Source organism: Eriocheir sinensis, chromosome 19, assembly GCF_024679095.1.
Source record: "Eriocheir sinensis breed Jianghai 21 chromosome 19, ASM2467909v1, whole genome shotgun sequence".
NCBI classification, from domain to species: Eukaryota; Metazoa; Arthropoda; class Malacostraca; order Decapoda; family Varunidae; genus Eriocheir; species Eriocheir sinensis.
This window is the reverse complement of record NC_066527.1, coordinates 16,815,011-16,875,010: the sequence shown is the minus strand read 5'-3', so window position 1 is coordinate 16,875,010 and position 60,000 is coordinate 16,815,011. Positions and strand designations below refer to the sequence as shown.

Genomic DNA, 60,000 nt, shown 5'->3' with positions numbered 1-60,000 from the left:
GTAATCATGCCTGAGAGAGGTGGAGTTCAGTCACGTGATAATTTTTTTTTTCTCTCTCTCTCTCTCTCTCTCTCTCTCTCTCTCTCTCTCTCTCTCTCTCTCTCTCTCTCTCTCTCTCTCTCTCTCTCTCTCGTTTTCTAATTTTACTCTTTTTAATATAATTTTATCATCTTTTACTTCACTCATTGTTATTTTTTTCTTTTATTTTTCAGTAACTTTTTCCTGGTTTTATTGTCATTGTTTTCACTCTTAATTTACGACCTATTTTCATCACCATATTCCTTTTTATCTCTATTTATCTATATTTTTCTCTTCATTCTTTACTCATCTCATTTTTTTTACATTTCCTTCCCTTCAGATTTTTTTTCATTTATTTTCTCCGTAATTATGTATTTTTACTTTATTTGTGTTCTATTTAATTTATCATTTTTTTCATTAATGTAACTTTTCCTCTTGTTTTTTTCCTCTTTTTCTGTTTTTATTAATGCAACTTTTCTCTTTTGTTTTTCTCTTTTTTTCTATTTTATTAATGTAACTTTCCCTCTTTTTTCTGGGTTTTTTCCTCTTTTATGTTTTTTCTCCTGGTTTTCCTCTTTTTTTGTTTTTATTAATGTAAGTTTTCCTCTTTTTCTGTTTATTTTCCTCTTCTGGTTTTTTCCTGTTTCTATTAAATTAACTCTTTTTTTTTTGTTTTTTTCCTCTTTTCTGTTTTCCTCTTTCTATTTTTATTAATTTATTCATTTAACTTTTCCTATTATTTTTGGTCTTGTTTTCTACTTGTTTAATTTATTTATTTATTTATTTATTTTATTTTGTTCGCGTCGTGTACAGGACCATTTCACTTTCTCTTTTTTTCTCTCATTTTTGGTTAACTTTCTTATGTAACTTTTGCTCTCCTTTTTTGTCATTTTTGTATTTTTATTTCTATTTTTTTCTTCCATCGTTTTCTGGTTATCATTTCATACATACTTTTTTTTTGGGGGGGGGGGTGATTGTATAATTTGTCTATGTACATTTCTTTTCTTTTTTCTTTTTCTTTTTTTTTCCTTTTTTCTTTCGTCGTTTATTATCACTTTATTTTTTTTTATTTTTTATGTGTTTGTTTGATTTTTACTTGTAACTTTTTTCTCTCCCTTTTTTCTTTTTTCTTTTTCCTTCGCTCTTTGCTGGCTATCATTTTATTTATACTTTTTTGTTTTTCGTGTAACTTAAAACTCTCCTGTTTCTTATTTTCTTATATTTTTTATTTCGTCTTTTTGCAAGTTATCATTTCATTTATTATTTATTTTATGTGTGTATTTTCTTTTTCTCATTTTATATTTCATTGTTAAGAACTGTTCCCAATTTTGTTTGTTTGTTTTTTTCACACGCTCACAAAGTTTAGTCTCTTCATAATCTTAACTTCCATTTTCATCCACTTTCTCGATTTAGGTTTTCATTCGTACTTATTTTCCTTCATTTTTTTCATTCATACTCATTTTCCTACATTTTTCCATTTATACTCATTTTCCTACATTTTTCCATTTATACTCATTTTCCTACATTTTCCTTTTTATTCTTTTTTTCATATTCATCATTTATTAATTTCCTCTATATTTTCCTTTTATAATTTTTTTCTTATTTCGATTATCACTTCTATTTTTTCTTCTCCTTCACTTCCGTTACCTTGTGTGTTATTTTTTTTTGTTCACCTTCTCTTTCTCTGTATCATTTATCACGTCCTCTCGTTTCTCTCGTTATTTTATCTTTTTATTTTTTATTTTTTGTCACAGTTATTCACTTATGTCCTTCCTCATTTCTTTTCTTCTGACTGATTTATCTTTTGTTTTAACTTTTTTTTCTTCATTCCTGCTTCTCCATTTTCTTCTTCCTCTTTCCGTTTTCCATTCCTTCTTTTTCCTCCCTTTTCTGCATCTCTTTCGTTCCTTTCACTTGTCTTCTTTTTCTTCTCGTTAACTCGTTTTTTTTTCTTATTTAACTTTTTTTTCTTCATTCCTGCTTCTCCATTTTCTTCTTCCTCTTTCCGTTTCTTCCACTTTCTCTTCTCCTTAAACATTTCATTCCTTCTTTTTCCTCCCTTTTCTGCATCTCTTTCGTTCCTTTCACTTGTCTTCTTTTTCTTCTCGTTAATCATCCTTGTTTCTCCTCCATTTTCTTCTTCCTTTTTTTTCGTTTCTGCCACGTGTTTTTTTTTCTCATTTTCTTGTTCTTTTCTTAAACCATTCCTTCCTTTTTTCTCCTTCTTTTTCCTTTTCTTCTTTCTCTTTCTTTTTAGCATTTGCCTCCTCCACCTGTCTTCTCTTTTCTTCTCTTCTCCGTTTATCACATCCTTCACCTGTTTCTCTCTTCTCCTCTCCCTCTTCGTCTCTTATCCCACTTCTCTTTTCTTCAATTCTCCATTTATCCCTTCCGTCACTTCTTCCTCTCTATTCTTTTCTTCTCTCCCTCTTTGCCTCTTATCCCCTTCTTCTTCTTCTCTTCTCTTCACTTCTCCATTAATCCCTTCCGTCACTTCTTCCTCTCTTCTCTTCTCTTCTTTTACTCTTTGCCTCTTATCCCCTTCTTCATCTCCTCTTTTCTTCACTTCCCTTTCTCATTTACAACCATTTATTTTCTTCTTCCAAATCTTTTCATTTCTGCCCCACCCTTTCCTCTTCTTTCCCTCCTCCTCCTCCTCCTCCTCCTCCCTCCACTTCTTCTTCCACATCCTCCTTCTCCCCCTCCTCTTCAGTGATGGCCACACCCAGGGACGCTCCAATCACCTCCGCCTCCTCCTCCTCCTCCTCCTCCTCCTCCTCCTCTCGGGTTTTTCTGTTATTATTTCCTGATCTTTGGAGTCATTCTGCGTCCTTGATGTGTCTCTCTCTCTCTCTCTCTCTCTCTCTCTCTCTCTCTCTCTCTCTCTCTCTCTCTCTCTCTCTCTCTCTCTCTCTCTCTCTCTCTCTCTCTCTCTCTCTCTCTCTCTCTCTCTCTCTCTCTCTCTCTCTCTCTCTGTCTCTCTCTCTCTCTCTCTCTCTCTCTCTCTCTCTCTCTCTCTCTCTCTCTCTCTCTCTCTCTCTCTCTCTCTCTCTCTCTCTCTCTCTCTCTCTCTCTCTCTCTCTCTCTCTCTCTCTCTCTCTCTCTCTCTCTCTCTCTCTCTCTCTCTCTCTCTCTCTCTCTCTCTCTCTCTCTCTCGCTTTCTGTCTATCTATCTATCATTATTTTTACAATTTATTTCACATTTTGTTTTATCTGTATTGATGAGAGAGAGAAGAGGAGACACACACACACACACACACACACACACACACACACACACACACACACACACACACAAACAAACAAACAAACAAACAAACAAACAATTACTTTATATAATTAATTCACCAAACATATTTCACACCACACTAATTACTCCTCCCCATCCTCCCCCTCCCACCCCTAATTAACCCCGATATCACCCTTTCAATGCTAATCCCGCTACGCAATCCTATTAAATGATTCGCTATGTAATGCCTTGGCCCCAGAACTACATTAATTAACCCCTTACATTAATTACACCCCTCATTACCAACCCTGCCATTTAGTACTTTCTTAATGACCCTCTTTTTTTTATATGCAGTTTGACCCTTTTTAAAGATAATTGAATGCTTTTTTTTTTTTTGGATGGTTTTTTAAATGATCCCTTTTTTTTACCCTTTCCTCCTCCTCTGTGTTCCTCTCCTCTCTTTTCCATCTCTTTTTCTCTCTTCTCTTTTCTTCTTTTCCTCTCTCCCTGTATTTCTTTTGTTTTTCAGTTATTTCTGTGTTCCTCTCTTCTCTTTTTCTTGTCTTTTTCTCTCTTCTCTTTTCTTCTCCTTTTCTTTCTTCCTTTATTTCATTTATTTTTCATTTATTTCTGTGTTCCTCTTCTCTTTTTCCTCTCTTTTTCTCTTCTCTTTTCTTCTCCTTTTCTTTCTTCCTTTATTTCACTTCTTTTTCATTTATTTCTGTGTTCCTCTCTTCTTCCTCTCTTTTTCCTCTTCTCTTTTCTTCTCCTTTTCTTCTTCTCCTTTATTTCATTCCATCCCCTTCTCTTTTCATGTTTTTCTTCCCTTTTCTTGTCTATTCTATTTTATTCTCCTTTTTTCTCCGCTTTTCTTCTTTCTTCTCTTATCTCTTCTTTCTTGTTTTCTTTTCTTTTTCTTCTTTTTTTCTCTTCTCTTTTCTTCTCCTTTTCCTCTGTTCCTTCTCTTTTTATCTTCCCTTTTCTTGTCTATTCTATTTTATTCTGTTTTTTTCCTCCGCTTTTCTTCTTTCTTCTCCTATTTCTTCTTTCTTTCTTGTCTTCTCTTTTTTCTCTTCCCGCTTTTATTTGCTATTCTATTCTATTCTGTTCTCTCTCCTGTTCTCTTCTCCCCTTCTTTTTCTTCATATTTGCTCTGTTCTTTTCTCCTTTTCTCCCCTTCCTTCTATCCTCCACTCCCTTCTCCTCCCTTTTCCCTTATGTTCTTTTTTCCTCCTCCACCTTTTTTTTCTGCTCCACTTCCTTCTCCCCTCCCACTTATTTTTTTTTGCAATATCCTTTTCTTCCCTTTCTCCCCCTTCAATCGTCACTCCCTTTTCCTCTCTCCCCCACTTTCCCTTTTCTGTCCTCCACTTCCTTCTCCCCTTCCAACATTTTTGTTCCACTTTCTTCCTTTCTCCCCCTTCAATCGTCACTCCCTTTTCCTCTCTCCCCCACTTTCCCTTTTCTGTCCTCCACTTCCTTCTTCTCTTCCACCATCTTTGTTCCACTTTCTTCCTCCCTCCACCTTCTCTACGCCTCACTCACTCCCTCCCTACTCCCTTATACTCCCCTTTCTCCACCCCCTCCACGTTCCACTCTTCTGTTCCCTCCACACTTTGCTCCACATCCTTCTCTCTCTCTCTCTCTCTCTCTCTCTCTCTCTCTCTCTCTCTCTCTCTCTCTCTCTCTCTCTCTCTCTCTCTCTCTCTCTCTCTCTCTCTCTCTCTCTCTCTCTCTCTCTCTCTCTCTCTCCCCCCCCCCACCCCTTCGTCTTTCCTCCTCTTACTTTTTTCCACCTCTTTATGATCCACTTCTTCCTTCCTTTTTCCTCCACAATCCTCCACACTATTCCACTATTCCACTCTGTTCACTCCATCCATACTCCATTTCTTTCCCTCCTTCCTCCTCCTTCTCTCCCCTCTCTTTATCTCTCCCTCTTCCCCTTCCTCAGCCCAAGACACCCTTCACCCCTGCACCCCTACATTCTCCATGACCATATCACCCTTCTCTCCCTTCCTCCCCCCTTCTCTCTCTCCTTCCCAGTACCCCAGTTTACACCCTTGTGGATTTTCTTTGATGGAGAGGCAACATAGAAACATTAAACAGCAGGCCACAGAAAACTTGACGAGGTGAAAACGAGGCTGCTTTTCTTTGTAATTTGGGCCGTAGTCTCAAACGTCTCGGGACACACACACACACACACACACACACACACACACACACACACACACACACACACACACACACACACACACACACACACACACACACACACACACATTTCATAAGGCTTCCGTAGAGGTTGTTGTTGTTGTGGTTGGTATTTCCATGGTGGGTAGTTTTAGGAACCTTGTGATAGTTTGACAAGGCTTCTGCACCGTGAATCTGAAAACCAGTTGCGAGAAGCCAAACAATCTCCCTCGTGGCCTTTGGAAGGAGTTGTGGAGGCAGAAAGCGTCACAGATTACGGGAGAATACATTTGGTAAGACTTTCGTAGAGGGTGTGTTAGTATACCTATGGTTAGTTTGACGAGGCTTCTGTACCATGAATCTAAGAACCACTCATGAGAATCCAAATAATCTCCTTCTTGGCCATTGGAAGTGTTTATTGTGGGTACCGAAGGCGTCTGAGGATTCGAGCCTTACACCCACCTACAGATGATGAAGCTTTCGTAGAGGTTGTGTTAGTATGTCCATGGTGGGTAGTTTTATGAGTCTTGTAATACTTGGACAAGGCTTTTACGCCGTGAATGTGGAAACCTTACCTAATGATCTTCTTGGACTTTGAAAATAGTTGTTAATTAGTGATGTTTCCCTTCACGCTTTGTTCCTGTGCTCCGTCCTTTCTCTTCTTCCCTCATTATTTTGTCCCCCATTTCCTCCTCTGTCCTGTTCTCTTTCCCTCTCAATCTTTTTTCTTCTGTTCCATTTCTTTCTCTCCTCCCACTTTTTTTCCTTCAATCTCCTCCTCCTCTTATTTTTATTTATCTCTCGTTATTTCTTTTCTCCTCTCTAATCTTCACTCCCTTTTCCCCTCTTCCCTTCTTCTCTGCTACAATATCTTCCCCCCTTTCCCCTTTTCTTGTGATTTCTCATTATTTTGTCCCCCATTTCCTCCTCTGTCCTGTTCTCTTTCCCTCTCAATCTTTTTTCTTCTGTTCCACTTCTTTCTCTCCTCCCACTTTTTTTCCTTCAATCTCCTCCTCCTCTTATTTTTATTTATCTCTTGTTGTTTCTTTTCTCCTCTCTAATCTTCACTCCCTTTTCCCCTCTTCCCTTCTTCTCTGCTCCAATTTCTTCCCCCCCTTCCCCTTTTCTTGTGATTTATTGGACAAGGCTTCTGTTCCCTCCTTTCTCTTCTTCTACCTTCATAATTTTGCCCCTCATTTCCTCCTCCTTCCTTTTCTTTACTCCTCTGTCCTGTTCTCTTACCCTCTCTTAATCTCTTTTCTTCTCTTCCACTTCTTTCCTCCCATCTTTCTTCTTCAATCCGATTCTCCTCAAACTTTCCTCTCTAATCTTCACTCCCTTTTCCCCTCTCCCCTTCTTCGCTGCTCCGATTTCTTCCCGCCTTCCCTTTTCTTGGGGAATTTCATGAGCCTTGTGATTCATTGGACAAGGCTTCTGCACCGTGAATGTCGAAACCAGTGACGAGGACCCGAATAATCTCCCTCGTGGCCTTTGGGAATAGTTGTTAGAGCCGAAAGCGTCTCAGAAAACGGGGCGTATAGTCCATTCGCCGACATCCCCTGCGGCATCTTACTCCTTTTTACAGCAACGAAGGCAGCAGCTCAAGGGCAAAAAACGAAAACAGGAACAAAAAAGACCCGCTATAGACGCTGCTCAAACGAAGGAACACAGAACGAGAGGCCAGAGGAGAGGTCAATTTCGGGTGGGGAGTAGAGAGACCCGTTTCCAGATTATCGTACTCGGAGCATCACTTTTATCAGGTTCTCCCCCATAAATATCACCAGGAAACAGGAATAATAAACCATCGCAACAATAACTACAAATAAATCTCGTTATTGTGGCCCAGGAAACAGTTTTGGGGATGGACATCGGAAAATATAAGAAACTGAGTGTACGACAATCTGGCAACGTTGGTAGAGAGTGAGAGAGGCAGAGTAAGGGTTTAAGGGGAGCACTCGTATTGTGAGGTAATGTTCTATGTAGAAAGGATAAAATTCCCTCCACCCTTTGTCTTTGTAGGAAGTGACGATTCAATGCGGTTTTTAAGGTTACTGATTGTGTTTCGTGTTAACTCCTGCACCGTTGGTAGAGAGTGAGAGAGGCAGAGTAAGGGTTTAAGGGGAGCATTCGTATAATCGTATTGAAAGGTGATGTTCTGTGTGGAAAGGATAAAATTCACTCCACCCTTTGTCTTTGTTGGAAGTGACGAATCAATGCGGTTTTTAAGGTTACTGATTGTGTTTCGTGTTAACTCCTGCACCGTTGGTAGAGAGTGAGAGAGGCAGAGTAAGGGTTTAAGGGGAGCACTCGTATAATCGTATTGAAAGCTGATGTTCTATGTGGAAAGGATAAAATTCATTCCACTCTTTGTCTTTTATTTGTTGGAAGTGACGAATCAATGCGGTTTTTAAGGTTACTGATTGTGTTTCGTGTTAACTCCTGCAAGATGTGTTTATTTTTTTTGTGTGTGAGTGATTAAGGAGGCATCTCAAGGGCAAAACAAACATGAAACACGCCCACAAAACAGTGATCCTTTGAACCGTTACGTCCTTTTGTTTGTTTGTTTGTTTGTGTGTGTGCATGTGTGTTTGTTAGGTTGTATGTACGTGTGTGTGTGTGTGTGTGTGTGTGTGTGTGTGTGTGTGTGTGTGTGTGTGTGTGTGTGTGTGTGTGCATAAAACGAAAAAATTAAGAATATGAGTTAGATAAGTGATTCTTGTCGTGTGTGTGTGTGTGTGTGTGTGTGTGTGTGTGTGTGTGTGTGTGTGTGTGTGTGTGTGTGTGTGTGTGTGTGTGTGTGTGTGTGTGTGTGTGTGTGTGTGTGTGTGTGTGTTTTGGGTGTGTTTGTGTGTTTTTCCGAGTCACGAAAGGAAGTTCTTCTCCTTCTCTTCCTCTGCATCCTCTCCTCCTCCTCCTCCTCCTCCTCCTCCTCCACCTCTTCTACTTGTTCTTTGTTCATGTCCTCCTCCTCCTCCTCTCTTATTTTTATTTATCTCTTCTTATTTCTTTTCTCCGTATTTTTATTTTCCTCCCTCCTTATATATTCCCTTCCATCTCCCTCTTTTCCTACTTCTTTTTCTCCCTGTTTTCTGCATATTTTACTTCATCTTCCTCCTCCTCCTCCTCCTCCTCCTTCAAGCGTCATTTTTTCATCGTCACGACTCAGGTGGATGAATCAGTTTCCTAATTAGCAAAGTTTACCTGCTAATCACCTCCATTTACCTGTTCGTGTATCCGTTGTGTCTCGGCGTGTGACCTCCAGAGACTTCCCTTCCTCTTTCCCTTCCTTCCCTCCTTTCCCCTCCACCTCTCCCTCCACCTCCCCCTTCCATCCTTTCATCTTTCCAGTCTTCCATCCTTTCCTCCTTCTCTTCCTTTCCTTCCCTCCTTTCCCCTCCACCTCTCCCTTCCATCCTTTCATCTTTCCATTCTTCCATCCTTTCCTCTTTCTCTTCCCCTCCTTCCCTCCATCCATCCTTCTCTCTCACCTCCCTTCCTCCTTTTCTCCTTTCCTTCCATTCTTCCATTTTTCCATCCCTTCCCCTTTCATTATTTTCCCTCCTTCCCTCCCTCCCTTCCTTCCCCTTTCCCTCCCTCCCTCCCTCCCCTCAATCGCCTCAAATTCCTCCTTCTCTCCTTCAAATAATTTCCTCCCTCCTTTGTATTTCTTCCTCCCCTCTCCTTCCTCCTCATCCCCTCCTACCCTTACCTCTCTCTCTCTCTCCTTCCCTCTTCTTCCTCCTCCTCCTCCTGTCCTCCCCTCACTCTTCAAATTCCTCCTCCTCCCCAAATAATCTTTCTTCCCTCTTTGTATTTCCCCTTCCTCCTCTTCTCCCTCTCTCCTCTTCTCCCCTCATCTTCTCCCTTATGTCTTCCTTCTTCTTTTTGCCTTTCATCTCTTCTCTTCCCTCTCTACCTCTCTCCTCATTCCCCTCCCTCTCTTCCTCTGTCTCTCCTTCTCACCCTCTTCCCCCCCTCTCCTCCCTCCCCCAACCCCCTCCTTCCCACATTCTTCCTTTCCCTTCCTCTCTCTCCCTCCCTCCCTTCCCCAGCCCCTTCCCTCCCACCTTCCTTTCCCCAAATGACTCCCGCCCTCCCTTCCTCTTTCCTTCCCGCCCCCCCCCCCCTCTTACCTGTCACTGAGCTTGCGAGGTTAGCTCAGGTGTGTGTATATAAAGGCAGGTAACACAGAGCTAGACACGCACTTCTTCCTGTGAGACGGTGAGTGGAGGAAGAGAAGCAGGAGGAGGAGGAGGAGGAGGAATAGAGATTGAAAGTGTGTAAAGGAGATTGTGAGGTGAGAATTCACGTCTCAAGAGGATTTTTATAAGAAGGAGGAGGAGGAGGTAGAGTTGGAGTCTTTGGGGATGGTGAAGGAGGATAAAAAGAGAGACAAAGTATAAGGAGACTGAGTGAGAGAGAGAATAAGGAGGAGGAGGAGGAGGAGGAGAAGGTGATGGAGAACGAAAATAAACATAAGTGAAAGTGAAAGGCTGGGAGATAGAAAAAAAATGAAAGTGCAGAAGAAAACTGAAAGAAATAGTGACAGGGAGTAATGGGAGTGTCATGGGGAGAGAGAGAGAGAGAGAGACTGAAAAACGTGATACTGGTGATGACTGGGCGTGGTGAGCGTGGTGAGACGTGAGGGATATGGAAGGCGTGTGTGAAAGGGATGTAGGGGGCGTGTGTGGGAGGGTTGGGAGGCGTGGGTGGGTGTGGGAGGGTGGTGGTGAGGCGTGGGAGGGTGGTGGTGAGGCGTGGGTTTGTGTGGGAGGGTGGGGCAGGTAGAGGGGGTTGTGTTGAGGTGTGTGTACGTGCGTGCGTGTCCGGAAGAGCCGCGGCCTGATGAGCGTCTTGCAGATGAAGGCTGTCCTCGTGCTCGTGGCGGCGGCGGCGGTGGCGGCGGCGGAGAGCTACTACGGCTACGGCGGCGGCGGTGGCGGTGGTGGTCTTGGCGGCGGCTTCGGCGGCGGCGGCTTCGGCGGCGGCGGCTTCGGCGGCGGCGGCGGCGGCTATGGAGGCGTTGGTGGAGGTGGCGGCTTTGGCGGTGGCGGCTTTGGCGGCGTTGGTGGCGGCGGCGGCTTTGGCGGCGGCGGCGGCTACGGGTCGAAGGTGAGGTGATGTGGAGGCTGAGGGGAAGGGGATGGAAAGGGGAGAATAAGGGGAGGGGGTGGAGTGAAGGAGGGTGTGGAGGGGATGGAGGGGAGGGAACAGTAAGGAGGGGAAAGGAGTGGAATGGATGAAGGAGAGAAGAAGGGAAGGGGTAGAGGGAAGAATGAGGGAGAGGAAGGGGCTGAGTGAGGGGAGGAGAAGAAGGGGGAAGGGAAGAGGAAGAGGACAAGAGTGCTACCAAAATCTTAGAGGAAGGGGCTTTGTGAGAGGGGAAGAAGGGGGAAGGGAAGAGGAAGGAACATAAGAACATAGGGAAATAGCTGCTACAAAAATCCTATCAATGAAACACGAGCATAAGACTTCGAGGCGGGACAGAAATCAGTGAGTCGCTCTTTTTCTAACCTGACGATCCTCTCACACCTGTCCCGCCCCCACACCACCCTCGCCGCCGCGCCCTCTGACTCCCTCCTCGCAGGTGGACCTGAGCACCGCCTACAGCGACTACCACTTCTCCTGGCGCCACGACGGGGGCCGGAAGTACGACTGGTATCAAGCTAACGACTACTGCAAATATCTCGGGCCCGGGTGGCAGGGGGTTAGCATTGAGACCAAGCACGAGGACGCCATCATCTCCAAGGTCATCTACCAAGGTGAGTGTCGACACGAGTGCTGCTTTGTTTGACTGATCCTTCACCCATATCCTACACGCTCCTTCCCCACCCCATTCCCCCCCATTCCCACCCTTCACCCATATCCTACACGCTCCTTCCCCCCCCCTTCCCCCCTACTCCCACCCTTCACCCATATCCTACACGCTCCTTCCCCACCCCTTCCCCCCACCTTCACCCATATCCTCACGCTCCTTCCCCACCCATTCCCCCATTCCCACCCTTCACCCATATCCTACACGTTCCTTCCCTCCCCCCTTCCCCCCTACTCCCACCCTTCACCTATATCCTACACGCTCCTTCCCCACCCCATTCCCCCCCATTCCCACCCTTCACCCATATCCTACACGCTCCTTCCCTCCCCCCTTCCCCCCTACTCCCACCCTTCACCCATATCCTACACGCTCCTTCCCCACCCCATTCCCCCCCATTCCCACCCTTCACCCATATCCTACACGCTCCTTCCCCACCCCATTCCCCCCATTCCCACCCTTCACCCATATCCTACACGCTCCTTCCTCACCCCATTCCCCCCATTCCCACCCTTCACCCATATCCTACACGCTCCTTCCCCCCCTTCCCCCCCACTCCCACAATTCACCCATATCCTACACGCCCCTTCCCCCTTCCCCACCCCCCACCCCGATATCTGCCACTCCCCTCTTGACATTCCCCTTTCTTACGCCTGTTCCTTCCCTCGCGTTCCTTTATTCATGCTGTTCCTCTCTTCTCGATTCACATAAGAACACAAATTTGAAATACTCTGAATATGTAACCTTACTGAAACCCCTTTATGGATTGGTTGATGAAGTAACTCCTGTATTTTTCTTATCCCTCCTCCTCCATCTCCTCCTCCTACTACCTTTTATCTCCCTCCTTCTCTCTCCTCTTTCTCCTCCTCTTCCTCTGCCTTCCCATTCCCCCTGAGCAGACCAAGTGAAGTACATCTGGACCAGCGGCTTCAGGCAAGGCTATGACTTCCAATGGGGTTCCGGCAGTCCCTTCTACGGCCTCAACTGGTCCCACACTGGAGCGTAAGTATGAGAGAGTGAAGGTGTGGAAAGTGTGGAGTGGGTACGTGTGTGTGCGTGACTGCAATGCTTTCAAATTTGGGGAGTAGCGTAATGTCTGTCGGGGTTAGATTTGAGCATTTTTCTTTGGTTATTCTCTGGTGGGGTTTTTTATGTGCTTGGTGAATGTAACGTTTTGTGAGGAATTTGCGTGGGTGAGTTGAGGTGCTTGGGTGGTGGATGACTTAGACGCTTATAAAAGTTGGGTGTCATAACGTCTATTAGAGTTAAGTTAGACTACAGTATCTTTCTTTGGCTTCTGTTTTGTTTCTTTTTTTTTTGGGGGGGGGGGGAGGGTATTTGGTAGATGTAGTACTTTGCGAGGGATTTGTTATATGTCTTCGGAAATTAGATATCTGTCACAGGCTTTTTACTCTCTCAATCTTCTTTTTTTTTTTTTTTTGAGGGGGGAGGGTATTTGGTAGATGTAGTACTTTGTGAGGGATTTCTTATATGTCTTCGGAAATTAGATATCTCTCAGTTTTTTCACTCTCTCAATCCTCTTTTTTCTTATTCGTTTCAATGTTCTCTCTTACTTTCAACCTTCCCCACTCAGCCTTCCTCAGTGCTCAACCTAACGCAGACTAACTCCTTTCACCCCTTTCTGCAATACCTCTTACTTTCACCCTACCTCAATACACTCCTCACCTACTTCCTCACTCACTCTTCCTCACCCTCAACCTTATTCCTCACCCTCTCTTCTCGTCCCTTCCTAGCCGGTACTTAACCTTCCCCACACTCTCACACCCTTCCTCACCCTAACTCAACTCTCTTTCTCCACCGCCATATCCTCAGCCTCTCTTCTTGTCCCTTCCTAGCCGGTATCCTCACACTCTCACACCCTTCCTCACCTTAACTTTCTTTCTCCAGCGCCATATCCTCATCCATCCTTCGCCTCACACACACCCTCAACACCCTATCTCCTTCACCCTCTCTTCCTCCCTCCGCATCCTCCCCTTCCTTACTCAACCACACCCTTCCCCTTCATCCCCCAGACAAGGCATCCCCCAGCCGGACAACAACGAGGATGGGAAGGAGTTCTGTCTGTCCGTCCTCAACAACTTCTACAAGGACGGGATTAGGTGGCATGATGTCGCCTGTCACCACGAGAAGCCCATCATCTGTGAACGCCCCAGGGGATACGGGGGTGGAGTTGGCGGCATTGGGGGTGGCGTTGGCGGAGGACACGGTGGCGGCATTGGTGGTGGCGTTGGTACCAGCTACGGCGTCCCTTCGTATGGGTATGGGAAGTAATGTGTGATATGGATTGGTTATGGCGGTGGTGATGGTGGCGGTGGGAGAGAAGATTTAATGTTGGGGGGGTGATGGTGGTATGGTGCGTGGTTTTTCATGGTACTGGTGGTCATGGGAAGGGTGGTTAAGGCGTGGTTCATGGTGTGTTGCTCTATGGTTTCAATGGTAGGGGTAATGGCCGAGGGGATTGTTAGGAGGTATTTTGATTTATGGTTTCAGTGATAATGGTGGTTATGCTTGTAGTTATGGCAGAAGGGGAGTTAAGAAATGAATTATGGTAGTTCAAGAGCCTGCTATGGTAGTCATCCCTCTCCTATGGTAGTTAGATGTGACTTTTGATTCTAATGGTAATGGTAGATATGGTTTGGTCAGGTGATGGGGGTATGGGAACTCAGAGCCCCCATTATGGCATTCCTTCTTTCCATGGTGGGTATGGTAATGGTAGGCAATGGTGGTACTATCCCTTGAGCTATTCTAGGCTATCGTTGATCATGGTAGCGATGGCAATGGCTCTGGTTATGGTAGGTTATGGAAGGTCAAGATATGGTAGTTTTGGCTATGGTGGGAATGGTAGCAATGGTGGTGATATTCTTTGAGGTGTTTCTTGACTAATTGAACTCATGGTAGAGAGGATTATGGCAGTGGTTATCATGGTATTAATGGTAGCTCTTAAACCGGATATGGTAGTCCAGTTAGCTATGGGAGTTAGGGCAATGGGGAAGAAAGGAGTGGTTCTGGAATTTGATGGGATTTGTCTGTCTGTCTCACTGTCTGTCTGTCTCTTGGGTTTGTGTATCTCTGTTTCTCTAGTCTGTCTGTTTGTGGTTTCTGGTCTGTTTGTGTCTGTTTGTGTGTTTGTCTGTTGTTTGTTTCTTTACCCCCATCACATCCCATCAATTCCCATCATTCTCCATCACTTTAAAACCCTTTCTTATACTTCCCATTACTTACTAACACGCCCCATCACTTACTAAGACGTCCCATCACTAACTAAAACATCCCATCATTTGCTAACACTACCCCATCACTTACAAATACTTACCATCATTTACTAACACTTCCCATCACCTACCAACACTTCTCAATTACCTACTAACATTCCCATCACTTTCTCACACTCCCCATCACTTACCAACCCTTGCCATCCATTACTTACATTTCCCATCCCTTCCCATCACTTTTTTTTTTAACTTGCCATTTCTTCCTTTTATTTCTTTTCCCCTCCTCTCTTCCACTTCCTTCTTCATTCTTCTACAACGTCTTCACAAGTGCGCCCTTCTCTCCCCTCTCTCTCTCTCTCTCTCTCCCTTCTTCCTTTACTTCCTCCTTCTTTTCTACATCCTGTTTCTCTCCCTCTCTGATTCCTCCTACGTCACCTTCCTCTCCTCGCCTCCTCCTCCTCCTCCTCCTCCTCCTCCACCGCCAATACAAGGACAGATTTTAAACTTGGATGTTTTTTTTGTACGAATTTCTTTTTTTTACTGTATGTGTCAAATGCATCAAGAAAATATATAAATAAATAACATGAATAAAAGGATGTTTGTTATGACGTATGTTTTATTTGTTTTCCTTTTTCTTGACCTGTTTTTTTTTTTTTTTTAGTGTTGGGTGTTTTTTTTTTTTTACAGCAGCTCAACAGCTCAAAAAGCTTTTTTTTTGGGCAGCTCAAGGGCACAAAAAAGTAAACATTAATAATGTTGTTGTTGTTGTTGTTGTTGTTGTTTTGGTCTAGTTGATAAAATAAATAAAAAATGGAGTGTATGTTTCTTTTTTCAACCTTTTTTTTTTTTCTTACGCGGATTAATATTTTTTGGGGGGGTCGTGTTTTCTTAACCTTTTTTTTGTTGTTGTTTTTGTTTTGTTTTGTTTTTGTTTTTATTTTTTGTTTTTCGTTTCCTTTTTTCTTTTTTTTTTTGTTTTGTTTTTAAGTGGATTTTTTTTTTTTAGGGAGTGTAATTTTATATTGTTTTTGTTTTTCTTATTATTTTTTTGGTGTTTATTGTCATTTTTCTTCTTTGTTTTTTTACTTGCTATCAATAAATTCTTCGTTAATTGATTTCTCGTTTTATTTCTTTTCTTTTTTCAATTTATCACCACTAGAATGCCTTTTGTTTGTTTGTTTGTTTGTTTGTTTCTTAGTTGTGTGTGTGATTTTCTGTGTAACAATTTTTTTTTGCGGTTTTTTTTTCATTTTCTTAATATCGATGAAATTTGCATCTTGTAGGAGTTTTCTTCTTCCTCTTCTTCTTCTTCCCTTTCTTTTTCTTTTTCTTCTTTCATTTCTTCGTTTTCTTATTTTCCTTTTTCATCGTCTTCTTCTTCTTCTTCTTCAAATTTTTCTGCTTCATATTCTTTCTCTTCTCTGAACTCCTCTTTCTCCTCCTTTTCATTCCCACCTTCCACCTTCTCCTCCTCCTCTTCCTCCTTTTTTTTTTCCTTTTTCGTGTCCTGTTTTGCCTTCCTTTTTTCTTTAATTTACCTCAGAAGCAGTTTTCATTTTCCTCTTCATATTTTTCTTCTTCCTCATCTTCTTCTTCCTATCCTTTTTCTTCCTCTTTTTCTTCTTCTTTTTCTGCTTCTTATTCTTCCTCTTCTCTTAACTCCTCTTTCTCCTCCAGCTCTTTCTCATTCCCACCTTTCACCTCCACCTGCTCCTCCTCCTCCTCCTCATTTTTTTTCCTTTCTCGTGCCCTTTTTTTGCCTTCCCTTCTTCCTCTCTTCTTTAATTTATCTCAGAAGCAGTTTTCATCTTTCTCTTTTTTTCTCTTTTTTCTTCTTCTAACTTTCTTCTTTTCAATTGTCAATTAAGGGGCTTTTAGTGTATTCCTGTTTTTTTCTTTTTTTTTTCTTTCATCATTCTCTCTCTCTCTCTCTCTCTCTCTCTCTCTCTCTCTCTCTCTCTCTCTCTCTCTCTCTCTCTCTCTCTCTCTCTCTCTCTCTCTCTCTCTCTCTCTCTCTCTCTCTCTCTCTCTCTCTTTTCCTTCGTTTCGCCTTATATCACTTTTTCCCACTTCCATTATTTTTTTTTTGTCTCTCCCTTTGTCCAATTCTTTCTATCTGTCGTTTCATAATTATTTTTTCCACTATTTGTTAATTTTTTCTTTAGTCTAGCCAGATATTATTTTTCTCCTCTCTATATCCTCAGCTCTTTCCCTCCTCTTCCTCCTCCTCCTCCTCCTCCTCCTTCTCCTCTTCCTTCTCGTTTTATAATCATTTTTTCTTCACTATTTTCTTTTTCTGGGATCATATTATTTTCTCTTTTACTTCTTCAGCTCTTTCTCTCCTCCTCCTCTTCCTCCTCGTTTGATCATTATTCTTTTCCACTATTTTTTTTTCTCTTTCCTTAGTCAAGTCTCATATTTTCTCATATTTTCTCCTCTAGTTCTTCGTCTCCCTCACTCTTTCCTCCTCCTCCTCCTCCTCCTCCTGCTCCTCCTCCTCGCCTTCATCATCACTCCTGAGTCATCACAAACCAAGAAGCTGGAAACGATGCAGCCATTAACACTCACTCACACACACTGCATCCCGTTTTCTTTACGCTCTGGGGAGGAGGAGAAAGAAGGGGGGGCTGACTTATTTTACTCACCCACCCACCCCTCACTTATCCCCCCCCCCTCCCCTCTTTCCAGTCCTTCATCCTCTTTCCTCCTCCCATTTCCTCCTGGGTAGCAAAAGAGAGAGAGGGGAAAGAACGGAGAGGAGGAAAATGATATGGTGAGGATGGTGAATGAATGAGAGGAATAGAAGGGATGAATGTGGTGGTGGTGGTGGTGGTGGTGGTAGTGATGGTGGTGGTGGTGGTGATGGTGGTGGTGATGGTGGTGGTGCATATGTTGTTAAGTAAGAGTGTTGATAGTGGTTGTGGTGGGAGCGGAAGTCACATGTCAGAGAGAGAGAGAGAGAAAGTCATAGTGGTGTTGGTAATGATCATATTGGAGGGGAGAGGAAGTGCTTGAAGGAGGAGGAGGAGGAGGAGGAGGAAGAAGAGGAAGAGGAGGAGGAGGTGGAAAAGAAGGTGGAGAAAGAACATGATTGGGTGTGCATGTTCAGCAATAGAAGAGAAGGAGGAGGAGGAATATAAGAAAGAAGAAGAGGAAGTAGAGAGAGAGAGAGAGAGTGAGAGAAGGGGAGAAAGGAATGAAAGTCGAAAGGAAGTAATTGGAGTATGCGAACGTGTGTGTGTGTGTGTGTGTGTGTGTGTGTGTGTGTGTGTGTTGCGATATAGCTTTCTCGTTAGGGTAATTGAGATGTGTTATGAGACAAAGGGAAAATAATAAGGACGGGTAATTGAAGCGTAATGAAAAACAGTTAAATGAAAATGATTGACTAATTAGGAAGCGAATAAGTGGGTATCAAAAGGCAATGAAGTGAGAGAGAGAGAGAGAGAGAGAGAGAACAAGCAATAGGGAAAGGAGGAATGAAGTTAGGAAGAGATGAAAGAAAGGAAAATTGAAAAGGTAAAAAATAAAATAGAAGAAATAGTAAAATAAAGAATAGAAGAAAAAAAAATAAAGAAAACAAGAGAAATAAAAAAAAATAAAAAAAGAAAGAAAGGGAGAGAAAGAGAGACGTATGTGTGTTTGTCTGCGTGTGTGTGTGTGTGTGTGTGTGTGTGTGTTCGTTATGCAATCCAGAGCAAGAATGAAAAATTATCGTGACTTTGGGTTTTTTCTTTTTTTATTCTTTTATTCAAAAAAAAAAACGCGAGAAAATGAAAAAATGGAAGCGAAACAGAAAAAGTAAGATGTAATTTTGGTGGGCGTGGCACACTTGAGGTCCATGATGTAATGCTCTACTACTACCACTACTACTACTACTACTACTACTACTTCTGGTACTTTTACTTTTGCTACTTTCATTTTTTTTTTCATTGTAATCATTAATAGGAAGTTTTTTTATTTTTTATTTTTTATTTTATTTTTTGGGGGTTGGTTGTTTTTTGGTTTTGGTCCTATACTTGTGGTTGTATTTTGTGTTGTTGTTGTTGTTATTGTTGTTATTATACTCCTTCTTCTCCTTCCTTCTCCTTCTCCTATTCTCCTCCTTCTCCTCTTTTTCTTCTCCCACTTCTAATTTTTCCTCTTCTTCTTCTCCCCTATCATTTTCAACTTTTACTTATTTTATTTAACTTATTTATTGAACTGTTTACCTATTTTTCCTTCTTTTTCTTCTTCTCCTTCCTCTTCCTGCTCCTATTCTCCTCCTTCTCCTCTTTTTCTTCTCCCACTTCTAATTTTTCTTCTTCTTCTTCTCCCCTATCATTTTTTTCCTCCTCCTCCTCCTCCCTTCTAATTTTTCTTCTTCTTCTTTTGCTTCTTCTTCTCCCCTTATCATTTTTAACTTTTTCTTATCTTATTTAACTTATTTATTTATTTTTTCTTCTTTTTCTTCTTCCCCTTCCCCCTCCTCCTCCTATTCTCCTCCTTCTCCTCTTTTTCTTCTCCCACTTCTTCTTCTTCTTCATCTTCTTCTTCTTCTTCTTCTTCTTCTTCTCCCCTATCATTATTAACTTTTTCTTGTCTTCGTCTTTTCTTCTTATCCTCCTCTCTCTCTTTTCTCTTTCTTTTTTCTATTACTATTCCTATTATTTATCTCCTACAAAACTTATTCTTTTTTTCTCCATTTAGCGTCACCACCCCCACAAACATCATCATCATCATCATCATCTTCATCATTCTCTTATATGAACCATGAAAGTCCTAGTAATATCTGTACTTTATGACTCCGTAAAACTTAACCTTGACGTCAAAATTTACAGAAGAGATAGATGGATAGATAGATAGATAGATAGATAGATAGTTAGATGTAAGAAGAGAATGAAAGAAAGAAACGAAGGAAAGAAGTGAGTAAAGAAGGAAGAAAGAAAGAATATAAGAAAGAAAATTTAAGAAAGAAAGAAAGAATGAAGGAAAAGAAAAGAAACAGTAAAGACAGTGTAGAAAAAAAGTAGAGAGAAAGAATGTTGAAAACGAGAAACAAAAGACGAAAGAATGAGTGAGAGAGAGAAAAAAAAAGTGAAAGGAGAGAATGAAGGAGACTTGGAGGAAAAAGGTGTGTGTGTGTGTGTGAGAGAGAGAGAGAGAGAGAGAGAGAGAGAGAGAGAGAGAGAGAGAGAGAGAAATGGTGAGAAAGGGAGAGAGGAAAAAAAGGAGGAATGGGAGGTCAAGAAGGGAGAGAGAGTAGGAAGGAAAGGAAGAAAAAAACAGAAGGAAAGGAGAATTGAGAGGGGGAAGGAAGGAGGGAAAAGAGAGACGAGGGTATGAAAGGGAGATGGAGAATTGAAGAAAGGAAGGAAAGACGGAGATAAAGAAGCAGGGAAGAGTATAGAAAGATGGAGGAAAAGGGATAAAGAAGGGAGACAGAGAAGAAAATAGAGAAAGCGAAGGAGGGAAGAAGAAAGAAGAGAATGAAAGTGAAAAGGATGCAGAAAAAGAGGGTGAAAACGAAAGAAAGTAAGAAGGAAGAGGAAGAAGAAGAGAATAAAGAAGAGAAGGATACAGGGGAAGAGAGAGAAAGCGAAAGGGAGGAAGAGAAGGAAGGGAGAGGAGGAGGAGGAAGAATATCAAGGCGGATACTATCGAGATGAGGGAGAGAAGGAAGGAGGAATGGAAGTACGGAATAAAGGGAGGAAGGAGGGAGAGAAGGAAGTGAGGGAGGGAGGAAAAATCTCAATGCGGATATTGTCTCGCTTGAACAAATTAGGGTTTTTTGTTTTTGTTTTTTGTTGTTTTTTTGTTTTTGTTTTCGTGGACAATATTTATTTACATGTTTACGATTCTTTGTTTTCGTTATTGTGTTGGTCCAATCATCATCCTCTCCTTTCTCTTCTTCCTTTTTTTCTCCCTTGCTTTCTCTATTTCCTTCATTCTTTTCCTTTATCCCTCTCTTCCCTTCCCTATACTTCTTTCCTTCCCTTCTTTATTCCTCCTTCTATGCATCCTTTCTCCTTTCTTTCTCTTCCTCCTTTTTTTTCTCCCTTGCTTTCTCTATTTCCTTCATCCTTTTCATTTTTCCTTCTCTATATACCCTTCCCTATTTCTTTCCTTCCCTTCTTTATCCCTCCTTCTATTTTTCCTTTCTCCTTTCTTTTTCTCCTTCCTTCACATTTTCTATTACCCATTTTCTCTCTCTTCCCATCCGTCATGATCTCCCTTTCCTCCTGTACTTATTCTCTCCCTTTCTCACCCTTTATGTCTTTACGTTCGGCCTTTAGCGGCTGTAGACTATTTTGACGAGTCCGCTCGGTCGGCCCCAGCTCGTCAGTGGCGCGGGTGTATGTTATTTTATAGTGGCGCCATTCTTGCTTAGCTCACACTGCCCCCCGGAGCTCCATTTGATCCTCCTGAGAGTTGATCTAGAGTCCGGGTTGATAGGTGGTCTTCAGGACAGCATGTGGGTAGTCGTGGGCCATCTTTTTCTTCTTTTTCTTCTACTACTACTACTACTACTACTACTACTACTACTACTACTACTGTTACCACCACTACTGCTACTACCACCACCCCCACCACTACCACTTCTACTTCTATTTCTCCTGCGCCCGTTACTCAAGATGGCTGGAAATTGTGAGTTTGTGACGGCGGGCGGGACTTTTTCTATAGTATCTTTTTCGTCCTTTTTCTCTACTTTCTCTCAATCTCGCATTTCTTTCTTTTTCCTTTTATCTTTTTTTAGGGGCGTGCTTTTTTTGGAACACTTTCTCATCATGAATTTTTTTTCACTGGAATTTTTCACTTTCTTTTTTTCTTTTCTGCATTCTCGTTTCAGGGCAATTTTTCGGATACATAAGTAAAGCGTTTGTGTGCCATTTTTTGTGGGGTGAATGTATCAATTAGCTTCAGCTTTGATGCATCGTTCCCTGCCTAATATTTTGAGTACTCCACTTAAGTAACGCCATTGTTTTCATACTATCTCGATGCGAAAGGGAGGGAGGAAGAACAGGATGAATGGGAGGTCAAGAAGGGAGAGAGAGTAGGAAGAAAAGGAAGAAAGAAAGAGAAGGAAAGGAGAATTGAGATGGGGAAGGAAGGAAGGGAAGAAAGAGACGAGGGTAAGAAAGGGAGATAGAGAATTAAAGAAAGGAAGGAAAGTAGGAGCTAAAGAATCAGGGAAGAGTATAGAGAGATACATAGGAATATACATAGGAAGAACAGACACCAGAAGAAAAAGATGGCCCACGACTACCCACATGCTGGAGGAAAGGGATAAAAAGGGAGACAGAGAAGAAAATAGAAAAAGCGAAGGAGAGAAGAAGGAAGAAATTCATGTTATTTTAAGCGTTTTTCGTCCTGTTGTTCTGCATTATTTTCAGCGTTCTTGATACTTGTTCCCTCGCGCGTTGTTTCCGAGACTTTAGAATCCCATTATTTTCTGGTTTTACATCAATGATCACATTTCCACGGTTTCTTATTTAATTATAGATCATGATATTGGTCTTTGATGCCTATTATGTCCAGTTTTTATTAGTATCTTGATCTTGTTTCCTTATTTGCTCTCTAATGTGTGCTACAGCTTAAGAGTATCATTATTATTATTATTATTATTATTATTATTATTATTATTATTATTATTATTATTATTATTATTATTATTATTATTATTATTATTATTGTTGTTGTTGTTGTTGTTATCATCATTGTTATCGTTATCATTATTTTTATTATTATCATTACCATTACTACTACTTTTTTATGTCTTTTAGTAGTAGTAGTAGCAGTAGTAGTAGTAGTAGAAGAAACAACAGCCAAGAAGCAGTGTGGTCGCCTGGATGAGATGCAGGCTGTCCTTCTCCCTCCTGAGGTCAGCCTTGGTCTGCCTGAGAGGAACCAGGTCACCTGCACCCAAAACCACCCGCATTGCTGACCTGGACTTTGAGGCGACGGTGGTTGATAGTCGTATCAACCACAAGCTCTATAACAAAATAAAATGTTTAGTAAAGTTTGTAATATTAAATAAAGATGGTTGTCGGCCACAGTCATTGGCGGGGTGGGGCCAATGAATTGCTTTGTGAAAGGATATGAGAAAATATACCGCTCACAACGCAACTCTAATAGATGGAGGCCCGTAAAAAAAAAAAAAAAAGTAGTAGTAGTAGTAGTAAATTTTCTACGTTTTTTTTGGTGTGTGTGTGTGTGTGTGTGTGTGTGTGTGTGTGTGTGTGTGTGTGTGTGTGTGTGTGTGTGTGTGTGTGTGTGTACCTGCGGGATCCATTACTCCCTCGAGGCTTCCGCGCGGAAAGAAATGAGAAACTGCCGAAACGAAACAAAAAAGGAGGAAGGAAAAGCGTTACGGAACCTGAGCGGTGAACGTAACATCCCGTTTTCTTTACGAGCGTTTTAAGGAAGTAGTGAAAGGGGGGGATAGTTATTATAGGTCACAGGTATTACTACTACTACTACTACTACTACTACTACTACTACTTCCAATTCTTATTTTCTTCTATATTCTTCGTTTTTTTCGTCTTTTTGTTGTTGTTGTTGTTGTTGTTGTTGCTTACCTGTTTTTTTTATTCTCCTTTTTCTTCTTCTTCCTCATTTTCTTCTTTGTTTTCTACTTCCTCTTCTTCATCATCATTTTCTTTTCTTCTTCCTCTTCCTCTCCATCATCATCTTTTTCTTCTTTTTCTTCTTTTATTTTTTTCTACTACTACTACTACTACTACTACTACTACTACTGTTACTACCACGACCACCACCACCCTCACTATCACTTCTACTTCTACTTATGTTCCTCCTGCTCCCGTTACACAAGAACCTAATCACTCTGTATGAACTCTGTACCAAACCTGTTCAGTACTCGTCAGCCAGACCTACAACCCTAATGACCCTCTTAAGGTCCAGTAGCCTTTGTGGACTCGTTATGAAGTTTTTGTTTGCGGTTTGGGAAATATTTGTATCATCATCATTATCATCATCATCATTATTATAAGTACCAGATGTCGGTGTGTGGAAGTTGTTAGTGGTGGTGGTGATGGTGGTTGTGGTGGTTGATTTTTCCTGTTTTTTTTTTCCTTACTGACTGGTTTGTGTTCGATTTGGTTTAGTTAGTGGAAAATAACACACACACACACACACACACACACACACACACACACACACATTCTGACTCGATTTCTGAAGTCATGTGCAAAATCATTTAACCACACACGCAAAAAAAAAATATATGCAATGAAAAATAACAAAATAAAGTTTAAAAGACAGAAATATAATATTTCCTACACTCACTTCCTCTCCTTCCTCTCCTCTTCCTTCTTTTCTCCCCTTCCTTCCCTGCTTTCCTTCAATCCATTCCTTGTTCCACCTAAAATCCACCCATCCACTTACCTACCCCATTGCTCCTCTCCTTCATTCCCTTCTCTTTCTCATTATTCCTTCTTCCACGCCCATTTCTTCCTTTTTTTCTTTTTCCCTTTCTTCCTCAATTTCACTCTTCTTCAGTCTTTCCCTTCCCCACCATTCCTTCTTCCTCAATCATTTCTTCGTTTATTCTTTTTTCTTTTTCTTCTTCCTCACTTTCTCTCTTCATTTGTCTTTCCCTTCCCCACCATTCCTTCTTCCTCAACCATTACTTCCCTTTTTTTCTTTTTCCCTTTCTTCCTCAATTTCACTCTTCTTCAGTCATTCCCTTCTTCCTTCCATTCCTTCTTCCACACCTATTTTTTTCCTCTATTCTCTTTCCCTTTCTTTCTTCATCACTTTCTCTCTTCATTTGTCTTTTCCTTCCTTATCATTCGTTCTTCCACACCTATTTTTTTCCTCTATTCTCTTTCCCTTTCCTTCTTCCTCACGTTCTCTCTTCATTTGTCTTTTCCTTCCTTACCATTCCTTCTTCCACACCTATTTTTTTTCCTCTATTCTCTTTCCCTTTCATTCTTCCTCAATTTCTCTCTTCATTTGTCTTTTCCTTCCTTATCATTCGTTCTTCCACACCTATTTTTTTCCTTTATTCTTTTTCCCTTTGCTTATTCCTCAATTTCACTCTTTGTTGGTCTTTCCCTTTCACTTTTTCTTGTTTTATTCCATGCTTACCTTGTTTCTGCTTCCCTTTAACTTTCACCCCATTCCTCCTTCCTCCACCTTGCAATATTTATGTACTCCCTTTCACGTCTATTACTGTATCACTCTTTCTCTTTCTTCGCTTACTATTTATATTTTTATTCTTTTCCTCCTGTTATTTCTCCTCTTCCTCCTTTTCTTTCTGCTCCTCCTCCTCCTCCTCTCTCGTTACCCCACTCCTTTTCTCGATCAATCCTACTACTACTACTACTACTACTACTACTACTACTACTACTACTACTACTACTACTACTTCTGCTACTACTACTTCTGCTACTCGTTTCCCACCCTTCCATCCGGTTCTCGCTCCCCTCCTCCTCCTCCTCCTCCTCCTCCTCCTCCTCCTCCTCACTTCCCTTCACTCTCCCACATTAGACTTCTTGACTTTTTGCCTCTACTCTCGACCTGACCTCAGTTTGACACCCCCACCTTCTCTCTCTCTCTCTCTCTCTCTCTCTCTCTCTCTCTCGTCGATGTATTTCTTTCTTTATATGTTTCTTTGTTTTTCTGTGTTTGTTTGTTTGTTTGTTTGTTTGTGTGTGTGTGTGTGTGTGTGTGTGTGTGTGTGTGTCCATATTTATACTTAATTAATTAATATAGTTGTTAGTACATTAAGTCATTCAATCAATTAAACACACACACACACACACACACACACACACACACACACACACACACACACACACACACACACACACACACACACACACACACACACACACACACACACACACACACACACACACACACACACACACACACACACACAAACGTTTCCCTTCTGTTACCTGGTCTTCAATTTCCCTCGTTAATTAGCTGATTCATGTTCCTCGTTCACCTGTATCGTACCTTTACCTGACTCACTTTCCCTTTCAATTCCTCACCCCCCTTACCTCCCCCTCCCCTTCCCTCCCTTACCTCCTTCATTTCTTGCGTATTTTGCTTCGTATCTTCTTCCTCTATTCATTTCCTTCTCTTCCCATTTTTACTCGCCTTCCTCCCCTTTTTTTTCTATTTTCACCTTTACCTCCATTTCTCTTTCTTTCTTCCCTTCTCATTTTTCCTTTTTTAATCTCTTCTCACGCTCCCATCCCTTTCCTTTCCTTACTTTCCTTTCCTTTCTCCCCCCTCTCACCTTCACCCGTTCACCGTTCTTCCTCTCCGTCCCTTCCCTTGTTTCCCTACTCTGCTTCTCTCATTTTCCCATCTCCGTTCATTCTCCTTACCTTGTCTCCCCTTTAGTTCTCTTTTTAAACTTTCCTTCGTCTTTCATTCTGTCATTTAACTACCTGTCTTCATTTTCCTCCTTCCTTACCTGTCCTTACCTTACTCTGCGAACCCTCTATCCTCTCACCTGCCCTAATTTTTTCATGCATTTTCTTACCTCATTTTCCTTTTTTTTCCCATCTTTTTCGTTTTCTATTTATATGTGTTATCTGTTATGTTTATTCCCTGTGTCTCTTCTTTCATTTCTTTCTTTTTTTATATCTCTCCTTTTTTTATCTTTCTCATTCATTTTCTTACCTTATTTTTTTTTGTGTTCTATTGTCCATTCTTTTCGTTTTCTGTTTATATGTATTATCTATTATATATATTCCCAGTGTCTCTTCTTTCATTTCATTCTTCTTTTACATCTTTCATTTTTTTATCTTTTTTATCTTCTTCCAAACAGACCTTATCCAGTTACCAATCCTCATTTCATTCACTCTAAAAATCCTTAACTTGTTTTATTTTTTATTATTTTTTCTCGTATCTTTCCAGTTTTTTTTTTTTTTTTTCGTTCTGGTTCCCTTTTCCCCCTTACACACACTCTCTCTCTCTCTCTCTCTCTCTCTCTCTCTCTCTCTCTCTCTCTCTCTCTCTCTCTCTCTCTCTCTCTCTCTCTCTCTCTCTCTCTCTCTCTCTCTCTCTCTCTCTCTCTCTCTCTCTCTCTCTCTCTCTCTCTCTCTCTCTCTCTCTCTCTCTCTCTCTCTCTCTCTCTCTCTCTCTCTCTCTCTCTCTCTCTCTCTCTCTCTCTCTCTCTTCCTATCTTTCCTCCCTTTCTTTTTCTTCTGATCAGTCATATTCTTGTCTTTACATTTTCCCTTTTTTCTTTTCTATCTTTTCCATCTCTTTTTTTTTGCCCTTCCTCTTCCATAACCTTTCTTTTTTTATTTTCCCTTTCATTCGTATTTTCCTCCCCTCTTTTTTTCTATCTACATTTCTTTCTTTTTTTCTTTCCTTTCTATCCTAACTCCTTTCCATATTCCTTTAATCATTCTTTTCTTTTTTTGCTGTTTCCTTTCTTATTCTATCCTTTTTTTTTCTTTTTTTTTTACTCTGTCTTCTCCCCCCCCCCCCCATCTTTTATTAACTATCTCTCTATCTTTCCTTTCGTTCCTATTTTCTAATCAGTTATTTTCTTGTTCTTAATCATTTCTCTCTCTCATGTATTTTTATCATTTTCTTTCCCCTGTCTCTCTACTTCTATCTTCCCTTCTATTTCCATCTTCCACTACCCCCTTTCTGCTCCTAGTCAACCATATTCTTGCCCTTTCTAATTTCCTTCCCTCCCTGCCTCAGTTATTTTCTTGTTCTTAATCATTTCTTTTTTTTTCTTTCATGTATTTTTATTATTTTCTTTCTATCCTGCCTCTACTTCTATCTTCCCTTCTATTTCTATCTTCTCCTCCCTCCTTTCTTCTCCTAATCAACCCTATTCTTGCCTTTTCTATTTTCCTTCCCTTCCTGCCTCAGTTATTTTCTTGTTCTTAATAATTCTCTCTTTCTTTCAAGTATTTTTATTTTCTTTCTATCTTTACTTCTATCTTCCCTTCTATTTCTATCTTCCCCTCCCTCCTTTCTTCTCCTAATCAACCCTATTCTTGTCTTTTCCAATTTCCTTCCCTCTCTCTCTCTCAGTTATTCTCTTGTTCTTAATCATTTCTCTTTTTCTTTCATGTATTTTTATTATTTTCTTTCTATCTTTACTTCTATCTTCCCTTCTATTTCTATCTTCCCCTCCCTCCTTTCTTCTCCTAATCAACCCTATTCTTGCCTTTTCCAATTTCCTTCCCTTCCTGTCTCAGTTATTTTCTTGTTCTCAACCATTCTCTCTTTCTTTCAAGTATTTTTATTATTTTCCTTCTATCTTTACTTCTATCTTCCCTTCTATTTCTATCTTCCACTCCCTCCTTTCTTCTCCTAATCAACCCTATTCTTGCCTTTTCTATTTTCCTTCCTTCCCTGTCTCTCCTACGTATCTTTTTCCCTGCCGGTACGTTGTAGGCGAAAGAGGATTAAGGGGGGGGTGGAGGAGGGGGGAGGGGGGGGGCTTGTTTTCAACCATCCTAATCCTGCTCTCGTAATCCTTCACCAGCAACAGATACCCTCGCTGTAGCACAAAAGGAAGCCTGCTAGCTGTTATTCCTGCTGATTTCTATGTATTTCTATGTTTTCTATTTCCTGTATATGTATTCGCTTTCCTCCTCCTCCTCCTCCTCTTCCTCTTCCTCCTTTTTCATTTACTTGTGATTTCCTTTCTTCCGTCCTTTCTCTTTCTTCCCTTTAGCGTGCACCAAATGTATCCTGATATCTGTTTCTTTCTCTGTTTCTGGGTTTTTTTCTTTTTCCTTTACGTTTATTCCCTTTTTTCCTTCGCTTGATTTTCTCTGGTTTTGTTTCCTTTCTTTCTTTGTCTTTCTTCCTTTTTTCATTTCATCTCCCTCTTCCATTCCCTAACACAGAGAGAGAGAGAGAGAGAGAGAGAGAGAGAGAGAGAGAGAGAATTAAATCCATAGAAACAAACAAGAAGCAAGAAAGATACACACACACACACACACACACACACACACACACACACACACACACACACACACACACACACACACACACACACAAACACACACACACACTGTACCCTAGATATTTTTTTTCTTGAAGAAGGAGAGTAGACACTTGAGAACAGGAGGAGGAGGAGGAGGAGGAGGAGGAGGGGAGGAGAAAAAGAAGAAGAAGGTGGGGTATGACCTAACCTTGATCAATGAGTATATAAGACCTGACTTCAATACGTTAACTTGCATTTCCTCTCTCTTCCTTTCGACGGTGAGTGGTGGTGGTGGTGAATGTGGGAGTGGTGTTTGCAGAAGTGATGGTAGGAGTGGTGGGTGTGGTGATGGTGTTGAGATGGAAGACTTGCAATGGTGGTGGTGATGCTGGTGGTGGTGGTGGTGGTGGAGAGAGAAAGGGAGAAAGGAAAGGATTTGAATAGAGAAACGGAGTTAAGTAAATTGAAGTGTATGTCTAGAAGAGAGAGAGAGAGAGAGAGAGAGAGAGAGAGAGAGAGAGAGAGAGAGAGAGACTGTGCCTCCGTGCTGTCACCCTGCCTGGTCAAACTCTTTCGCCTCTGCCTGTCAACATCTACCTTTCCTTCCTGCTGGAAGTATGCCTTCATACAGCCTGTGCCTAAGAAGGGTGACCGTTCCAATCCCTCAAACTACCGTCCTATAGCTTTACTTTCTTGTCTATCTAAAGCTTTTGAATCAATCCTTAACCGGAAGATTCAAAAGCACCTTTCCACTTCTGACCTTCTATCTGATCGCCAGTATGGGTTCCGCAAGGGGCGTTCTACTGGTGATCTCCTTGCCTTCCTAACTGACTCTTGGTCATCCTCTCTTAGCCGTTTCAGTGAAACCTTTGCTATTGCGCTGGACATATCAAAAGCTTTTGATAGGGTCTGGCACAAATCTTTGCTTTCCAAACTACCCTCCTACGGTTTCTATCCTTCTCTCTGTACCTTTATCTCCAGTTTCCTTTCTGATCGTTCTATTTCTGCTGTGGTAGACGGCCACTGTTCTTCCCCTAAACCTATTAACAGTGGTGTCCCACAGGGTTCTGTCCTATCTCCCACTCTTTTTCTGTTGTTCATTGATGATCTTTCCAAAACGAACTGTCCTATCCATTCTTACGCCGATGACTCCACTCTCCATTACTCAACTTCTTTTAATAGAAGACCCACCCTTCAGGAACTTAACGATTCAAGGCTGGAGGCAACAGAACGCTTAGCCTCATACCTTACTATTATTTCCGATTGGGGCAAAAGGAACCTGGTGTCCTTCAACGCCTCAAAAACACAGTTTCTCCACCTGTCCACTCGACACAATCTTCCAAACAACTATCCCCTATTCTTTGACAACACTCAGCTATCACCTTCTTCAACACTAAACATCCTCGATCTATCCTTAACTCAAAATCTCAACTGGAAACCTCATATCTCATCTCTTACTAAATCAGCTTCCTCGAGGCTGGGCGTTCTGTACCGTCTCCGCCAGTTCTTCTCCCCTGCACAGTTGCAATCCATTTACAGGGGCCTTGTCCGCCATCGTATGGAGTATGCATCTCATGTGTGAGGGGGGGGTCCACTCACACAGCTCTCCTTGACAGAGTGGAGTCAAAGGCTCTTCGTCTCATCAGCTCTCCTCCTCATACTGATAATCTTCTACCTCTCAAATTCCGCCGCCATGTTGCCTCTCTATCTTCTATCGATATTTCCACGCTGACTGCTCTTCTGAACTTGCTAACTGTATGCCTCCCCCCCTCCCGCGGCCCCGCTGCACACGACTTTCTACTCATGCTCATCCCTATACTGTCCAAACCCCTTATGCAAGAGTTAACCAGCATCTTCACTCTTTCATCCCTCACGCTGGTAAACTCTGGAACAATCTTCCTTCATCTGTATTTCCTCCTGCCTACGACTTGAACTCTTTCATCAGGACACCTCTCCTCCCGAAATTGACCTCTCTTTTTGGACACTCCTTTGAGCTCTATTCAGGAGCAGTAAGTAGCGGGCTTTTTTTGTATATTTTTCTTTACGCCCTTGAACTGTCTCCTTAGCTGTAAAAAAAAAATAAAAAAAAAAAAAAAAGACAGACAGACTGACGGACAGACAAGGACGGAAGAGCTGAAGAAAGGGAAAACAAAAATGGAGAGTAAGCTGAATTTGTAAAGGAAAGAGAGAGAGAGAGAGAGAGAGAGAGAGAGAGAGAGAGGAAAGGAGAGTTTAAGGTAAAGTCAGAGGATTGGAGGGAAGGAAAAGTGGAGGAATATTCTTTTGAGTGGAGGAACTTTTTGAAGTGGAAGAAGTGAGAAGGTGGAGGAAAGTTTGGGTGGTTTAGGAGGAGGAGAAGGAGGAGGAGGAGGAGGAGGAGGAAGAGGCGATAGGTGTGGTAAAGCATGAAAGAAAAGAAGAAAAGTAAAAGAACAAGAGAAAAATAAATGTTACAAGAGGAAAAAGAAGAAAACGGAAGAGAAGGAGAAGGAGGAGGAGGAAAAAAGAAGAGAGGCAAACGACAAGCTGTAAAAGAAGAGAGGAGGAGGAGGAGAAGGAGGAAAAAAAAAAAGAAATCCCCAACTTCTTCCTAGTCTTGTAAAACCTGAACGAAGGAAGGAGGAAAAGGAGGAAGGAAGGAAGAGAAAAGTAAAATAATAAAAAAGTTTGTATCTTTAAAAGGATAGAAAATGAAGAAGAAAGTGAAAGGTGTCGCGATAAGGAGCTGCCAATCATATGCGAGATGAGAGAGAGAGAGAGAGAGAGAGAGAGAGAGAGAGAGAGAGAGAGAGAGAGAGATTAGTAGTACAGAGAGGAGGAGGAGGAGGAGGAGGAGGAGGAGGAAGAAGAGGAGGAAACAACACGATACGTTTGTTGTGGACATTTGAAGAGTTAGTCCAAATTCTGTCGAGAGAGAGAGAGAGAGAGAGAGAGAGAGAGAGAGAGAGAGAGAGAGAGAGAGAGAGAGAGAGAGAGAGAGAGAGAGAGAGAGAGAGAGAGAGAGAGAGAGAGAGAGAGAGAGAGAGAGAGAGAGAGAGAGAGAGAGAGACAAGCAAGCAAGGAACCGGAAAGACAAAAGACAAAAAAAAAGATGACGGAATGAAAAGAAAAAGAAAAATTAAAAACAAGTGAATGAATGAATGAACAGTTGGCGAACAATGATATATATTTTTTTTCTTTTTCTCTTGTTTGTCTTTTCTCAACACATTTTTTTTATTTTTCTCGTGTTTTCTTCTCCACTGCATATTAACTCATCTATTTCCGCTTCTTAACATTTCTTCACCCTCACTCAGTTTCCTTTCTCACAACTCAATCTCTTTTTTTTTCTATATATTTTACGTTGTTTTCTTCCTTGTAACAATTTTTCCCATTTTTTATTTTCCCACTAACTATATTTCCCCATTTATTATTTATTATATTTTCCAATCAATCTCTTTTTTTCGATATATTTTACGTTGTTTTCTTCCTGTGACAATTTTTCCCATTTTTTATTTTCCCTATTTACATTTACTATTTTTCCCACTAACTATATTTCCCCATTTATTATTTATTATATTTTCCAATCAATCTCTTTTTTTTCGATATATTTTACGTTGTTTTCTTCCTGTGACAATTTTTCCCATTTTTTTTTTCCCTATTTACTATTTACTATTTTCCTCATTTACTTTATTTCCCCATTTACTATTTATTCTATTCTCCCTTTTTACAGTCTACTCTCTTTCTTGTTTTTATTTTTTTTTTTGCTAACTTTCTTTGCTATCTATTTCCGCCATTTGCTATTTTCCCTATTTACTATTTACTATTTTTCTCATTTACTATATTTCCCCATTTACTATTTATTCTATTTTCCCCTTTTCCAGTCCACTCTCTTTCCTGTTTTTTTTTCGCTAACCTTCTCTGGTAACTGATTTTCCCATTTATTATATTCTCATATTTATTATTTTGCTATTTTTTTCCTATTTACTGTTTCCTCTCTTTGTAATCTTTTGTGCTTACTTCTCCCTCAATTATTTTCCCCCGTACACTTTTTTCCCTATTCACAGTTCACTCTCTTTGTTTTCTTTTGCTCTAACTTCATCCATTAATCGTTTTCTCCAATTATTATTATATCTTCCTTTATGAACTGCCATCTTCGTTTACTTTTTCCTTATTTACAGTCCACTCTCTTGTTAGTGTCTTCTGTGATAATCTTCAATAACCATCAAATTCCTCTTAGGTTGAGGCGGGATAGAAGGGAGTGGGAGGCTGGGAGTTAGTGGGAAGGGATATGAGTGGGAGGGATCAGGATATATATTTGGGCTTCTAGTGTCTTGAGAGGGAGAGTAAAGAGGGAAAAGAGTAGGTGTTAGTGGGTTTAAGAGTAGCTGTGGTCGGCCCCTCCCCGTGGTGGCGCGGGCTGAAATATTTATAGTGACGCCTAATTCGAGGGGACGAGTGGGTAGGAGAATATAGGGGTGAAGGAGTAAGTTGGTAGGATAAAGGAGTGGATGGGTGACGGGTTGATGTGATAATTTGGTGATGGGAGAATAGGGTGATGGGGTAAAAGTGACAGGTTGATTGGGTAGAATTAAAGGTTTCTGAGTGACTGTGTAAGGGGCTGAAAGGGTGACGGGTTGGTGCAATAATGGTGATGGTAGAATAGGGTGATGAGCAATAGTGAGAGGATAATTGGGTAAGATAGAGGGGTGTCGCGGTGTTAGGATGTCGGGGTGTCGGGCGCGGCTGGTCCTGATGTCCCTGTGCCTCCAGATGAAGGCCGTGCTGATCCTCGCGTTAGCGGCCGTGGCGTCGGGCGGCGGCCGGTATGGCACTGGCCGCAGAGTGATCATTTCCAACGGCAGCGGCATCGGCGGCGGTGGCTTCGGCGGCGGCTTCGGCGGCGGCATCGGTGGCGGTGGTTTTGGTGGCGTCATCGGCGGCGGCGGTTTTGGTGGCGGCCGTGGCGGCGGTTTCGGCGGCGGCATCGGCGGCGGTGGTTTTGGTGGCGGCCGTGGTGGTGGCTTCGGCGGCGGCATCGGCGGCGGTGGTTTTGGTGGCGTCATCGGCGGCGGCGGGTTCGGCGGGTTCGGCGGCCTGGTAAGTAAAGGGCGGGGGCGCGGCGAGGGTGTGCCGGCGTGATATATAAGGGGGCGTCGAGAGGGGTGGGGGTGGGGGGGGAGTGATATGCACACTGCCCGCTAAAACCCCTCCCCTTCCCCTGACGCCTCCTCTTTATTCCCCTGCCGCCCCGCTGCCCGGTGACTGTCGGCCCCGCAGGTAGATCTGTCCTACGGCTACAGCGACTACCACTTCTCCTGGAGGCACGGCTTACCGAAGACTGACTGGCACCACGCGAACCTCTACTGCAGCAAGCTGGGATACGGCTGGAAGGGCGTGAGCATCGAGACCAAGGGCGAGGACGCCGTCATCTCCAACATCATCTACAAGGGTGAGTGCCAAGGCCTGTCTTTCCCCGCCCGACCCTTCCCTTCCCCTGTCCCTCCCTCTCCCCTTTCCCTGCCCTGCCCCTGTCCCTCCCTCTCCCCTGTTTCTGCTTTTACCCTGTCCCTGCCCTTCCCCTGTCCCTGCCCTTCCCCTGTCCCTGCCCTTCCCCTGTCCCTCCCTTTCCCCTGTCCCTGCCCTTCCCCTGTCCCTGCCCTTCCACTGTCCCTGCCCTTCCACTGTCCATGCCCTTCCCCTGTCCCTGCTCTTCCCCTGTCCCTGCCCTTGCCCCTGTCCCTACCCTTGCCCCTGTCATCTTAAACCCTTCGACAATGTCCCTCTCTTCCCTGTAACTCGTACCCTTTCCCTCGTCCCGTCCCCACAACAAGCCAGGTCACTGCCACCCCCACCCTTACTTATCCCTTCACCCCTGACCTCCTGCTGCTACATACTGATATACCCTGATCTGTCTTGCCTGTTCCTCGTGCCCCTGGTCCGCCTCGTCCCTCGCGCCCCTCAGCACCCTCCTCCTTCCACAGACCGCCTTGAGTACATCTGGACCGGGGGTTACAGAAAGGGATACGGCTTCATTTGGCCGTCTGGTAACCGCTTCCTCGACCTCAATTGGTCCCACACCGGCAAGTAAGTGCACACACACCTTCCCCTCAACACATACAAAGCTTACCGTACATTGTTCATCCGCCCAGGCTCACACAACTACCCTCTCTGTCTCACAAGTCTCCTCCAGCAACGGATATCTGTTTAAGTATAGACACACACACACACACACACACACACACACACACACACACACACACACACACACACACACACACTTTCTTCCCCCTCACCCATACACACACTGCTTGCCATTCGTCTTATATCCACCCCACATAACTCCCCTCCTCTCACCCTTCCTTCTTCACCCTCCCCAGATTTGGGCGTCCTCAGCCCGACAACCGCGAAGGCAATGAATTCTGCCATGCCGTCCTCAACAACGTCTACAATGACGGCATCAGGTGGCACGACGTCGCCTGCCACCACAAGAAGCCCATCATCTGCGAGCGGCCCAAGCACTATGGTCATGGCGGCGGCATCGGCGGCATCGGCGGCATTGGCGGCATCGGCGGAGGCGGCTTCGGCGGCGGTGGCATTGGCGGCATCGGCGGAGGCGGCTTCGGCGGCGGTGGCATTGGCGGCATCGGCGGAGGCGGCTTCGGCGGCCGCCACCACGGCTACGGTCATGGCCGCTACGGTTATGGCTACTAAGAACAAAACAGCGAATGTTTTGTGTTGGATAAGTCACCGGTGGTAGACTGTTCTAAGCCTCCCCGTCTGCCTCTCTCTCACTCACCCTCGTCTCCGTCTCTTCCCTCTTCGTCCTCTTCAACGAGTCATTCTCTTAATCTTTCCTCTGTTGTGTGAGTGAATAAATTAATTATTGGTTTATATATCCTTTTATTTCTTATCCTTGTCCTTGCCTCTGTATAACACCAAACACACGCACGCACGCACACAGGAGGGAGTACCGTCTGGTGCCCCTGTGCATGGTATGACTTCTTAAATATAGCTTTGAAGGTTGGGCCCTGTGGATGTTACCGCGGTCGGATTTTTTTTTATAATACCTCTTTTTTCTCTACTTCTCTATCTGTGTACTATCTCTAAATGGTTTAAACTGTTTTCAAAGGCAAAGTTTACGGCAAATTTAACTGCGCGTGGCCTCGGTGCTCATCTCTATCGCATCGGCCCTTGAGCCTGTGGTGGGCAAGGACGTAAGAATAATCGAGGAAATAATAAGGTTTTGTGGAAGATTTCAACGGCGACTCAACTATTTACCGTCTGTTTAAAACCACCATCTTGGGACTGATTTTTTGCCCATCAATTTTGCAATGGTAATAATGATGATGATGACGATGATGATGATGATGACAAATTCTCCCCAATGAAAGTAGTGTAACAAAGAGACCAGGTCATCTTGCAAATATAGACGAATTGTAACAGATTTTTTTAACAACTTCACTCACAAGGAAATTATAGAAACCGGGTTATTATGTATTTAGTATGCAAAGGAGGTGAAAATTAGACCAGTGGGCAAAAAAAAAAAAACATAATGCAAGTGTGTGTGTGTGTGTGTGTGTGTGTGTGTGTGTGTGTGTGTGTGTGTGTGTGTGTGTGTGTGTGTGTGTGTGTGTGTGAAGAAATACCTGAATTAGTAGATCATATGTAACGTAAGTGAATGTTGAAGTTGAAATTGCTTAAAAAAAAAGACATTTGTGATATATTTCTTCACACCTTGTCTCGGGTCATCATGAACCAACACACACACACACACACACACGTTATCAGAGAGAGTGCAATTCGTCTGTGTGTGTATGTGTGTGTGTGTGTGTGTGTGTGTGTATGTTGTTGTTGTTGTTATCATCTTGTCCCACATTTTTTTTCTGATCATTTTCTTATCTCTTCGACTTTTGGGTTTTATTGCCAACTTTTACTCCTCCTCTTCCTCCTCCTCCTCCTCCTCCTCCTCCTCCTCCTCCTCCTCCTCCTCCTCCTCCTCCCTAACCTACTTTACACATTTGGCTTGTCACTCCGCCTTCATTTATTTCGACACACCCGACTCGCAATCTTGTTCTCACACTTTTATGATCAATCTTCTGCATTCATTTTGTTTTGTTTTCTTGTCTTATTTGCTCTTCTTGTTTTGTTTGTGTTTGTTTGCTCTGTTTGTCCTTTTCGTTCTCTATTATTTATGTTTTCTTCTTTTTTTCTTCTATTTCTCCTTCTTCTTCCTATAATCCTTCCTTCCCTTTCTACTTAAATTTTTCCCTCTTCGTTTCCTATCATTTATTTTTCCTCCTTTTCTTCTTTCTCCTTTCCTCTTTATTTCTCTTTTCTCTTTACTCCTTTTTTTTTTCCTCCTCTTCCTCCTTCATCTTTATTTTTCCCTCTTCGTCTTCTATCATTTATTTTTCCTCCTTTTATTCTTTCTCCTTTTCCTCTTTATTTCTCTTTTATCTTTACTTGTTTTTTCCTCCTCTTCCTCCTTCATCTTCCTGCCTGATCTTCTTCCGCTGAGTCATCTTCCTTGCCTTCCCTCCTCTTCTTCTTGCTCTTCCTGCTTCTCTTTCAGCTACATCTTCCTTCCATCCTTCTCCTCCTCCTCCTCTTCCTCTTCTTCCCATAACCTCCTTCCCCAACTTTTCCTCTTAAATCTTCCTCCTCCTGTCTTCCCTTCCTCTCTCTCTCTCTCTCTCTCTCTCTCTCTCTTCGTTCGTTTTCTTCCTCTATTTTCATTTCCTTTAAGTTTTCCTCCTCTTTAGCATCCTCTTGCAGTGTGGTCTTCCTCTTTCCTCCTCCTCCTCCTCCTCCTCCTCCTCCTCCTTCTTTTCCACCTCCTTTCACCTGTAGCACAAGAAGAATGTCGGATTTTTTTTTATTCTTCTCTTCCTCCTCCTCTTCTTCTTTTTCCTCTCCTTAACTTCTTTTTAATTTATATTCTTGTTAATGTTTTTTTTATTACTATTATTATCATTTTCTTCTTTCTCTTCACCTCCTTCGACCACTCCTCCTCTTCCTTCTCTTCCTCACCCTCATCCCTCCCTCCTCCTCCTCCTCCTCCTCCAAACTTCGTGGCTCACAAATCATTTTCAAGTCAATATTCGGAGTTTCGACACTATGTGGGTTAGCTTTTTTTTATAGTCCTGCCACTCTCTCTCTCTCTCTCTCTCTCTCTCTCTCTCTCTCTCTCTCACACACACACACACACACACACACACACACACACACACACACACACACACACACACACACATACACACAAACACGTCTGATTTATTCTCAGTTGGGTCAGTTTTTGTTTTACGTTCACTCTGGTGTGTGTGCGTGTGTGTGTGTGTGTGATTCTTGGCAAATAGGTAAATGACGGGCTGAACACACACACACACACACACACACACACACACACACACACACACACACACACACACACACACGTCGCTCTCTTCAACACAGCATAGAAGAGGGAAATTGAAATGAAAGTAATACCATTTCTAACCTTTCTCAAACACAAAAACAAACACGCGTAAAAACGGAAGCTTAGTCTGTTTCTTATCATTGGAAGTGAAAGGAGAATCGTGTGAGAGTGAGAGAGAGAGAGAGAGAGAGAGAGAGAGAGAGAGAGAGAGAGAGAGAGAGAGAGAGAGAGAGAGACAAACAGACAAACATCCATAGAGACATACTTACATACATACAGACAAACATAGACAGGAAAATATAAAGAGAAAAAAAAACAGGAAAAACATAATTAAGAAAACGAGAAAAAAATGAAAAAAAATGAGCTGAGAAAAAACAGAAAAGGAAAAAATGAAACGAAATAAAAAAACATGAAATAAAAGAGAAAAACACAGACGCTTGCATGCTCAATAGTTACCTGCTCGTCTCTTTTATTTGACCAATTAACACCTGAGCAAAAATAACACATCTCGTTGCCTGTGTTTGTGTGTGTGTGTGTGTGTGTGTGTGTGTGTGTGTGTGTGTGTGTGTGTGTTATTTTAGATCATTTTTTCCTTTTTTTGTGATGGTGATAGTAGTAGTAGTAGTAGGAGGAGGAGGAGGAAGAGGAGGAGAAGAAGGAGGAAAAAAAAAAGGACAGGAAAGCAGTGATGAGAGTGACCGTGAATCAGGACAATTGGAGGAAAAGTTTACCTTCACCTTTCACCTCTCCCTCCCTCCTTTCCTCCTTCCCTCCCTTTTTCCTCTCTTCCTTTCGTTTTACTCTTTTTTTCCCTTCTTCTTTCATCTGCTTCCCTCCCTCTTTTTCTCTCCTCTTTCCTCTTTTTTTATGTATTTCCTTTTTCCTCACTTTTTCAATCTCCTTTTCTCCCTCTTTTCCTCTTCTTCCTTTCATCCTCACTTCTTCCATCTCCTTTCTTCCTTTACGTTTCTTCTCTCCTTTCATTCCTCTCTCGATCCTCTTACATCTCTCTCTTCCTTCCTTCTTCCTTTTTTCTTCCCTTCTTTATTTTCTTCCCTGTTTCTTTTCCTTTCCCTCCTTATCTCATTCTTTTTTGTTTCCTTCCTTTCTTCTCTTATTCCTTCATTCCTCATTCTTTTTTTTCACTTTTTTTTCATTTGTCCATTTCCCTTTTCTCTTTATACTCCTCTCTTGTTTCCTTCACCTCTACCTCTTTTCCTCTCTTTCCTCCTCCTCCTCCTCCTCCTCTTCCTCTCCTTCTCCTTCCTCTCCTCCTCTCTTCTCCACATCTACCACCTCTTCCCTCCTTTTCTCCTTACCTCCTTCTCCTCCTCTTATCTCCATCCTCTCTTCTTCCACTCCCTCTCCCACCATTTCCTTCCTCCCCTTCCTCCATCCTCTCCTCAACATCTACCACCTCTTCCCTCCTCCTCCTCCTCCTCCTCCGCCTCCTCCTCTTCACCTCACCCTCCTCCTTCCTTCCTCACCTCCCTTCCCTCCTCTCCCCTTCTCAAATAACAGTTCGCGTTCCCACATTAAACCGAACGTGTCTTTTTTTATATCTATTTTTTTGTTCGCGTGTAAAAGATTGGAAGATAATGTTGTCTTGTAAGAAGTGAAGTCGCGTGCAGAGAGAGAGCGAAAAAAATTACGAAAACAAAAACAGCGAGAAATTGGAAGCGATTTGATGAGAGAGATGAAATGGAGGATGAGGAAAGACATAAAGAGAAGAAAAAATAGATAAATGATGGAAAAAGTAGATTATGTTTTGTTTAAATATTAATGAAAAGAAAAAAAGACGAAAACAAAACAGTGAAAAATTGGAAGCGAGTTGATGAGAGAAATGTAAAAGAGAATTAGGAAAGAAAGACGTAGAGAGAAGAATGAATAGATAAATTATGAAAAAAGTAGATCGTGTATTGTTGAAATATTAATGAAAAAAAATGCGAAAACAAAAACAGTGAGAAATTGGAAGCGAGTTAATGAGAGAAATGTCATAGAGAATTAGGAAAGAAAGGCGTGGAGATAAAAATACTTAGATAAATGGTAAAAATAAATGCTGCGTTGTTAAAATAGAAGAATATATTACGTGTAGAAAAAAAAGAGATGGAAACAAAATTATACGAAAATGCGAATCGAGTTAATAAGAGATGTAGTTGAGGATATGGAAAGACAATAATGGATAAATGATAAAAAATGAATATTGTGTTGTTGAAATATTAATAAAAAGATTAGACCACGTACAGAAATAGATAAAAATAGAATGATACGAAATACGAAGCGAATGAAAGGATGACCAAAGAAAATCATGAAGAGAACAATGAATAGATAAATGATAAAGAAAGTAAACGCTGTCAAATAAAAGAAATAAAAACAGATCACTTGTAAAAGATTAATTTTACCTTGTCTAATAAAGGAAAAAAAAAGTATATATATCACGCTCTAAAAATTATGACAATGAAAAAAAGCGGTGAGAGATTGAGTCAAAGAAAAAGTCGATGAGAAATAACGATGATTCAAGGAAAATAAAGTTAAGAAAATTGATTACGGAAATGAGAAAGGAGGAAATAAAGTAAGTTAGAAGAAGGGAACGTAGTAAGAAAATGGGAGATAATAAGAAGATGGGAGAGAAAAGGAAGAAAAAAAGAGTTAAGGAAGGGGAGATAAGAGAGAGACATAGGAGAGAAAAGGAGGAAATAAAATAAGTTAGAAGAAGGGAACGTAGAAAGAGAACAGAAAGAAAATGGGAGAGAATAGGGATTGAGGAAGATGGGATTGCAAAGGAGAAAAAAAATGAGTCAAGGAAGGAGAGAGAAAAAAAAAGACATAGGAGAGAAAAAGAGACAAAAAGGTTAAAAAAGGAGAAATAAAAGGTAGGGATAAAAGAGATGACGGAAAAAGAAAGGGAGCGATAGACAAAATGAGAGAAGAGAGAGAAAATAAAAAAAAACTGAGGAAACAGATAAAAAGAAGTGAGAGAGAATGAGAAAAAAGGTTAAAAAAGATAAATAAAAGGTAGGGATAAAAGAGATGACGGAAAAAGAAAGGGAGCGATAGACAAAATGAGAGAAGAGAGAGAAAATAAAAAATAAGGAAACAGATAAAAGGAAGTGAAAGAGAGAATGAGAAAAAGGATTAAAAAAAGAGAAATAAAAGGTAGGGATAAAAGAGATGACGGAAAAAAGGGAGCGATAGACAAAATGAGAGAAGAGAGAGAAAATAAAAAAGAAACTAAGGAAACAGATAAAAAGAAGTGAGAGAGAATGAGAAAAAGGGTTAAAAAAAAAGAGAAATAAAAGAGAGGACGGAAAAAAAGGGAGCGATAGACAAAATGAGAGAAGAGAGAAAATAGAAAACTAAGGAAACATAAAAAGAAGTGAGAGAGAGAGAATGAGAAAGAGAGAAAGGGAGACAAGGAGAGGTGAAGGAGAAATGAGAAACTGAAAATAATGGGAGTAGAGAAATTGAAAAAAAAAAAGAGAAAGAGAATAAGAGGCAAAAGGTGAAGGAGAGAAAACAAATGAAGATAATGACACTAAGGAGAAAAAAATGAGATTGAGGAAATAACAAAACAAAACAAAAACATTAAATAATAAGAAAATAAGAGAGAAGTGAAGGGAAAGTAGGTGAAATAAAAAAGAAAAAATAAGCAAAAAAATAATAGAAATAATGATAAAAGAGCAATATAAAAGAGAAAATATTAGTGATGAAGTACGTGAAGTTAAGAGAAAATATATATAATGGTAATATACAGAAAATTTAAGAATATTAGGGTACAATACGCGATATTAAGAAGCAGATTAAAACACTTGGAGCCCAGAAATATCACGGTACATATATAGTCTCAAATTAGGAAATATTAGAGTGGAAATTGTCCTGATATTAAAACTGAAAAGACACATTAAAACGGTCGAAGTTCATTCATCTCTCTCTCTCTCTCTCTCTCTCTCTCTAATTGAGAGAAACTAGGTCGAAAATCTATTTCGTGACAAGACAAACCAGACCAATTAGAAAGTTAATTAAAGGGAGAGAGAGAGAGAGAGAGAGAGAGAGAGAGAGAGAGAGAGAGAGAGAGAGAGAGAGAAACAGAAAATGAACAGACAAACAGATAAAAACACAGATAAATAGAAACAGATAGACAGACACAGAAAAAAGACAGACACAGACAGAAATCCCAGCAGATAAAGACAAATAGACAGACAAACACAGAAACACAACAGACCGAAACAGAGAAGGAATGAGACCGAGAAAGAAATACAGGTTCAGAACACAGGCAGACAGACAAACGCACATACAGACAAACACACACGCACACACAGACAGACAGGGAAAGAGACACAGACGGGGGCACAGATTCTCCCTTAAATAATAAAAGTCCTGACGTTCTCAATCCCCTAAAGATTAACTTGACATTTAATTTCATGAGAGTCGACCATTTGTCCGTCACGCGAGGCTGGCGAGGAGAGGAAGAGGAGAGAAGTAAGAAATTTAAGAGGAAGTAGGAAGAGGAGGGAAAGGAGTGAGGTGGATAAGAGAGATGAGAAAAAGAAAAGAGAAAGAAGAGGACAGGAGAAAGAGAGGACGAGAGGACGAGAGGAAAGGAGAGAAAAGAAGAGAAGAGAAGAAAAAAGGAGAGTAAGAGGAAGAAGGAAGAGAAGGAAAAGGAGTGAGGTGGATAAGAGAGGAGAAAAAGAAAAAAAAGAGGAGAGGACAAGAGAAAGATGAGTATTAAAAGAGAGGACAGGAGAGGAAAGGAGAGAAAAGAGAGAAGAGAAGAAAAAAGGAGAGAAGGAGTAGTGAAAAAAAATGATAAGTAATGTGAGTTGAAAAGGGAAAGACAAAAGAATGAATTAAGTTTGAAAAGGTGGATAGAGGAGAGGAGAGAAGAGGAGGGGAAGAGGAGAGGAGTCAGAAATAGAAGAGGAAGAGGGAAAGCAAGTGATTAAATGTGTATTAAGGGGGTGAGCAAGAGGAGAGGAGAGAAAAAAAAAGAGGAGAAGAGAGGAGAGAAAACTGGAGGAAAGGAAGGAGTTGAATAAAGAAGAGAAAGAGGAGAGGAGAGAGAAAAAAAAAAGAGAAGAAGAGAGAAGAGAAAACTGGAGGAAAGGAGCGAAAGGAGTGGAAGAAAAAAGAGAAAGAGGAGAGGAGAGAGATAAAAAAGTAGAGGAAAAGAGAGGAGAGAAAACTGGAGGAAAGAAGCGAAAGGAGTGGAAGAAAGAAGAGAGAGAGGAGAGGAGAGAGATAAAAAAAGTAGAGGAGAAGAGAAGAGAGGAAACTGGAGGAAAGGAGCGAAAGGAATGGAAGAAAAAAGAGCAAGAGGAGAGGAGAGAGAGAAAACAAAAGTAGAGGCGAAGAAAGGAGAGGAAACTGGAGGAAAGGAGCGAAAGGAGTGGAAGAAAGAAGAGAAAGTGAGTGAGGTGGATAAGAGAAATGAGGAGAAAAGAAAGAGGAGAGGAGAAGAATTAGGAATGTAAGTGAAAGAATTATAGGGAAAAAGGGGAAGATGAAAAAGAGAAGATTGGAGAGAGAAAGAGAGGAAGAGAAGATAAGACAAGAGAAAGAAAAGAGAGAAGAGTAGAGAAGAGAAAAGAGCAATACATGTTAGTGAAAAAAAAAGTCAAGGAAAGAAGGATACGAGTGAGAAAAAATGGATAAAAAAAAAGAAAATAAGGAAAGATAAGAGAAACAAATGCAAGTAGAAAAAGGAAGAAAAGGAAAGTAAAGAAGAAAACAAGGGAGATGATTGAGATTTTCCTTTTCATAAAAAAAACACAATTAAAATCAAACACACTCAATTAGATACATTTAAATACAGTGATAATTAGACAGACAAAAATCAACATAGAAGCCATTGTGTGTGTGTGTGTGTGTGTGTGTGTGTGTGTGTGTGTGTGTGTGTGTGTGTTTGTGTTTACTTTGCTTTGTTGCACGCAATTAGAGGTGAGAACAGGTGTGTGTGTGTGTGTGTGTGTGTGTCACCTTCCTGTTTTCACTTTTATCGACGGTAGGGAAATGTAGCTCTCCTTCTCTCTCTCTCTCTCTCTCTCTCTCTCTCTCTCTCTCTCAACGTGTGGTATTATTTAGACTACGCATAAATTTTCCTTCCTGCTCCTCCTCCTCCTCCTCCATAACTGCAGTCCCCCCCCATATTCTCAAGGGCAGACGGGACCACTTTCCATTTTCTTCCTTCACTGTGACCGTATGGACTCCCGTTTTCTTCCTCTATTTCTTGTTTCCCTTTTTCTTTCCCTTTGTTTTAATTTTATTTCCTTCTTTTGAGTTTCATGAATATTGTGTGTGTGTGTGTGTGTGTGTGTGTGTGAGAGAGAGAGAGAGAGAGAGAGAGAGAGAGAGAGAGAGAGAGAGAGAGAGAGAGTGTACAATCAGTATTTTTTCCTCTTAGGTTTAGAATTTCAACACTCAAATATTTTTCAAACCATAACAATTTTATTTCTTAACACGCTTACAAAAATAAATCATAACACTCCCTGCTTATGTAAGAGAGAGAGAGAGAGAGAGAGAGAGAGAGAGAGAGAGAGAGAGAGAGAGAGGGGGCGAGAGAGAATGTTGATATCACTTTCGCCAGAACCGGTTTAAGAGAGAAAAAGAAAGAGAAAACTACACCCTCCTCTTCTGCTTCCTCCTCCTCCTCCTCTTCCTCCTCCTCCGTTTCTTCTTTATTCTTCTTACTCTTTATTGCCTTCTTTTTAATATTACAATAACAACAAGAACATTAACAACAACAATTTTTACTACTACTACTACTACTACTACTACTACTACTACTACTACTACTACTACTATTTCTATTACTACTACTACTATTGCTTCCTTAGGTCTCAGCCACATAATAGGGCACACACACACACACACACACACACACACACACACACACACACACACACACACACACACACACACACACACACACACCTTCCTTCCATTATAACTTTCATCTTTCTTTTATGTGTGTATCTCCGCTTCCTGTTTTTTTTTTTTTTATTGGTTTATTTTTCTTTATCTACATCTTTTGATATTATGGTTTACTTTTGTTTGTTTGTTTATTGTTTGTTTCTCCTCTTCCTTTCTCTTATTTATGTTTATTCCTCTTTCTCTTTTTTATTCATCTTTCTCGCCTTTTTCTTCTTTACTTTTCATACTTTCATATTTCTCACTCACAGAATATTATGAGTTTTTTTCTGTTTTCTTTTTTTCTTTCTTTCCTCATTTTGTATTTTTTTCCCTTTCTTCATCGGTTGTTGTTTTTTTGTTTCCAGGTGTTGTTTTTTTCCTTGTTTTCTTCCTCGTGTGTTTTTTCTGTTTGTTTTTTCTTCGCTTCTGTTTCGTAATTTCGAGTCTGCATTTCTCTGTCGTATTTTCTTCATTCCTTTTTTTTTCTCTCTCTCTTTTTCTGTTATTATTGTGTCATTCCTTTGGCCATCTCTTTTTCTCCTCAACCTCATTTTTTTTTACTTTTTATATGATTCTTTTTTTTCTAATTTCTCTCTTTCCTCTTTCTATTTTCCATGTTTTTTTACTTGACACTTTCTTTCATCTTATAATTCCTTCTATGTTTCTCTAATTATGTGTGTTGTGTCTCATTTCCTTATTTTCTCATTTTCTTCTTCATTTTGTGTAATATTCTCTCCTGTGTAATATTCTCTCCTCTATTTCCTTTCTCTCTTCTTCCACTTTCGCATCTTCTTTTATCTTTATTTTCCTCTCTTACACTCAAACATTTTCCCTTCCTTGTTCCTATTTTTATCGTACATGTTTTCCTTGTCTTACTTCTTTCCTCTTTTCACTTTCTCCTCTTTCGTGTCCTCTTTTAGCGCAGTTTCCCTCTCATACACGCTCGCTTCCATCTTCTAATTCTCCTTTTCATCACTATTCCATGCACTGCTCTTTCCCTTCATTTTCTTCTCCGTGTTGTATTTGTTTCCTGTACTTCCTTTCTCTTCCATTTCTTGTAGGTTAAGTTTCCTCTCTCATGCACGCTCGCTTCCATCTTCTTATTCCCCTTTTCATTACCATTATCTTCCATTCACTGTTCTTTCCCTTCATTTTCTTCTCCGTGTTGTATTTGTCTCCTGTACTTTCTTTCTCTTCCATTTCTTGTAGGTTAAGTTTCCTCTCATACACGCTCGCTTCCATCTTCTTATTCCCCTTTTCATCACCATTATCTTCCATTCACTGTTCTTTCCCTTCATTTTCTTCTCCGTGTTGTATTTGTCTCCTGTACTTTCTTTCTCTTCCATTTCTTGTAGCTCACTTTCATCTCCTTATTCTCCTCTTCATCACTGTTATCTTCCATGCACTGTTCTTTCCCTTCACTTTCTTCTTCGTGTTGTATTCATCTCCTGTACTTCCTTTCTCTTCCACTTCTTTTATGTTAGGTTTCCTCTCACACACGCACCCTTTCCTCTCCCTCTTCGCCGAGTCATGCCACCTGATGTCGTCCTTGCGTGGGCTGCTGGTAAGGGAGATAAAGTACTCGTCCTCCTCCTTGTTCTCTGCCTGCTTCATGCCACGACTAGGGAGGGAGAGAGAGAAGGGAGGGTATGACTGGAAGGTTGAGAGTGGGAAAGGGAGGGAATGAAAGGAAGGGGATGAACGGACGAATGAGAGAGAAAGGAAGAATAGAGACAGTGAGAGGGAATGAAAGGAGAAGAAAAGAGAGGGAGAGGAGAGAAAAGGAGAGAGGGAAAGGGAAGATAGAGAGGAGAAGAGAGAGAGAGAGAGAGAGAGGAGAGAGAAGGAGAGAGAGAGAGAGAGAGAGAGAGAGAGAGAGGAGAGAGAGAGAGAGAGAGAGAGAGAGAGAGAGAGAGAGAGAGAGAGAGAGAGAGAGAGAGAGAGAGAGAGAGAGAGAGAGAGAGAGAGAGAGAGAGAGAGAGAGAGAGAGAGAGAGAGAGAGAGAGAGAGAGAGAGAGAGAGAGAGAGAGAGAGAGAGAGAGAGAGAGAGAGAGAGAGAGAGAGAGAAGGAATCAAGCAACAGCAGGTGGAGGAAATGGCTTTACACACGAGCGAACACACACACACACACACACACACACACACACACACACACACACACACACACACACACACACACTCCTTCCCACATTCCACACTTCCCTACTTCTCTCCCTCTTCCTCCACTCCTCATTCCACCCCTCCTCCACTCTCTTCTTCATTCATTCCTCATTCCACCCCCCTTCCCTCACTCCACCCTTCCCCTCTCCACTCCCTTTTGCCTTCACTCCTTCCACACACTTTCCTCCCTCCTTCCACTCCTCCCTTTCCCTCTCCCTTCTTCTCTAAGGAAATAAACGAGTGGAGGAAAAACCTTCACTCAATTTCCCTGCAATATCAAGGTCCCATTACACGCTTTTTGTTTTCTTAATTGCTACGTTTGCATTGATTGAACTGGACAACATGAGTAAGAAGGAGAGGAGAATCATGGTGTCAAAGTATTTCATTTTATTACACGTATATAAAAAAATGTACAAAAAAGAGAATGCTATTGATAAAGAAGAATCACAGTAGCACGCGTTAACAGTCACAGGTGGATTGGTAAGCACGTAGACAGGTGTTTGTGTGTATGTGTCGATCAAGGTGTATCAGGTCCCAATCGTGAACACCTGGCGATCACCTGTACTCACCAGCCTTAGTGAAGAAAACTGAGCAGGTGTGGAGTGTTCGTTAGCGTCCTGGGGGTCATTAGGACCTGGGGTACCTCTGTGAAGCATCTGTACCCCGCGGGAGGCTTGACCGTCCACCTGGTTATTGTGTCTCAGGGCAACCCGATCACTGGAACGCCTGACGTGGTTGTGGACGCTTGAAGTCGACGGTCCGGCTTCGACAACTATTTCTGGTCGTTCGTATGTGAGTGTGGCCTGAACGATCACTGGCCCATCTGAGGGAGTTGTCGGGGTCGTACCGTATCCTACTGTGGTCCTAGGGGGTCGTGAGGTCGTAGGGTGGAAGACGGCATGGTTGTTTGGTCTTGTGAGGGTCGTAGTGGTGGGACGAGGCTTGAAATGTGACCGTGAAGATGATCGGACGCTGCCAGAGGGTCGTGTGGATGTCGTCACCCGTTTTTTGTTGGAGGTCGTTGTTGATCTTCCTCTGGTCGTTACGGCATGGTTCTTTGGTCTTGTGAGAGTCGTAGAGGTGAAACGAGGCTTGAAATGCGACCGTGAAGATGTGATAGTACCAGAGGGTCGTTTTCTGTTGGAAGTCGTTGAGATTCTACCCTTGGTTGTGGCTGATCGTGGAGTCGTTGAATAGGAGACTAGAGGCCGTGGAGTCGTTGAATCCTGGATCACCAGTTCTGGCCCCGCCGTAGTACTGACAAAAGGCCTAAACTGATGCCCTGAAGACGATGGGGCAGTTAGACGAGGCTGAGGGGTCGTGGAGGCATGAATCACTGCCTCTGGGCTGGTCGTAGCAGTGACAAGTGGCCTTACACGATGCCTTGAAGATACTGGAATAGTGCCACTGGGTCTTAATACAGGCACCTCCTTTCTGGCACCTTCTCTACCCTTTCCCATGGCGCTATATATATCCATCGCACTTGGGGCCTTAGCAGTTGGGGTCCGGTAGTCTTTATAACTCCTTAGCGAGGTGATATCAGCCTTACGAAAGCGGAAATTTGGTTTCTTGCTACCAGTGGTCATAAGAGCACTGCTATAGCCGGTAGCCCTACTCCCACGACCTTGGCTGATGGGGAAACTGTAGGCTGTGGTAGATGGACCGCCACCACCGATGCTACTGTAGTCCGTGTTGATGACTTGGTGTTTGGGGTTTGCAATGGGGACGTACTTGAAGGTGGGGTTGATTGGGGTGAATGGAAAGCCTGGGTTGGTAGTTGGTCTTGGGTTCTTGAGGCTTGGGGTATTGATAGGACTGAATCTAGGACGTTGTGTGTTAGTTGGTCCAGGGTTCTGAAGGCTTGGAGAGCTGATAGGGGTGAATCTAGGGCCTTGGTTGGTAGTTGGTCTCTGGTTCTTGAGTTTTGGGGTATTGATAGGGTGAATTTGAGGACCTTTGTTTTCAGTTAGGGTTGGGTTATTAAGTCTCTGGGAGTTGATACGAACGAATTGAGGCCCTTGCCTATTAGTAGGGATGGGATTCTTAGGTCTTCGGGTAGTGATAGGGACGAATTGAGGTCCTTGGCTATTAGTGAGGCTGAGATTCTTCGGTCGTCGGGTATCGATAATAACGATTCTAGGGCCTTTACTACTAGTTGAGGCCCGATTCTTAGGTCTTGCGTTGTGAGTGGAGTCGTGAAGGGAATTATTCTTGTGCTGGAGGTTCTGGTTTCTGGTGGACTGGGGACTGTTGTTAGTTGAATGAAGGTTATGGTTGTTGGACTGTTGGTTGTGGTTCTTTGGTTCGTGGCTGATAGATTCTTGGCTGTGGTCGTGACTACTTGACTGGATGATGTAATTCTTGAGTTGAAGGTTTTGACTGGTCGAATGGAGGTTGTGGTTGTTAGGACGACGGTCGCGGTTGCTAGACTGAGGCGTATAATCGTTGGGTTGTTGGTTGTAGTTCATAGTTTGGTGACTGTTGGCGTTGGATTCTGGGTTGTAGCTTATGGGTTGATGGTTATGATTCCTAGACCAGAGATTATGACCAATGGAAGATGGGTTGTAAGGGTTTGGTTGTGGCTTGAAGTTCCTAGGTCCTTGGTTGTAGTCGGTTGAATGATGGTTGTTATTGTTGTTGTTTTTTGATTGGTGGGTGTGTATCTCAGGTTGAAGGTTGTGGGTTGACTCGATGCTGTGGTCGTAGGAAAAATGGTTGTAGTCATTGGGTTCTGGGTTGTGATTTTGGGATCTTGTACTGGATTTGGTAGACTGTGGCACTTCATAAGACTGAATTACATTATCATTGGACGGGATGCTGTGGTCACTTGTGGGTATGTATTCCTCAGATGAAAGGTTGTAATCGTCACCAGGTGTTCTGTAATCAATCCCAGGTGTACCGTACTCATTAGCAGGTGGGCTGTTATTATCAGTACCCTCATAACCACCAAAAGACAAACCCATCTCAATGACGGAAGAGATGAAGTCATTTTTGTTGAGGTCGACATCATCATCTTGAGAATCATGAACGACATAAATCTCGTAACCATCGGACGGGGGATTGGAACCTCCTGAAGATGTCTTAAAGATACTCTCTGGGTCATGGCTCGCACCGGAAGACGTGAAATCAATAGGAGGGGAATCGTAAACATTGGATAAAGGATTGGAACTGATAGAGAGAGGATTGAAGCTTATAGAAAGGGGGTTAAGGTTCCTCTCTATAGAATCATAATCACTAGAAGACTTTGAATCAGAAGGAGGATCATAAACATTGGACAGAGGGTTGAAACTAATAGAGGGAGGATTGAAGCTTATAGAAGGGGGGTTAAGGTTCCTCTCTGTAGAATCATAATCACTAGAAGACTTAGAATCAAAAGGGGGATCATAAACATTGGACAGAGGGTTGAAGCTTATAAAAGGGGTGTTAAGGTTCCCCTCTGTCGAATCATAATCACTAGAAGACTTAGAATCGAAAGGGGGATCATACACATTGGACAGAGGGTTGAAACTAATAGAGGGAGAGTTGAAACTTATAAAAGGGGTGTTAAGGTTCCTCTCTGTAGAATCATAATCACTAGAAGACTTTGAATCAAAAGGGGGATCATACACATTGGACAGAGGGTTGAAACTTATAAAAGGGATGTTAAGGTTCCTCTCTGTAGAATCATAATCACTAGAAGACTTAGAATCAAAAGGGGGATCATACACATTGGATAGAGGATTGAAACTAATAGAGGCGAGATTGTGATTCTTGCTCTTCGAGTTGTAAGGTTCATCAGCGAGGTTGTAGGTTGGGGGAAGAGGTTCAGGCTCGTAGGTTATGGGTTCGAATCCTCCGTATCCTCCTTTGGTCGGGATTGGGGCGGTCTTGTATGAGGAGGGGAGAGGGAGGGGGAGGAGTGGGAAGTGCTGGTGGCTTCCCCTCACCCCCACCCCCCACACAACGCCTAGTAGTAGCAGCAACAGCATCTGAAACGAGAGTAGTAATTGTAGTTGTTGTTATAGTAGTAGTAAGAGTAGTAATAGTAGTAGTCATTGTTGCTGTTGTAATGATGATAATAGTAATATGCCTTAATTGTAAATAGAGATGAAAACACTAGAATACAATGACAGAAAGAAAACATCTGAAAAAAAACAGCATTACAGCTTCACAAATAAAAGAAAATGAGACGAACAAGCAACTCAAAACATTAGTAGAAGTTGTCGTTGTCGTTTTGATAAGAAAAATAATAGGAAGAAGAAGATGATGATGATGATGATGATGATGATGATGATGATGATGATGAAGAAGAAGAAGAAAGTTACAAGAAAAAATAAAAATAAACAAAGATATGAAAGAAACAAAACGACTTAGAAAGATAGTGATAAAATTAGATAAAAAAGGAAGAAGAAGAAGGAGAAGAAAACTACAAGAAGAAAAAGAGAAATACACAGAGATACAAAAGAAACAGAATGACATAAAAAGAAGCTGATCAAACAAAAGAAAAAGAAGGAGAAGAAAGGAAGAACATACGAAGCAGTTACAAGAAGAAAAATAGAACTACACAAAGATATGAAAGAAACAAAAGGGACATAGAAAGACACTGAAAGAACACAAAATAACTAATACCGTCTGTCTCCCTAAGATCAGCCAATAAACTGTGACATCAATACAAAGTTAAACGGACATCAATTCCAGGACGAAACAGAAATGGTGGAACTTTGTCCTAATATTGATAATAAAAGAGTGGTAAAAGGCTGGAAGAGGAGGAGGAGGAGGAGGAGGAGTTCAAGGGAAGAAAGTAGGGAAAAGAGGAAAAGTGGAAGAGAGGGAAGAGAAAGAGGTGGAAAAAGTGGACAAAGTGGAGTACAGGAAAAGAGGGGGAGGAGGAGTTCAAGGGAAGAAAGTAAGGAAAAGAGGAAAAGTGGAAGAGAGGGAAGAGTAAGAGGTGGAAAATATGGACAAAGTGGAGAACAGGAAAAAGAGGAGGACGAGGATGATAGCAACTAGGAAAAAATAAGAGGCAAAAAAAAAAGTCATAAAATAAAACAAAGAAAGAATGAGATAAAATGGAGGAGAAGGAGTGAAAAAAAGAAGAAGAAAAGGATAAGAATAAAGAAGAAGAGGAAGAATTTAGAGAAAAACGCGAATCATAGGAATAAGAATAAGAGGAAAAGGAGAGAGATAAAAGAAATAATGGAAGAGAATGAGAAGGAATTAGGAGGAGTAGAAACAAAGAAAAAATAAGAATAAAGAAGAGGAGGAAAATTTAAAGGAAAAACGCGAACCAGTGGAATAAAAGTAAATATGAGGAAAAGGAAAGAGATAAGAGAAGAGAATGAGGAGGAAAAAAATAACTTGGAGAAGACGGATCAGAAAATTAAAAAGAACAGATGAAAATAACAGAATGAAAGTGAAAGGAAAGGAAGAGAAGGAGAAGGAGAAAGGAAAGAAAAAGAGAATGGGAGAAAAGCAAGAGTGAATAAAGAAAAGATAGAGAAGGAAAAAGAAGGAACAGAAAACAAATAATATACAAACTCTGGAAAATAAATAATAGAAAGTATGAAGGAAAGAGAAAGAGAAAAGATTAAAAAAACAAACATTGCAAACGAGAGTAATACAAACTGCAATACCGTGGCAAAACACACACACACACACACACACACACACACACACACACACACACACACACACACACACACGCGCGTAAAAACAGACATACAACCTCCTCCCGTTTTCTTTCGGTTCTTATAGATAGAAAGACATCGATCTTCTCTCTCTTCACATTGAGATAACGCAGAAAAATCGTGTTTGAACAAGAGAGAGAGAGAGAGAGAGAGAGAGAGAGAGAGAGAGAAAGAGAGAGAGAGAGAAGTCAGTCCTCTGTATCTTTAAAATGCACCTTTGACGCAGAAGAAAAAAAAAGTAAAAAAGAAGAAGAAAAAGACAGGTTAAACAGTCCACGAGAGAGAGAGAGAGAGAGAGAGAGAGAGAGAGAGAGAGAGAGAGAGAGAGAGAGAGAGAGAGAGAGAGAGGGAATGTAGGAAAAGTGCGGACCATTTAAATATTTACGGAGAATTGGGAAAAATGGAGCATTGTGCGTGGATGAAATATTTAAATTGAACGCGAAATTGGGAGACGTCAGCGGGAATATGTGAGTGAATGTATGATTGAATGTATAGATGAATGCTTGTGTGTATGAATGAATATCTGTAGGTGTGTATAGGTGAGTATATGTATGCCTGGATGTATGTAATTTATGTGTGTGTATGTATGTTTGTATGTATGTATCAGTATCGTATTCTTGTATGTATGCCTGAATGTATGTAATGTATGTGTGTGTGTATGTATGTATGTATGTATTTTATTAGTATCAGAAGTCAATGAGTGATTTAAAGATGTCTTCCTATGTTGATATTTCTGTTTTCATCCGTTTCTTTGTTTATGTGTATGAATGAATATCTGTAGATGTGTATAGGTGAATATATGTATGCCTGGATGTATGTAATTTATGTATGTGTATGTAGGTATGTATTTTAATTTTATCTGAAGTCGGTAAGTGATTTGAAAATGTCTTAGTATATGTAGTTTTGTATCTTCTATCTTTTTTTCATTTTCCATTTTCCTTTCTTCCATATTTCTATCATCTTCTCTTCCTTGACACTCCTTTATCAACGTTCTTATCATTTCTTCTTTTCCCATTTCAGTTCTTGTCATTTCTCACTTCCCACCCTCTTTCTTTTTTTCCCTTTCTCTCTCCCGTCTTTCGTCAACACTCCAATTATCTATTTTCTTTCATTTATTCCAATTCTCTGTTTTATTCTGTCATACCTTCTCGCATTTTTCCATTCTTCCTTCCTTCATAATCTAATAAGGAAGGAAAAGAAAGAGAAATAAAAGGCAAAGAAAAATGGGCAACACAATCAAGAAGGTCAAGACAAAAAGGAATAAAGAAAAAGAAAAAAGCAAGAGGAAATACTATTGGAATCTGATCCTGTCTCTACCTGTCGTTTTCTTGTCTCCCACACCTGCCGAAGCTAATTAGATCACTGATAACTTACACCTGACACCTCGGAACACCTGTCTGGGTCCGGAAACACCTGGGGGCCCTCTCTTCCTCTTCCTTTCTTCCTTTTCTTTCTTGCTTATCTTCCTTTTTTTATATATATATTTTCACTTTTATTTTTTTTCCTCATTTTTCATTTTCATTTTTTGACTTTTGACTTTTTTTTTCTTCCTCTGCCTTCTCTTCCTTGCTCCTCTTCCTTCTTCTTCTTCCTGCATCATTTTCACTTCTTGTATTTCGCTAATCAACTTTCCGTTTTCTCTTTTTGCTTCATTTTCCTCTGATTTTAACTTTTCTTCTTTGTTTTTCTTCCTTTTCTTCTTCCTTTTGTTCTTTATTCTTTTCTTCCCGGACTTTTCTTCTTTTTTTTTTTGTTTACCACTTTCGTTATGTAGAGAAGTTATCACAGGGAAAGAGAACAAGAGCTGTGTGTGTGTGTGTGTGTGTGTGTGTGTGTGTGTGTGTGTGTGTCACTAATTAGACTCACCTGAAGTCGGTTCCAGGTAAGTGTGAGGAGCCGAAACGCTGTGTGGCTTTTATAAGAGGAAGAGGAAGGAAAGTTAGAGGAGGAGGAGGAGGAGGAGGTGAAAGAGGAGGACGAGGAGGAGGAGGAGGAGGAGGAGGAGGAGGTGAAAGAGGAGGAGGAGACTGACTTAAATGGCCCCCCTTTTGTCCCTAAATGTCATAGAAAAGGTGTGTACGTGTGTGTGTGTGTGTGTGTGTGTGTGTGTGTGTGTGTGTGTGTGTGTGTGATCAATTTTATACGTTTTTTTTTATTTCACGTAATCCAAACATCTACATACAAAATCGCCAATAAAAGAAAAAACAAAAAAAATATCGATGTCTTAAGAATCAAATTATGAATGGTTTTTTTTTTATATATATATTTAGTCGGGTGATGTACAAGCATATCCATTATTATTAGTTTATTTTTTTATCTTCTACAGCAAAAAAATAAACAGCTCAAAGGCAAAAAAAAAAAAAAAAGGAAACAATAATGGAAAATAAGCCCATATTCTTATTATTATTATTTCTTTATCGTTATTACAAAGCTTTATTTTTACAGCTCAAGAAACAGCTCAAGGACAAAAAAAAAAAGGAAAGGAAAAAAATGCCCATATTCTTATTATTATTATTTCTTTATCGTTATTACAAAGCTTTTTTTTACAGCTCAAGAAACAGCTCAAGGGCAACAAAAAAAGGAAAGGAAAAAAAAGCCCATATTCTTATTATTATTATTATTTCTTTATCGTTATTACAAAGCTTTATTTTTTTTAAAGCTCAAGAAACAGCTCAAGGACAAAAAAAAAAGGAAAGGAAAAAAAAGCCCATATTCTTCCTATTATTATTTCTTTATCGTTATTACAAAGCTTTATTTTTTACAGCTCAAGAAACAGCTCTAAGGCAAAAAAAAAGGAAAGAAAAAAAAAGCCCATATTCTTATTATTATTATTTCTTTATCGTTATTACAAAGCTTTATTTTTTACAGCTCAAGAAACAGCTCCAGGGCAACAAAAAAGGTCTAAAAAAAAAAGCCCGCTAATCGCTGCTCCCACAGAGACAAAAGCAATGAGCGTTGTTACAAAGTTTTTTTCACAGCTAAAGAAACCGCTCAAGGGCAACAAAATAGGTGTAAAAAAAAAAAAAAACGCTAATCACTGTTCCCACAAAGACAAAAATAATGAGCGGCCAAAAGCGAGGTCAATTTCGAGAGGAGAGGTGTCTTGATACATTCCTCTTGAAAAATAAAATGAGGAAACATATGAGTCTGCAAGAGGTCGGTGGGTCTGTACAAGGCTGCCCCTGGACACCTCACCCCACCTGTCCTCGCTTGCCATGAACTCACCTAACCTTGGACAGTTCGTGAAGGCGGCGGGGTCAGGTTTACAGGAGCAGCCTTTACTGACCCACCGACCGCGTTCTTACCCTCTTATGATAGTAAAAATGAAAAATAAATGATAATAATAATAATAAGAAAAATAAGAAAGAAAATGAGAATAATGAATGAAATAATTAATCGCTGAGAGAGAGAGAGAGAGAGAGAGAGAGAGAGAGAGAGAGAGAGAGAGAGAGAGAGAGAGAGAATAAGATAAATAAGAATAAATAAGAATGAGAATAATGAATAAATAAGAATAAATAAGAATAAGAATAATCAATAAAGAGAGAGAGAGAGAGAGAGAGAGAGAGAGAGAGAGAGAGAGAGAGAGAGAGAGAGAGAGAGAGAGAGAGAGAGAGTAGATGTGATTTTAATTAAACAGTTTAGGGCAAGGTGAGTGAAAGAAGAACAAGAAAGAGAATGAGAAGGAGAACGAGAAGGAGGTGGAGGAGGAGGAGGGAGGAAGGGAGGGAGGAAGAAGAAGAAGAAGAAGAAGAAGAAGAAGTGCAGGAGAGAAGATAATGAGGAGGAATACGAGGATAAAGAATTTAAACTTTTCGAATAACACTTGAGAGAGAGAGAGAGAGAGAGAGAGAGAGAGAGAGAGAGAGAGAGAGAGAGAGAGAGAGAGAGAGAGAGAGAGAGAGAGAGAGAGAAAGTGAGTTACCTGGAGGATGAAAGAACAGGTAAAGGTTAATATTCGCCTAATTAGTTTGCCCACCTGGCGTGCGAATTTTTTGGAGGTGGTGGTGGTGGTGGTGGTGGTGGTGGTGGTGGTAGTGATTGCTATTGAAACCTACAAGAAAAAAAAAACTAAGGAAAACGCCTCAGTATCTTTTTTTCTATTTTCTTCTTATTTTTCTTCATATTTTTTACGTTTTTTTCTTCTTTAACAATGTAAGGAAAATGCTCTAATACTTTTTCCTATGTCCTTCTTTTTTTTCTTCATATTTTTTACGGTTTTTTTTCTTCTTTAACGATGTAAGGAAAATAATCTAATACTTTTTCCTATGTCCTTTTTTTTCTTCATATTTTTTACGCTTTTTTTTCTTCTTTAACGATGTAAGGAAAATAATTTAATACTTTTTCCTATGTCCTTTTTTTTCTTCATATTTTTTACGCTTTTTTTTCTTTTTCTTCTACAACGATATCTTCTTTTTCCCATCATTTTTTGCACTGGTCATTATTATCGCCTCTTCGTTATCACCTTCATCATCATCATCTTCCTCATCATCATATTCTTCACCTTTTTCATCCATTATTATTTTGCGTGTCTTAAGAGATCTATTTTTTTGTCTTCATTGCATTTTAATGAGGTAGTAATACATTAGTAATAGTAGTGGTAGTAGTAGTGGTAGTAGTAGTAGTAGTAGTAGTAGTAGTAGTAATTGTAATAGTAGTAGTATCATATTTGTCTATTTCTTTCCTTATTCTCTCTCCTTTTCTTCTTCCCTTTTATTTCTTCTCTTCCTCATTTTTCTCCTTATTTTCCTCCTCCACCTCTTCCTCTTCCATAACTTCCTCCTCTTCCTCCCATTCCCATCTCCTCTTCCTCCTCTTCCTCAATCCATTCCATCATCATTATCATCGTCACCATTACAAAAAGAAGAAAAGTTAAAAAGATAAAAAATAAAACGATGAAAAATTACTCGCTTCGATTCCCGCCCTTCCGAATCAGTGAAGCCGGAATCCGAAACAGCGAGATGAGCGAACCGAAACAGCTCCGATGGTTCATTTTCCGAGCCATCTGAGACGAATGTGGAGAAGGAGGAGGAGGAGGAGGAGGAGGAGGAAAGAGAATGAAGGAAAGTAAAGACGGTGAAGGACTTGAAGGAGAAACGAGAGAATTAAGAATTAGAGGAGGAGGAGGAGGAGGAGGAGGAGGAGGAGGAGAAGTGGAGGAGGAGGAGGAGGAAAATTACAGATATACGGAAAGTGATGCAAGAAGAAGAGGAGGAGGAGAAAGAAGGAGAGGAAGAAGAAGAAGAAGAAGAAGAATACGAAAAAGAAGGAGACGAAAGAAGAAGAAAAGCAGCAGAAAAAGAAGAAGAAGAAGAAAAGAAGACGAAAAAGGAGAAGGAAGAAGAAGAAAAGCAGCAGAAAAAAAAGAAGGAAAAGTAAGAAGAAAAGCAGCAGAAAAAGAAGAAAAAGAAGAAGGAAAAGAAGAAGGAAAAGAAGAAGAAAAAGACTTACTTATCCAACTTTCTCCTCTATCCTATGTTTTTAGTCCTCCCTTTAGTAAATTTGGTATTACTTATTGTTATTATTTTTGGCCAGATTTTTCCTCCTCTTGTTCTGCCCTTCCCCCTCCTCCTCCTCCTCCTCCTCCTCCTCCTCCTCCTCCTCCTCCTCCTCCTCAGACAGGATCAAAGGGCGTCCCACATGTTGATATCCTCCAGTCATCTTCGTGTTTCTTAGCGAGGAGAAAGTGAGAGAGAGAGAGAGAGAGAGAGAGAGAGAGAGAGAGAGAGAGAGAGAGAGAGAGAGAGAGAGAAAATGATAGACAGGAAATCCTTTACCTAAATATTATGAACTAAATTACTCAACTTATGGCTTTTTTTTTTCTTTTAAGTTCACACCTGTAATTTTTAACTTAATGACTCGTTTTAACATTATTATTTTTTCGTTGTTAATTATAATCTTTAGTTCTTTTAGTTATATATAATTTTTGTTTTCATCTGTATACTTTGTTTTAAATGCTTTCCTATTTATATTATTTTTTACTTTACTTTTTGTAGGTTTTTTTCTTCTTTATGCATCTTCATTTATTGTTTTTTTCTATTTCATTATTTTTTTGCGATTTGGCTCATCATTTTTTTCTTATTGTATTCTTATTCTTATTCTGTTTTACTTCTTCTAATTCTTTTCCTATTTTTTCTTATTTTCTTTTTTTTTGTTCTTCTTTTCCTTCATTCATTTCTTATTTCATTCACGTTTTCATTTCATTTACTCTCTCTCTCTCTCTCTCTCTCTCTCTCTCTCTCTCTCTCTCTCTCTCTCTCTCTCTCTCTCTCTCTCTCTCTCTCTCTCACCTGTACCCCAGCACCTTATTTAATTGGGTCACCACACACCTGGGCGCCTTTGTGGACAGGTGTGATAAGAGACATTTGTAAAGACCAACAAAAAATAACCTTAGTCATCTTTAGTTTTTCTCTTTCTTTTCTTTTTTTTACTTTTTTTCTCTTCCTTTCGTTGTTTCCAAGTTGGCGCGGAAAAATGTTGAAAGGGAAAGGGAGGATGAGAAAGAAAGTGAATGTGAAGATGAGAAGGAGAATGGCAGTGGTAGTAGTTGTAGTAGTAGTAGTAGTAGTAGTAGTAGTAGTAGTAGTAGTAGTAAAAGTAGAGGAGGAGGAGAGAGAGAGAGAGAGGAAGAGGAAAACATAGGAGAGAATAAAGGTAGAGAGGAGAGAAAGAATGGGAAGAAGAGGAGGAGAGAAAGGTTAAGAAAGGAAGAGGAAAACATAGGACAGAATGAAGGTAGAGAGGAGATAAAGAATGGGAAGAAGAGGAGGAGAGAAAGGCAAAGAAAGGAAGAGGAGAAATTTGAGAAGAGAAAGAGGAAAGAGTAAAGGAGAACGAGAAAGACAAGAGCAAAGGAAAGATAGAAAAGAAAGAGAAAAAAAGAAGAGAAAAAGGAGGAGGAGGAAAAGGTTAGAGAAAGCGACGCAAATTACTTTCTTCTCCTTCATTAAGAAATCAAATGTTGACGAAAATGTTAAATGACTTGAAAAAACGAAGGAAAAAAAGGAGAATCGTGAATGCTTTAACAAATAGATTAGAATGCAAAGGAAAGGAAAGAGAAAGTAAAAGAAAGGAATAAAAGAGAAAGAAGAAGGTTTAAAGAAAGAAATGGGAAGGGAAAGGAGGAGAGTGGGAGGCAAAGGAAGGAAAAGAGAGAGAAGAAATATTGATGAACGGGAAGAAAAGAGAAGTTAAGGGAAAGGAAAGAAAGAGAAGATAAAAAACGGAAAGGAAAGGGAGTAAATATTAAGGGAAGGGAAGGAAACGAAATGGAAGAAAAGGAAAGGGAAAATAAAGAGTAAAGAAACGAAGAAAAGAGAATAGGAGGGAAAAAACGAAGCTAAAGGAAGGGAGAGAAAGGAAAATAACGATAAACGAAGGGAAGAAAAAGGAGGCGAGGGAAAAAGAAGGGAAGAAAAGGGAAAGGAAGATAAAGAAAAGTCGCTAGAGCAGAAATCGCAGCCTTTTCCTT

General features: G+C 41.0%; 2 protein-coding genes across 2 annotated transcripts; one reads left to right on the top strand and one right to left on the bottom strand.

Moving 5' to 3' along the window:
- The first annotated feature begins 10,297 nt into the window (after window positions 1–10,297).
- On the top strand, window positions 10,298–35,270 carry LOC127000993 (RNA-binding protein FUS-like). Its single transcript, XM_050865166.1, has 9 exons — window positions 10,298–10,549; window positions 11,025–11,199; window positions 12,149–12,251; window positions 13,283–13,537; window positions 28,630–28,678; window positions 33,150–33,476; window positions 33,657–33,828; window positions 34,361–34,463; window positions 34,757–35,270. Exons 1-9 carry the CDS (start codon window positions 10,298–10,300, stop codon window positions 35,088–35,090), a joined length of 1,770 nt encoding a protein of 589 aa, XP_050721123.1. The 3' UTR covers window positions 35,091–35,270.
- A 12,460-nt stretch (window positions 35,271–47,730) lies between these two features.
- LOC127000991 (GATA zinc finger domain-containing protein 14-like) lies at window positions 47,731–49,829 on the bottom strand. The gene is made up of 2 exons (XM_050865165.1): window positions 48,350–49,829; window positions 47,731–47,957 (listed from the first exon to the last, which is right to left on the bottom strand). Exons 1-2 carry the CDS (start codon window positions 49,827–49,829, stop codon window positions 47,731–47,733), a joined length of 1,707 nt encoding a protein of 568 aa, XP_050721122.1.
- Between the last annotated feature and the right edge of the window lie 10,171 nt (window positions 49,830–60,000).

Bases quoted from the DNA above. Each gene is read 5' to 3' on its own strand.
- LOC127000993 (XM_050865166.1), top strand. From the start codon at position 10,298: ATGAAGGCTGTCCTCGTGCTCGTGGCGGCGGCGGCGGTGGCGGCGGCG. The intron at 10,550-11,024 runs GTGAGGTGATGT...CCCTCCTCGCAG, and splicing joins GCGGCGGCTACGGGTCGAAG to GTGGACCTGAGCACCGCCTA. The intron at 11,200-12,148 runs GTGAGTGTCGAC...CCCCCTGAGCAG, and splicing joins CTCCAAGGTCATCTACCAAG to ACCAAGTGAAGTACATCTGG.
- LOC127000991 (XM_050865165.1), bottom strand. From the start codon at position 49,829: ATGGGTTTGTCTTTTGGTGGTTATGAGGGTACTGATAATAACAGCCCA. The intron at 47,958-48,349 runs GTGCGATGGATA...TCGCATTTCAAG, and splicing joins CCCAACTGCTAAGGCCCCAA to CCTCGTTTCACCTCTACGAC.